The 72,089-nt window shown below is 41.2% G+C and overlaps 2 protein-coding genes and 4 pseudogenes across 2 annotated transcripts; all 6 read right to left on the bottom strand.

The window, feature by feature from the left end:
- Positions 1–37,044: 37,044 nt before the first annotated feature.
- Positions 37,045–38,213, bottom strand: LOC139456301 (uncharacterized; annotated as a pseudogene).
- Positions 38,214–38,277: 64 nt separating this feature from the next.
- Positions 38,278–43,396, bottom strand: LOC139454917 (uncharacterized; annotated as a pseudogene).
- Positions 43,397–47,469: 4,073 nt separating this feature from the next.
- On the bottom strand, positions 47,470–48,384 carry LOC139456300 (uncharacterized). The gene has a single exon (XM_071237928.1). It carries the CDS (start codon positions 48,382–48,384, stop codon positions 47,470–47,472), a length of 915 nt encoding a protein of 304 aa, XP_071094029.1.
- An 802-nt stretch (positions 48,385–49,186) lies between these two features.
- LOC139454916 (uncharacterized) lies at positions 49,187–55,326 on the bottom strand (annotated as a pseudogene).
- Positions 55,327–55,576: 250 nt separating this feature from the next.
- Positions 55,577–65,270, bottom strand: LOC139454914 (uncharacterized; annotated as a pseudogene).
- A 35-nt stretch (positions 65,271–65,305) lies between these two features.
- On the bottom strand, positions 65,306–69,720 carry LOC139454913 (uncharacterized). The gene is made up of 4 exons (XM_071236517.1): positions 69,698–69,720; positions 67,761–67,977; positions 65,799–65,933; positions 65,306–65,605 (listed from the first exon to the last, which is right to left on the bottom strand). The coding sequence occupies exons 1-4, from the start codon at positions 69,718–69,720 to the stop codon at positions 65,306–65,308; spliced, it is 675 nt and encodes a 224-aa protein (XP_071092618.1).
- Between the last annotated feature and the right edge of the window lie 2,369 nt (positions 69,721–72,089).

Below are 72,089 nucleotides of genomic sequence, written 5' to 3'. Positions count from 1 at the left end.
TAAATATTCAAACAACTAAATTAGTACTAATTGGGCCGTGGCACAAATACAGCGTATCCAATGTTTTTATGCCTTTTTACACGTAAAAGTGTGTAAAAATGTGAATAAAACAGACTATTGTGAAACAGGGCATAACCAGGTGTAAGTAGATCAAGGTGACCTATGACACCTTGACGACAGGTGAGAATAGGTGCATAATGCCTATAGTCTGTTTCTGCTATGTCAATTTGGACTTAATTATATTTTTGAATGTTGAAAGTGCCGACAAATTACCTCCTGTAAAGTACATTTTATATTGTTCACTGAGATCAAACTAGCAAATCCAGACTAGTACTTTTCGAGTTGTTTTGTTATTTCGTATTTACAGCTACGTAACACTTTGTGTCGATTTTTAAATTGAGAAAAACTTTTTTTTTTCATTTCCCCGAGTACTTGCCAAACTGCCCAATGGTAAAGGTATCAGAAGGACTAGTAGAAATTTGCCCTTTTTAAGGATTTTGCTATATGTTATCATTATAAGGACTAGTGGACGAAAACTGTTAGTTTCTAACCCTGTCCAGTGATTGATATCATGAGCATCGATCCACGCAATTGGGATCGATGTCATGCATCAACCAAGTCAGCGAGCTTGACCACCCGTTGACCCCGTTTGTCGCCTCTTACGACAAGCATAGTCGCCTTTTACGGCAAGCATGTGTTGCTGAAGACCCCGGATCTTCACGGGTTTAAACTTTGCTCAGAACTGACCGTTTCGAACGAGAGTAAAAGAATTGCTGCTGTCATTGGTTGTTGGGCCCCAGTTAATGAGGTGACCCATGTCTGAACAAGGAGCACAGACTGAGCAGTTGTGTCAATGGCTCCCTTTACATAACAGCTATACTTTGGGAAGAACATGTCAACTTCTTTATTATGAGGAACACAACGTTTCGGAGTAAATGCTGACTCCTTCATCAAGTGAATGCATGCTATGATCCAGAGAGCATATATACGTACATGTAAGAACAACAAAAGTAATTCGATAACAAAAGCTGGAAACTAAACAAGGGAAGTCAACAGATAATTGGCGCTGGTAGGTGATTAGCAATAGACACTGCTATACATTGGTCTTTCAATAGTGAGTTATGTCCCACGCCGATTTGAACAGTATTTAAGTTATTTGTAAATTATATAGGAAGAAAGCCCGAAGTGATGCACACATTTAGACGTATACCCAAGAGCACCAAGAAAACCACATTCATAGAAATCTGGCAGGCAGTTTGAGACCCCAACGGTGAAAGGTCGGTTCCACATTGTGTATCCTTGTGGTGGGGCATTTAAATCTAGGCTTAACCCTGAACGTGAACTATCGGCGACAAGTGACAAAATAATAATCTTAAATAACACGCATTAATCGTATAATTTATATGATTTTCAGACTGAATGCAAATTGTGAAACAATGAAATAGAGAATCTCACCCGAGTGTCTTTTGGTATCAAATACATCAACACGAGTTGATAAAAGTGGAAAAATTCCGAGGCTTGCCGAGGATCTTTGCCACTTTTATCAAACGAGTGAGGGTGAGATTTTATTTATCATCCAACATCATTCTTCCAACTTTTTCAATTTGTAGACAGTAATTAGCAGTGTCTTCTGTGTAAAAAGTACTGCTAACAGCTTCAGTAGCAGAGCCATTAGTGATGTCATTTGATTGTGACATCATGGTAACCAGTGACATCACAATGGTCTGCAAAGCATTGTGATGTAATTCCATTGCAGCGATATCTACAGTGTAGATATCGCTTGTTATCATATAATGGGTACGATAAAAACGATATCCGTTGGGGTCATATGCGGATAGAGATGCAAATATCAAAGGTCAAGTAGGGACTATACTTTCACTGTTTATAAACAAACATGGCGTCGCCCTCGTCATTCGGCGATCGAGTCAGAATTAACAATCGGGAATCTGTATAAACTACAGGGATAATTGCTATCATTATCAATAGAACACTCTAATATACTGAAAATCATAGTCTTAATGTGACGTAGCTAAGGCATTTTATAAGTTTTGGCAACTTTGGAGATATAAATTTCGAAACAATTTTACGAGGGCACGAGGCCGAGCCAAGCGGTATCAGTAGACATATCTGTGCTTGTAGACCTCTGCGGCTTTAAACCTTCTCCACAAATTAAAATAGGATTTGGCCGAAATATGTTTGAATTGTTACCTTGTTTCGTTTTGTCGCTGTGTGTACATCTGACTACACTTCTTAACGTTATGACAGGACAGACCGACTGTCAACAACGTCTGACCGTGGTCGTGACGTCTCATAGACTAGGGTTAGAGTAGCTTCCCTTTGACAAAGGGCAGTTACTCTAGCGGACAGACCGATGGATTGCCGCGAAAGGCAATTAAAAACAATTGTTGTTTTGCGTATATGTTGCTTCGACACTGTATAAAAAACAGATTTCAGTTGGAACTATATTGGCTACTGTCACTGTCCGACTGACACATCACTTACCCTGTGACGTAATAAATATGAACGCGCGAATTCCAGGAAAACTCGCAATGTTTCGGTAAAGTTTGTGAGAAACGGAAAGCGATTTTGAAGCACAGAATTAAAGAATGACATTATATGATAAAGAGGTTATCACGCTTGTGTGTTTGGGGATGGTAAATATCCTTTATTAGGAATAAACACTATGTATTTAGTTCGCCCAGGCTCACTAAATACAATGTATATTCCTAATGCAGGATATTTACCATCCCCAAACACACTCGCGTGATAACCTCTATATCTCATCCAAGCGATATCTCCCGTGGGAGCCAGTTTTGGATGATAAATGGTTGTTGTCGTTTAGTTCCGCAAAATTTCTGTCCTTTCCCTTGAAAATTCTTCCCGTTTTGGATGAATTTTGTTTTGCTGTTTTCAACCGTTACCGTTTTCAGTTATATCTAAACCGGTTCCACTGTTGGTACACGCCGAAGGCTCAGCGCTTGCATTCTTTAAGACTGTTTTTCAGGATCTGCCGCTTGGTGTCGCTTCTGTCCTTTCTAAGGCGGGAACGAACGGAAACCAGTCTAGTATTCGCTTGAGTAGACAGGAGTCCAGTCAACTGGGGCCCGAAGCGTGCACGTTGGTGTCAGTGTTTGAAGATGCCCGCAGACACGTTGTCCGCAATGAACAGAGGTGACATGCAAATGAGACAGGTGTGTATGCGAAGAAATACAGTCAGACATATGTATCTCTCCGTGTCTTCAGTTTTGCAGTGTGTGTTTGTCAATTGGTGCACGTGCAGCGAACTTAGAACGATTCACGTGAAGCGTCCATAAAATACCATACCAGTAGATCCCGTCTCGTGAAAATGATGTTGCGGTAACTTTTAAATCAAGCATGCACTTGTCCTTAGTCTCTCAAGTAGACAATCGCTAGTGACTAATCCAGTGCCCCTTATTAAAATCAAATATAAAAAATATAGATATAAAAATACAAGTTATAAGTGTTGCATGACGCACATGTTTAGAAGTTAGACCCAAGACAACCGTTTAAAATATTAAAGTGCAAAAAGGGAACAAATATTACTCTGATAATATTATGGATAGGTATATTATTTTAGCAACAAATTGCTTACTCTTTGATAACTTTGGGGAATGCTCAAATCTGATTGGTCCAGCTAGGAGATTTTTCAAATTCTAACTGGACAAGTCAAAGATATTTTAACACATATCAAATTTACATATCATACATGTATTAGGTCAGATTTGTCAATGTTAACAAGGCCACATATAATGGCTCAGGGTACCTTTAGAATACAGTACAACAACTTCTCGTGAGGACGATCTCTGCCGTAGGTCACATGTCTCAATACAAGCAACCATATTTTGTGAGAATCCATCGGACGCGAACCCGCGACCTTCGGATTGTTAGCCTGACAGCTAACCGACTGAGCTACGTCCACACTGTTAAACTTTACCTAGTCATGCCTATGACATTACGGAACTGAACGAAAAGGGTCGAATAGGTGACGGACACTTACGAAGGTTACGGGTAGGCATGGTGTCTTGTGACTTTAGTCTACTGACACTTACGAATGATCCGTCCCATTCCGTAATCTACAAGATACCGAGTGGTGAGGAATGAGCCGATATGTCGCGAACTGAAAACGGTTCCAGGCGTCAGACCTCAGACGTCGAACTCGCGAGTAAGCATGAATGATATGGTATTTAATAATTCGTCTGGTGAATTTTATGACGGAAAAGTGTGGTAGGGAACACTGTAAGGATGATGTGGATAATAGTAAGGAACGATGGAGGAATAAGCATGACTAGTGACGACACAACGGTGTGTTTGCTTTTGAATCAGTACTGAAAAAATGTAGCCGGTGAAAGTGGCTTGTGTGAATGTTCCAGGAGTTTCCAGTAGTCAAAATATTCGACACAAACCATTTCATCCTTTTTACTTGACGTTTTTGTGTGAAGAAGATTAGGAGCCGCTATAAAATCTATAATAGCCACTAAACGAGTACATAACCCTTATGATCGTACATGTGTGATAGATCGTAAAGGGGATCCAAGGGCTAAGGATAGACTTCGGGTAATCTAATAGCCACTAAACGGGGACCTAACCCTAATGATCGTAAAGGGGTGATTGATCGTAAAGGGGATCCAAGGGCTAAGGATAGAGTTTGGGGTAACCTACCCTAACACTGGTGACATTTGGATGTGTTCAGCGCCAATATAATATCCCTAATACACTGCATTCTTGTGCCTAATTATGAAAATTAATGAACTGAAAAAATAATATATGTATTTTAGTTCCCATTTATAACAATTTTATCCACTTCAATGACGAGAAAAACAAAAAAAATCTATAAAAAATAAAAGTGCTTTCGTAAACTAGCGCTTGCTCTAAAATGCGCCGCCTCAGGCTATAATTAGTAAAAAAATACTCAAAACTCTCAACACCGCAGGGCGTATTCAATGACATTTCGTGTAGAGATGATAGATCACTGGGAGGAGCTTATGCACACTCGATGACCCCTGACGTCACAGGGCATTGTTTCACCGGTGTGACTGGCAACAAAATTACACCATAGGGTATGATCACGGGTTTGAAGAGTTTGTGGTACTGTATTCTAAAGGTAGGCCAATAGCTCAACCTTACCCTGAGTGTGCACATCAAGGTCTATACCAAGACGGGGGGCACTTTTATGCCAAAATTCTATTTTACCTATATATATATATTTGAAGTAAGAGCTTGATCAGGTGCATGTTCAAGAAAGTCTTTAATACCAAACTTTTGCAAAATGAACAAATCTCAATCAAATACAAAACCCTGAGAAATTTCAGAATTGAATTCTTCAATTTTATGTCCCAACCTTCCCCAGCATGGGGTTCATTAAATGGGACAAGTGGTGGGCTGATTGGGACACCTCACTTGTTCCATTGATTTGTACCATAAAAAACACACTAGTAATACAATTCATATGTAGTTAATATACATGGAGAGGGGGAACGGGTGGCCCAGTTGTCTAAGGCGCCGCGATTCGCTGTGCAGAGTTGCGTCCCTTGGGCACGCCAGAAACCTATTGTGGGTTCGAATACTGGTTCGCCCCGATTATGTTTCTAGGTTTGTCAGCACCATACCCGTGCTCGTGGGTTTCACCGAAGTGGTAAACGTCTGAGACCTGCATCACTTTGGGCTTTCCTCCCACATTTAGCTGACACGCTGCGATATAATTGGAATACTGTTAAAATCGGTGTTAAACCCAACTCACTCACTCACTAATATACATGGAGAAAGGGAGCACAATGTGTTCCACATAATAAAGAAGTTGACATCCATATATTCTCTTCCTTTTTACCAATAATCTCGTAAGAAAGGTAACATGGGTTCTAATCATAAGGTTTGGGCGAAAATGGTCCTGATATTACTTTTGGAAGAATACAACATATTTCACTCACGAAATCTACATTGACACTTGCTGCAGATATCTTCCTTAGCCGAAATACCCGGATGTATGATGTCACTTCCTGTGGCTCCTTATTTGGAAACAATGAATATGCATGCTGTTCCAATGTACCCCGAGTCCCAATGTGGCCCAGTCTCCACTTTTTATATTTTACCATGGTAACAGTGACAAGATTACATGCACAGACTGTGGTTCTACTGTTAAGACAGTAGTTGCTGGATGAGAACTTGAACCAATATTGATGTCATGAGTCCTTGAGGTCCTTGATGTCCTTGAGGTTTGCTCCCATAATATTTGAATCTTGGGACTCCCCTAACTCTTTAATGTTAGGGTCATGACAAGAATCATTGGCTTTCATGCTGGAATTTGTCCCCAGTGTCCCAACGTGTTGAAGTGGCATTTATGGTGCCTCAATGGTGTGCCTCAACACCGTGCCATAATAGTGTGCATCAGTAGCGTGCATCGATAGCGTGCAGACGCGTGAAGATTCTGGGGTAGAATAGGTCTTCAGCAACCCATGCTTGCCGTAAAAGGTGACTATGCTTGTCGTAAAAGGCAACTAACGGGATCGGGTGGTCAGGCTCGCTGACTTGGTTGATGCATGTCATCGTATCTCAATTGCGTGGATTGTGGTCATGATATTGATCACTAGATTGTCTGGTCCAGACTTGATTATTTACAGACGGCCGTCATATAGCTGGAATATTGCCGAGTGCAGCGTTAAACAACAAACCAACCAACCAATAGCGTGCATCAATTGCATGGACCTTCGCTTATTCCTTCGCTTATTCTCGCAGTCACTGCTTTGTCTGGTAGAGAAATATTACTGACTATGGCCTTTCAGGACAATTCACACACTTCAGTCACAAGAGGTGGCCCAGTTGTCAGTGTCATAGGTGTCACAACTTGTTGTGCAGAGTTGCACCTCTAAGGGGTATCAAGATCATGGGTTTGAATCTAAGATTCCCCTTGAATATGATCCTTGGTCATGTTGGTTCTTGACTCTCACCAAAGTGGTATTTATCTTGGACCTGTATCACTTTAATAGTAACTCACTCAAAAAAGTAAAGGTTAGTGGATGTAGACAAATGGATATGGTTAAAACAAGGAAGACTGATTGCAAACTTTTTCACCAGTAATATTAACTTGTCACCATTACAGATAGAGAATTTCATTGGCCATGTCTCCCGACACAAGTACCTGACACCCTGGGGATGAGGGTGCATGTAAGGAGATGGGTGATCTCCAGAAACACAGATGGTGGAGTAAAGCCATTTTAGAGTGGGGGAAGACATATCCACAGTTATGCCACCTGCAGACATGTGGGAAGTCAAGTCGTACGAGCATGAAGAGCGTGGAAAAGCAGTCTAGAGAGGGGAAAGACATATCCACAGTTTTGCCACCTGCAGACACATGTGGGATGTCAAGTCGTACGAGCATGAAGAGCGTGGAAAAGCAGCCTAGAGAGGGGGAAGACATATCCACAATTATGCCTCCTGCAGACACGTGCGGGAAGTCAAGTCGTACGAGCATGAAGAGCGTGGAAATGCAGCCTAGAGAGGGGGAAGACATATCCACAATTATGCCACCTGCAGACACGTTGGAAGTCAAGTCGTACGAGCATGAAGTGTGTGGAAAAGCAGTCTAGAGAGGGGGAAGACATATCCACAATTATGCCACCTGCAGACACGTTGGAAGTCAAGTCGTACGAGCATGAAGTGTGTGGAGAAGCAGTCTAGAGAGGGGGAAGACATATACACAATTATGCCACCTGCAGACACATGTGGGAAGTCGTACGAGCATGAAGTGTGTGGAAAAGCAGCCTAGAGAGGGGGAAGACATATACACAATTATGCCACCTGCAGACACGTTGGAAGTCAAGTCGTACGAGCATGAAGAGCGTGGAAAAGCAGCCTAGAGAGGGGGAAGACATATCCACAATTATGCCACCTGCAGACACATGTGGGAAGTCAAGTCGTACGAGCATGAAGAGCGTGGAAAAGCAGCCTAGAGAGGGGGAAGACATATCCACAATTATGCCACCTGCAGACACGTTGGAAGTCAAGTCGTACGAGCATGAAGTGTGTGGAGAAGCAGTCTAGAGAGGGGGAAGACATATACACAATTATGCCACCTGCAGACACATGTGGGAAGTCAAGTCGTACGAGCATGAAGTGTGTGGAAAAGCAGTCTAGAGAGGGGGAAGACATATACACAATTATGCCACCTGCAGACACATGTGGGAAATCAAGTCGTACGAGCATGAAGAGTGGAAAAGCAGCCTAGAGAGGGGGAAGACATATCCACAATTATGCCACCTGCAGACACGTTGGAAGTCAAGTCGTACGAGCATGAAGTGTGTGGAAAAGCAGCCTAGAGAGGGGGAAGACATATACACAATTATGCCACCTGCAGACACATGTGGGAAGTCAAGTCGTACGAGCATGAAGAGTGGAAAAGCAGCCTAGAGAGGGGGAAGACATATCCACAATTATGCCACCTGCAGACACGTTGGAAGTCAAGTCGTACGAGCATGAAGTGTGTGGAAAAGCAGCCTAGAGAGGGGGAAGACATATACACAATTATGCCACCTGCAGACACATGTGGGAAGTCAAGTCGTACGAGCATGAAGAGTGGAAAAGCAGCCTAGAGAGGGGGAAGACATATACACAATTATGCCACCTGCAGACACATGTGGGAAGTCAAGTCATACGAGCATGAAGAGTGTGGAAAAGCAGCCTAGAGAGCGGGAAGACATATCCACAATTATGCCACCTGCAGAATGAGAAATCATTCACCAAAGCAGACCCAGTGCAGGAATCCATGTGAGTCCAGTCTTACCAGTGTTGTTGAATGAGAAACCATTTCTTCAATCAGACCCAGTGCAGGAATCCATGTGAGTCAAGTCTTACCAGTGTTGTTGAATAAGAAACCATTTCTTCAATCAAATTCAGTGCAGTTGCCAATGAGATGGCACAGTAAGTTCAAGTCTCACCAACGTGATGAGTGTTGGAAATCGTTTCCACGAATTGGCAGCCTGAAAAGACACAAGACATGTCAATGGAATCATACCTTGTCGTGAAGTGAGTGTGGGAAGGGATGTTTACAACTAGTTGTACTGCAGAAATACATGAGGTCTCACCCTGGGCATGCAAAGACTTTGGAATGACGAGAGAGAGCATGGACAAATTCACACATTTAAGATACATGACGTGTCGCTGATGTCGAACCTTATCAGTGCAGTGAGAGTGAGAAATAGCAGCCAGCCTGACTCAACTGTAGGCAAATACAAGCAACCTGACAAGACATTATAGGTGTCACACGTACGTCAAGCCTTTGTGTGGGTGATTGTGAGAACAGTTTTAACAATCAAGTAATGTGAAGGCACACAAGATGTCATAGTCTTACCTCTGTGTTGAGTGTGGTAAGAGATTCAGACACTTAACACACAAGATATCCCAGGGTGTCAAGTATTAGTATAGTGACCCAACTGCAGGCAACCTGACAAGACATTGGAGTCGTCGCATTGGAGTCAAGTCTGTGTGTGGAGCATGGGAACATTTATACAATCAAGTATCGATGATGTCACAGTGGTGTCAAGCCTTACCTGTGTTGAGTGTGGAAAGACATCAGACAATGAAGTAAACGGAAGGCACACCAGATAAGTCACAGTTGAAGAAAACCATACAAGTAGGCTTAAAGAGAGTGGGAAAAACACTTGGTCAAGTCAGCTTGGTCTATCCCGATCAGCAGAGAAGGGTTTGTAACACTTGAATGACTAAAGCCATTTTGTCAGAGAAAGGGCTTCAGGACATTTTGAGACGTGTCCAAGATTTTATCAGGTATGCTTGGATGTTTTTTGTTAGCAGACATTTTGGAAACAATCGTCAGAAGCCTAATTTGTGGACTGTCATTTGCATGAGCATAGGTTCGGTATAGGTTTCCATGATGATTAACAGCGTAGCTTTGCTGATTGTGGAGAACTTTCCCAATATCCGGTAACCAGCAGCAAATAGTACTTTGGCGTCACGTCATTTGCAATATCAGGTAGCCATGGTAACTGCAAAAATACGACCCATGAAGATCCGGGGTAGAATAGTTCTTCAGTAACCCATGCTTGCTGTAAAAGGCGACTTACGGGTGTGAGTGGTCAGGCTCGCTGACTTGGTTGCATGGATCGATGCTTATGGTGTCAATCACTGGATTGTCTGGTCCAGACTTGATTATTTACAGACCACCGTCATATAGCTTGAATATTGCTGAGTGCGGCGTTAAACAACAAACTGCAAAAAACACACAAGGAGTAGTAAGATCTTAACTATGCAGTAGGGATCAACCATATGATATTCTGGGGGTGCGGGTTGGGATATTTGTTTCAGACAGTTTCATATATATTTTCTTTGCACGGGTGAGTCAAACCTATTTTTTTAACCCACCAACAGGATATTTTTCAAAACATCCAATGCCCAAGAATGTAAAAGGTTGGCCCCAATGTGTGGGAAGTTATTTACATTTGTACATTGGTACATTACTACACTTCAGACATGTGAAATCTCCCATTGTATGAAACATATATTAAGCTTTTATCTGAAATGTTTGAATATGATTGGAAGACTGCTAATAATACAGTTGATATTGTTTTTGCAAAAGGTAAATATATTTGCCATTGCAAAATATTATGGTCAACATGAAATAATATATTTCTTAAATGTAATTATATTTCACGAATTTAGTTCAAATTTTAGACAATATCTCTTTCAGCCATACCTGAATCACAAATGCTTGATCACCTATAATTCCTTTATTAGTTTATCGTTGCACCTTTCAGTATTACATGCCACAATATAACCTCCCTTTGAAGATCCAGGTTGGGATTGGTCTTCTGCTAACCATGCTTATTAGAGGCGACTAATGGGTTGGGTAGTCAGTTGCTTGATGCATTCATGTCCCAGATGCATAGATCGATGCTCATGATGTCAATCACTGGATTTGTCTTGTCCAAACTTTATTTATTTACCTGCTAATTTTGTCCTTGGTCTTCAGTTGTGTGATGAGTGTTGAACATTGATTGTAATCAATGATTTTCTGGACGCCATGACTTTAAACTTGTACAGCCATGACTTTAAACTTGAACAGTTATGTCCTGTAAAATGTTAGGCGATTTGTTAATGTCCTTTTCTCTGCCAATGAATATAAACAATGCAGGAATTTCAATTTACCTTGCGGTAGAATGGAACGTGTTGGTTTATGTGACAGAATTTCTACTTGAATGACACCTCCACGAAGAAGAAAGTAGTTGCACAATTTACTCTGTTGAACGGGAACGTGACCCACAATGACGTTATTATCCAGTACCGACACAGCGTGTCTGTCATATGCGTTTAAACTGTCACACTTTGTTTCAAGAATGTCACCTACGTTAGGGGTCCAATGCGTCTTGTATATGTGGAAACCTCTAACAGCACTTAAGGTGCAAAATTGGTGCAAATTAGCCATATATAGGCCTGCCACAACACGTGTTGAGGAATATCCGGAAAGGGGGATCACTCAAGTTAAAAATTTGATTTTAGCCTATGGGAGGTGAGGGGCTTAAATACGTGCAGTCCAGGTAGATGGGTGACACTGCTGCTTCTGTTTTGTCTACAACATGCTTCTCCTTATATAGCTCAAACAGTTGTTTGATATTCAATTCCGGACCTACAAATGCCTCTTTGTAGATCTTCTTGTAAAGTGGGCATCCATCTTTGGAAAGGACTGGCAGTTTTATTGTGTGGTTTGTGTTTTCTTTCACATTCAGTGCTTCCCTGGCTCTTGTGCTGTAGACCTGTGAAGATTCCGGGGTAGAATAGGTTTTCGTGATCGGATGGTCAGGCTCACCGACTTGGTTGATGCATGTCATCGTATCTCAATTGCGTGGATTGTGCTCATGATGTCGATCACTGGATTGTCTGGTCCAGACTCGATTATTTACAGACCGCCGTCATATATCTGGAATATTGCTGAGTGCAGCGTTCAACAACAAACAAACATGTTTCCCAATCTCATTAAAATCAGACTTTAGTTCTCGCTATCGCTAAACAAAGATCTGAAGACATCCCATTAGGGGTCATGTCAGCACGACGTTTCATCCGACCAATCAGAGCATCCCTTACCAGATTATGAAAGTGACAGACGGAATGTGATTTCTGATAATGCAACCTCGAAAATTTTAACATGGGGTATTACGAACAATCTAGATACAATCTAGACCATCTATTAGCCATTCCAGAATGTTCTTATGTTCAGGTTTCAAATTTGTAATCGAGAATTTGTCAAAATATGTTTCCAAGCGTAGTCGCCAATTTGAAATTAGTGCTGTAAAGCACGAGAAAGCTGCCTTCTGATTGGTCATTCCATTGGTTGGCCAAAGTTCGCGCAAGGTCGGTCTGATGTGACCCGTAATGGGATGTCCTCAGATCTTTGTTTAGCGGTAGCAAGAACTAAGATCTGATTTAAATGAGATTGTAACGTTTCCCTTCACGCTGAGTTCTTGCGGACTCTCTAGACACTGATTGATGGCCATCAACCCATCTTCTGGTAGACGTGGTGCTGCAGTTAAGATTTCAGGTGGGCCAGGCACTCCTGTAGATGCACCACACGCCTCCCTGTTATGTTTTTTCAAAGTCAATTGGCTCCCTCATATTTTTGCAGGGAGCCATTTGAAATTCTAAGGAGCCAGAGACAAAATGTAGATTTTCATCAATATAATTACAGCTGTATTACAGTACTTCTGTCAAATTATTGCTTCTGTCATGATTGAAAAATAAAGACATTGTAGTAAATTGTGCCATGTAATATGTTTATTACTGCCTGGTGTTTCAGTGGCAATAGTGCCCACAAATTCTGCACACCTTTTGTCATTCACAGATGTGGAAGATATATCATCAAGACCATTCTTTTTCTGTAATGCTAGTAAAGTTCTGAATTTTGTAAAAGGAATTTCTTCTCTTGCCATAGTGTAGGCTGTGTTCTTTAATCATCAAGTCCTTCTTCTGTTCAGAAGGACTGACTTCTTGTGTTGCAACACTTTCCCTGAGTGGCTGTGACTTTGTGTTGAAACAAGTATCACAACAGTACAAGTGTTTTGTACTTTGGGAGTGTTTCACTGAACTTTCCCATTTGAAATGTGAAGTCTCATTCATAAACTTGGTTCCTGGGTTTGATGTACAATAGGTGCAATGCATAGTGTTTTTTAGTTATTGAACCTGAGCCACTCGTTCTGTGACAGCCATTGACAGCTAAATATTTGTTTAGCTTCATGATTGGACTTCCTAGAAACCATCAAAGTTTCTTGGGTAGATGTCGGCAAAGTTTCCTTGATTGATGTTGATGTAGGAGGGGATTCCATAGTGACAGTTTTGACTGTTTTGAAGATCGTGAAATACTTCAGCATGATAAACAGAAAGTATGTAATGCACATGTCTAAAAATATCACAGTGCCATTACAGTCAATAACAGTACTAAGCGAGTCCTTCGTGGTAGAACAGGTCTTCAGCAAACCATGCTTGCCATAAAAAGTGACTATGCTTGTCGCAAAAGGCAACCAACGGGATCGGATGGTCAGGCTCGCTGACTTGGTTGATGCATGTCATTGATCCCAATTGCGTCGATCGATGCTCATGATATTAATCACTGGATTGTCTGGTCCAGACTCGATTATTTACAGACCGCCGTCATATAGCTGGACTATTGCTGAGTGCGGTGTTAAACAACAAACCCAACCAACCTACAACAGTGTTCGGAGATCGCAAGATTCAGTTATACATACAGACATTTAGTATTGAATTATGTACTAGACTGTGTAAGCAAGGGCTCGCTTGATAAACATCCTACTTGTGTACGATAGATAAAATATACGACGGGGATTTTCAGAATTGTTTGATTAATGAATAAATGTGGTTACCACTCATATTTTGATAGACAGGCAGAGTGGCGATTGCTGTTACATTTTCAGGCGCCAGATTGAAAGTTAGATCACATTGGCTACCAATTTGGTCACAAACACGAGGCCTTCACCAACTCTGGTCTGTGATGTTACTGCTGTAGATGGTGTGGACCACAGGTCTACATAGGTAAGATCTTTATTCCTTTTAAGCAAAGTTGATGCCTCCAAAAGGAGATCAGGCAGCTCTGCAATGCATGTATCTTTATCAATGCCCTTGGTCTGAAGATGAGAAAAATGTGTGGTTATTTCAGTGATCTCACTGGTACCATATGTAGCGAAGGATGCCCTATCATCTGGTCAGTTCACTGGGGAAAAGATATGAAACGATTCCATCAAACCTCCATTTCCTTCAAATTCATGTATTCTGGCATAGAGGGCTGCAGCTGTTTTGGCTGCAATAGACTGCACATCTGCAACTACCTTCTTTGAAGGGGCGGTCGGGTAGCCTAGTGGGTAAAGCATTTTCTCGTCACCTTGAAGACCCGGGTTTCGATTCCCGACATGGGTACAATGTGTGAAGCCCATTTCTGGTGGCCCCCGCCGTGATATTGCTGGAATTTTGCTAAAAGCGGCGTAAAATCATACTCACTCACTCACTCATTACCTTCTTTGTAACACTGGACGTGTTAGAACTATAGTTACTGCCCCTCTTTGTCTGCAACTTTATGCCTTTGTACATTCCATCAGCTAGCTCTTCAGTCACAAATCTCATTAAAATCTGATCTTAGTTCTCGCTATCGCTGAGGGTCATGTCAGAACGACCATTCATTCAACCAATCAGGGCATCGCTTACCAGATCATGAAAGGGACAGTTGAAATGTGTTTTCTAATCATGCAACCACGAAATGTGTAACACGGGTTATTCCGAACAACAGTTACGGGTTTTATGATTATATCCATACAAACTAGGCCATCTATAAGCCATTCCGGAATGTTCTTATCAGTTTTAATTTTTTTTAATCGAGAATACGTCAAATTATGATTCGAGGCGTAATCGCCAGTTTGAAACTAGTGTCGTAAATCTCGAGAAAGCTGCCTTCTGATTGGTTAATGTTGATTTCTTGACAGTCATTTCATTGGTCGGTCAAAATTCGCGAAAGGTCGTTCTGACATGACCCATAATGAGATGTCCTCAGATCTTTGTTTAGCGGTAGCGAAAACTAAGATCTGATTTTAATGAGATTGTTCAGTGACAAATTTGTAAGCCATGGCTTCAGTGTCTGTCTCGGTAAGCTTGAGGCATGCTGCATTCATTCTCACTGGTATCATGTCAACTGTGGTGTTGCCGTCCTGGAAGCAATCACCAAGCACAACACAGACTTCAAAGAGAAAATTCATCAGACACATGTAAATGAGAAATTCCAGTGACTTCAAATTATCAAGAATGCTCTTTACCTTTGATGAAGAATCACCTGATTTGCAGGTAGTGCTGACCTGACTGCAATGTGTAACAATTGAACTAGATCTGTGGTTAGCCATCTTGTGCCCATTATGTTCACTGGTGTTTTCACATCAATGCAAAGAGCATGTCCAGTCTCCAACGGTCCATTCAGATTTAAAGGAGAATAGTGGTAGAACTAGAATGTTCTGCAGAGTGTTGTCAAATGTAACTTGTAGGGAACTGTTCTTGCACGAGTCCTTATTTGCAAGTTCAAGTCTTATGTGCAACACAAGATATGGCAATAACTTGGGGCAGATCTTGTTTTCGGTTGGCTGCTTCTCCACCCTTTTTACCCATCATCACTGGGGCTCTGTCAGATGTGAAGGCCACAATGCCATCTTTCCATTCTACAAAATCACCAATTTTCATTAATTGCAGTATAAATACCATGAGCATCTGCCTTTTCAACAGATCAAACATACAGGTATCTAGAGGGTTCATTCGCAGGACGACGACCCCCTGTGTCGTATGAAAACAAACTAGCAAAAAGTGAGGTTGTTGTCCTGCGAATATTTTAATCCGCCAATCTAGTTAAACAATGGGTATCGAGTGTTATTTTTATAACTTGAGCAAGTAAAAAAGTGGAACTGGATTTGAAACGAACGAAAGAAAGACGATAAGGGTGGAATATTGATTTATTTACAAATAATTTGAATGTATATGTACAAGATGACATAATTAAAAGATTCACAAAAGTCATGGGCAATTAAGACAGTTTGAGAAGATGAGATGAGTCAGCAAAGAAAATTACTCTGACTTCATTCTGGATCAGTCTGGACTTCAGTTGATTGATTCTGCGTTGTATATCACAGAACTTCTTCTTTTTCTTTTTTAGTGGGAGACGCTGGCTGGCCTGGTACTGTAGCAGATTACACTCTGTCTTCTGCTGTTCAGCTCCAAGAAATCTTATCAGCTCAAAGATGTTGGTATGGGCTTTGCCGATGACTTTCTTTAAGCGTCCATGCCATCCCTCCAGGTGGTTATTGGTGCGAGGGCCGTCGTTGTTGAAATGGTTCCAATTCTCCTTCCTTTTTGACACTAACCAAGGAGTTAATCCCCTCCTAAAACAACACCACACATCAAAGCCGTACCGGCGGTCGTCGTCCTGCGAATGGAAAAATTCAAGGGGTCGTCGTCTTGCGAATACCCTGTCAAGTGTTACTGTGTTGTTTACCAGCCTCTATTTCCTGTCAGCATGTTTGATTCCTCTGTTAAGTCTTGGCCACGTCATTCCAAAGGTTTTCAGTGTTTCATCAATTGGTAGCGGCAGGATTGTTGGAAGAGCATCTTTGATGCTGAGCCCACTTGAGTAGGCAAAGGTTATCCAAACCGCCATCACATGAACCACATCTGGTCTCTTACTGAGATCTCCAAACCTGGCAAGCTGAGTCTTCAGTCTGCTTGTTATTTCTACCACGGAATCCTCAATGAGCCCTGAGTAACCAGCCACTTCAAGATCTCGTTCTAAAGACCTGACTGGGTCAGTCGCAATTACACCAGGATCTGTGTGTATCTCTGCGGAGGTGATGTATTTAACTGCGTCTGCCGTCTGCGGCAAATGAAGCAATTGTCCTTCGTTTGCACTTTCCACATAAGCAGAGAGAGGTGATGCAGCAAACACATGGTCTTCAGTATCAGACTTGCTCTTCTTAGCCTTCTTTTGACTGACAATCAGCTTTTTGTTTGAGTCCTAGAGCATTTCTTCTTTCAGGTGGCTGTTTGTTCACTGTGGCCTTTAATTTCAGTTTCAGATCTTTTCCCTTTACATTCTTTTCAATGCCTGAATGGTCTCACATTATGACCCTGCTTGATAAAGGTCTGTAATGCGGCTCAGATTCGGCTTTTGGGTTGTTTGGTGTTGGCCCGGAAATGACATCAGCTGTGGAAATAGCAGCTTCACTGATTTCGCAAGGAACATCTTTGGTGATGAAGTCATCGCTGTCTGTCGGGCAGGAAAAAATATTTGTTGTCAGTGTTGAATTCGTTGAATGGCGGTGATTTGTCCATGGTAGCTGTAAAGTTGGCAGTTGCAGATATGTCGGTGTGTTCAGTTTCAAGTTCTAGTACGTCTACTGTAACTTCTTCATTGTTACCTGAATTTGATGTTGTAGGCAGGATTGTTATTGTAACATTTGAACCTCTATTCCATGCATCCTTCAATTGCTCCAACTGTGCCAGCTTTTGTTGAAAGTCTTCACTCGACGAACAGGAGCAAGCTCCAGCAATCTCTTTCAAGACTCCCATAGCAACTTGAAACTTCTAGTTTGCCTTGAAAGGTACAGTCCATTTTATCTTTCATGAAGAAGAAGCTGACAAGTTCTCGCCTGTTTCCCTATGGAGTTGCCATCTATCAGAAATCCATTGCTCATTTATCGCTAGGTTGTGCTTCAAAATGCACATGAATGGCATGTTTGCAAATCATGCGCATTGTCTGAAAGAAGTGGAAGGAACACTTATAAACGTCCTTGCTGAGTATAACTCTGAATTCCTGTTTGTTGTCTTTAACGTTGTAGTGATTGTTGTCAGTTGAATTAGGTTTGTCCGAAAAAGATGATTTCTTGGCCGTCTGCATCTGACGTATCAGGCTGTTTGCTGCATACTCGGTGGAAAGTGAGTAAAGCTGTTGCGCGATGGGAGATTCTTCTTTAAGGTTGTACCTAATCACATTTCTATTTCAACTCTCAGATCTGACATTTTTTTTCAAATTTAGACTGGCTATGGTCGAAAAGGACTTTGATGCAACCATCTAAGCAGGTGGTTTTCGTAAGTCGCCATTTAATTTTCTGATGGAAGGACTCGATGTAGTTGGTTGTCCGATTTCCAAAGGTGGTGACGTCTTGCCGCATGAAGTATACCCATTTTTCCTTACAGTCATCCCAATTGTCAAGGAAATACTTATAAAATTTGGGAATTTCTGTTTGTATTTCCAGCATCTTCTTGGCTTCGTCATAAGACTTTTGAGAGTGAGCATATGCCAGTTCCTGAAGAATTTTCCTTACATTATTTTGATGTTCATCTTCTAATTTCTCCTGGCACAATCGACGCCTCATAGCACATAATACATGCCACATACACAAATGTATGGAGACAGATGGCATGGTTTCCGCATTGCGCCTATTTCGCTGAAATCCTTGTCGACCAAAACAACCTCGGTCTTTGTCGATGCAACAGAATTGTGCTGTACAAATGTAGTTAGGAACTTGACCATCAATTCCTTACTCTCTGATGACATCAAGGCATGCGCTGCAATGCCACCGTTTCCATTGCCGTCAATGAACATCAAAGTTGCCAGGTGCATGTTCTTATTGTTAACTTTGTACGTCGTGTCCATCACTAAAACTTCCGGAAATCTTGCAAAGTTTGATTTCATTGCTGAGGACTGGGTGTAGATAAAATCGATTGTGTCACCTTTATCCAGAGTCATGGTAATAACAGTTCTTTCATCGGTTTCCAAAATCTGGTTCAGAACGTTTGCTAATCTCACTTGCTCTGGTTCCCCGGTGTTCTTCAGGTTCTGGATGTCTTTTGCTGTTACATTCTTTCCCGACATTGAGGAAAGACATCTGCTGACATGTCCTGCAGGAATCGAATTTTCTAGCATTTTCTGGGCCACGTTAGTTTCTACAGTGTTAAGTCTTTGTTGCTGCAACATAAATATAACTGCATATTAGTATAATGTTAACCACGAGTCGTTATAAAAGTGTGGAGAATAATATGCACACAACAAGCATGGATTTTCATGAACTAATTCAATATATAAATCAAAACGTCAACGTCAACGTCATTGTCAGAGAGATTGTGATGAAACTGCGCGAACAGCTCTTTGATAAACCATTTCAAACTTATGTTACCACAAACACTGGACCCATATCATACATAAATACCTCTAACATTTCTTCCTGAACCTATGAGCTAAACGCACCCATGATGTCACTGAGTCATGAGCAATGATACCACCATTATTTACTGCATGTTGGACTTTACCATTATGGTGCCTTAAACAGCTATTCTTGAGTCAAATAGCACAGCCAGTGAGACACAAATACAATTGTGAGTTTTGTCTGAATGTTTCTGGTTTTCCCCTTTTTTTATTTTGAATAAAGCTAAACTTTGTATGATTGGACTGTGATTCAATGTGGAGGTAAAAGAATCTTAAACAGTGGACAGAACTCAGTTAGATTTCTTCCACAATATATTGCGGTACGTATTGCAATACAGAGGAATGTATGGCAATATATCGCAATATGTATTGCAATACAGAGGAATGTATGGCAATATATCGCAGTATGTATTGCAATACAGAGGAATGTATGGCAATATATCGCAGTATGTATTGCAATACAGAGGAATGTATGGCAATATATCGCAGTATGTATTGCAATACAGAGGAATGTATGGCAATATATTGCAGTATGTATTGCAATACAGAGGAATGTATGGCAATATATCGCAATACGAAATTTGGGGCAGTACACAGCCATACCGTTAGTTCCTCATTTGATTGTGACTTGGCAAAGAATTTGACAATTTTTTTGCTGTTCCATTATCAAAAATATAATCATCAGACTATACAGATATACTGTCAAAATGATTGTCATGCTCAAATATTGCGTCTGCTTTAAAACTACCCATAATGCAGTGGAAACCTCATGTTTGACATGCACAGTAGAAAACAAAATGGCTGCGCCCATGTTAAATCGTGTTGATCATCCTTTTCCATAAAAGAAATTCAATTTGTTTTTACACTTATTTATAACAAAAATATTTGACATATGAGTGATGAGTCATAATTATCAACAGAAATACTTGTCAGTCACTTTCATGGATTTTCGGCAAATATAACATTTAGTAAAATCCACTTACAAGTTTCTATTTTATTTTCATTGTTTATGTTATCGGAAAATTATTTTTTAAGAGGCATTTTAATAGTATCTATCATCACCAGGGATCCGGAAATATTGTTTGGCCAATCGAACATTTGCATTGGGCCACACCCACCTCATATCTATTGTTGAATGTTCATGCATGAATAAAAGAATACATACGTTTTTTAAGGCTGCAGACATATACATTCAACACAAAAACAAAATACTGTGAACAGCCACGTAACCACTTTATCTCAAGTTTTTGCTGGGCTGATATCAAAGGATTTACCACATGCTTACTGTCAGTGCTTGTCATAACTCGCGACTTATCAGTCGTGGGACGACTCGTCATGACAGGCCGATGAATGTCATCCCCTAAAGTGTTAGGGTGATGTCGCCTCATATGAGCGTATAAATTTGAAGTCCACATGTGTTGCATACAACTAAATTCTCTTCAACAATACCGTCTATTTTGCTTTTTTTTCAGGCCAATATACTTCCTTACCAGCAAAACTGGACGGCCAAGTCGTTGGCACACGAGTAAGTGTGTACATGATCGAGCATCGGTCATGCCCAAGCATTGGGATCAAATGCTGGCTATAGTTCTGAGCCTCAGAGCACAGCGAGTGACTACACAAAATGGTGCGATAAATGAGAATACAAGTAGCATACAAGTTGGATGTGGATTATTGAACTTTAGGGGCAACTATCCCAACAATTTGAGGAGGATAGTACGGCCACAATTTGAGCCAGATGTGGATAAAAGAAAATACCATGATACTATATATTAGTTGTTTGTAACACACGTACATAAAAAATGTTACTTAAACTATGAAGAAACGTAATATTCATCATCGGAAACTTCCATAGCCTACACGGCCTCCGGAATTTGCCGAAGTACCAGTATAGTAAGGAAGTTTACCGGTACGTACCACAGCTAACAAAAAACAAGGTATACCGGTATACCGGTAATACTGCGCACCACTGATCCTTTGTTATGATATACGGTCTCAGGTTGTAATGTCCGGCTAATACTTTTTTCGAAAATGTCTGTGGGCAAATTTTGAAATGTCCGATTGGCCCTATTTCAAATCGGACATTTTGCAGTCACAGTCGGACAAGTCCGGCGCACAGACCGTTTTCCGGATCCCTGGTCATCACCCAATTCCCGATAACAGTGTCTGTTTACTCAGTAATATGAAGAAACACCTCCGTTTTCGAAGCTTCGTATGGATAACACGTTCGTTAAATAATTCACACACCCATAGAAAGCTTATTTTCATCTACATGCGATTTCTTTGGATAAAAATTATTTTTTTTATGACGCTTTCTTGCCCAAATCTGCTACAAGGTTTGTGATTGATCAAATTACAACAATGGTAGGGGTCCATGTGTATGATGAATTTCAGATTTTGATGAAAGGTTTCGGTTAAATCGTGTTGTACTGAACGTTTTAAGCAGAAAATCGTGATCTATATTTGTATTGTGACAAAGAATTTTCATTCATATATATATATATATATATATATATATATATATATATATATATATATATGGAGGCCTTTATAAGCAGTGTGAGTAGTTTGATATCACAGTTGTGTCACATTCTTGTTTCCTCATGTTTACAAACTTTGTCATCAATATCTGTGACCCTTTCATTTTCTTCATTTTGGACTCCTCACAGAGGATATTCTTTAGCCCTGTTGGATCTCTTCAACACTCTATTTTTCAATTTTATCAATCAAACATTTCCCAGTTTTTAGCCCCAAACTTTGTGCTGTACACGGTAACCGTTCTTCAATCATATCAGCTCTGTCCACTTCTCTCAACATATTTTGTACAACTGAGTGCTTTCCTTTTTTCCCCTTTCAACTACATTCAAGCACTGTATAGCATTCATCCTTATACTCTTGGACACTGGGTAGAGTGGTGTCATGTGCTTCAACCACAGTTCACCGTCGATCTTGCCCCAATCCCGACTTGGGTCTTGTGCCATCCGGTATCAGAATTGCTGTTCGTAGTTTGACCAGCCCAAACCCCCGGAGCATACTGTGGTGTAACGGATTGTTTCCATGTATTCCAACATGCCCTGTATGGTAGACTGACAAGAATGTTTTACCATGTAAATATAAATGTGAAAAGCTGACGTCCATTGACCTATGCTAAGTGCCCTGGCGTTAGCCTGCTTAGCCAGCATGAACCGCAGATTAACCGACAAATCCATCTCTATCTTCAATGTATAGTGGTAACCAATGTCGACACTATTCTGACGATAATAGTGCCAGTGGCACTAGTTGACACAATAGTGAATCGTTTATTTTAGCTAAGGTAAGTACGAGGCCATGAAAAGACTGGTTCCCGGCTCGCTGATTGGCTGGGAACTTTTCGGGTCCCCTGACTTCTCTGGCACGGGCTGCGGCTCTTGGGAAACTTCGGCTGGACTGGCGGACATGGCCGACCACGACAAATGCATCGTTATCGTCATGCAAACTGTGCACTTGGCAACAGTGAAGTCAAATCCAGAAACTCAGCTCTCAATACTTTCTCTCGTACAACTTGACTGACGTGAGCACTGATAGCATCGGCCTGGAAATTCAGGGAATCCCCTGTTCCCTGATTGATTGACCCTGCTCCTTAAACCTTGCATGTGGTGAGACGTCATGGAAACGAATTAAACACTAATGAAACAAGCAAGTAACAAAAACTGTATGGCATAATTGATATTTTATAAGATATAAGCGAGAATGAAACCAACGAATGTAGAAAAAAATATTTATATAATAATAGTTTTATAAAAGTGTGCCTTATACAAGTAGTGTAGGGGCTTAATTCCTTTTTTTGAGAGATTAGTTTAATAAACCGGAGAAGCCTGGATAAGAAAGAAAATGGTAACAATAAGCTAACTCCTGCAAGCATCAGATTGTTGGCTTCAGTCCCCCTACCTTTTCAGTGACAGCTCATACACAATGAGTCATCATGTCCAAGTGAAGAGAAAATGTTGCATTAGCATTGCTCCCATGATCAAAGCGCCGCCTATGTGGTCTAGTGGTAGAGCGTCTGCCCGGAGAGCGGAAGGCCCGGGGTTTGACAAAGACGTTAAAAGATGGTACTTGTTGTTACCCTGTCTGGCGCTCGGCATTAAGGGGCTAAAACAAGGACTGGTCGGTTTCGGAGTCAGTATACTGTGTCTGAGTGGGGTATTCATGTTTAACTGCTGCATGGTATCTTAGTGAGCTAGCACTATAAATCGGCATCAGTCCGGGCTAGTACAAGCAGCCACACAAACACACATACGTACATGCACGTCGCTATATAAGTGCAATAATCTTGGACGCGACGTTAAACCCCATTTCACCTCACCTTTACTTCATCTTCAACCTGCATTCCAAGATCATATTTTCCAATGTTCTGCTACAGACAGATCCCAAGTAAATGTCTCTGTAATCAAAAACCTGTTTTTTTCAGAGAAGAGCCTTTAAGATTCTTTCTTTTCTGCCTCCGTCTCTGTCAGGGGCATAGCAAAACCACAATTTGATCGTGGATCAACCACAATATCGAGAAATATATTAAGAATTAGGATTGAAGCTATACTTACTAATGATAACGTCCTTTTGTGGCATATATTTGAAGGCCCTCTTTCCAGATGTCTCTTTCCAATTGATTTCCTTTGCCAGTGTTAGGGCTGACATCATTAACAACAACTGTTTTAGCAGGCTATTGTTTTCCTTCGTGGTTTTGGTGTTTGTTTCGATGACTCTTAATATTTGGACAGCCTCTGTTAAAAACAAAACAATAGCAAATAAATGTATATTTCAAAGGAATTTATGATATATTATTTCATAATATTACCATAATACTGCAACATTTCACCGAAGTGGTAAACGTCTGAGACCAGCATCACTTCAGGCTTTCCTCCCACATTAAGCTGACACGCTATGACATGAATACACAATGCCATTTAGAAAGTGGTCAAATGTAACAAATGTTATATTTGGGATAACACTTTCTTGGTAAAGTACAGATTCTTGTACTTTTTGGGGTTGAGTCCCGTCCGGGATTCAAACCCACGCCTGCCAGAGTGAGGCACCTAATCGCCAGCACACAAAGTCAGCGATCTAACCCACTCAGCCACCGAGGCTTCCCCAAAATGAAAGTCCGACAACTGGTAGTCTAGATCACGTACTTTGAGTACCCCCTGACAAGTGTAAATTGGCACGGCTCCCATGGCCGAAAGCTATGAATACACAATGCCATTTAGAAAGTGATCAAATGTAACAAATGTTATATTTGGGATAACACTTTCTTGGTAAAGTACAGATTCTTGTACTTTTTGGTGTTGAGTCTCGTCCGGGATTCAAACCCACGCCTGCCAGAGTGAGGCACCTAATCGCCAGCACACAAAGTCAGCGATCTAACCCACTCAGCCACCGAGGCTTCCCCAAAATGAAAGTCCGACAACTGGTAGTCTAGATCACGTACTTTGAGTACCCCCTGACAAGTGTAAATTGGCACGGCTCCCATGGCCGAAAGCTATGAATACACAATGCCATTTAGAAAGTGATCAAATGTAACAAATGTTATATTTGGGATAACACTTTCTTGGTAAAGTACAGATTCTTGTACTTTTTGGTGTTGAGTCCCGTCCGGGATTCAAACCCACACCTGCCAGGGAGAGGCACCTTATCGGAATATTGTTATAAGTTGCATGAACCCTTCTAACTCACTCACTCATTCTTGTTGTCCCCCGCCGCGTGAAAGCGCGGAGCGGGGTACATAGTATTCACGACCGTCCGTACGTCCCACCTGTTTGTTGCTGCGATATCTCAAGAACTAAACACTGGATTGTCCTCATATTTGGAGCTATGGTGTATATACAGACTCCGCAGACACCAGTCGGTTTTGGTGAGCTTAACTTAATTATCAAGAATTCTCTGAAAGAGGAAGCTAGAATTGAAATGTTTGTTATATTATGGTAAAATGTCTCCTTGGGTTGAAATTACTAATCATGAACAAATATGAATAATATCTCATAACTACCAACATTGCAGTGCATATATTACTCAATTGAAAGCTATTTGTTAAGGATGATAGGACTAAATTTTTAACCATTAATCAAATTAAAATGAAAATATATTGCACTTTAGCCGAGAAGACTGGGGAATTTCGAAGTTATCTCCTCTGTGTATGGAGACCTGATGCTGTGAACATTGGCTTGAATCTGACTGACTGCATCATGTTGGGATCGAGAGGTGAATTTGTCATGCATGCGTACTAGACTGCAAAAGTTGCTTTCATCACCAAGATCTCTCTCAGCCTCTTCATGCTCCTTTCATCACCAAGATCTCTCTCAGCCTCTTCAAGCTCCTCCATATTGTCAAGAAAATTTTGATGATTGCGACATCTTGTACAGCTTGGGGACCATGTGTTCCCAACAACATTCTTATCACTTGGTGTGCATGAGATTAATAGATTCTTCCAACACAACACAAGCAAAGGCCTTTATGATGATCTGACATGCAGCGCAAATGGGCAGCAAACTGAAACACTGACTCAATAGCCACAACATCTTTTTATTTCACCATCAGTCCAAAAGTTCTTCCTTGGAGCATACATGGCCCGGGTGGGTCATGGTGGTGTGGAAGAACTTGCATTTTTCCAGGTCCAGCTTGAGGCCAAACTTTCGTAGTCGAGCAGGAGTCCAGAACAAACAATCTACATGATTGGGTATGTCTTGGGCAAAGATAATCAGGTCATCCATGTAGACAACCAGCTCCTTCAGGTTCATGTCTCCTACACATCGGCCCATCAGACGCTGAAATGTCAGAGGGCTGTTCACAAGGCCCATGCTCATTCTGTTCTATTTCGAACAGTCGGAATGGACACACAAAGGCTGTGTACTTTCCTGATTCCTCATCCATCAGGACGGCATAGAAGGCAGATTTAACGGCCAGCTGAGTAAACCATATGGAACCATGTAGTGCCGCAAAGAAATGTTCCACCTTGGGGATAGGGTATGAGTCCCGAATAGTCAAGGCATTAATTTTCCGAGAGTCAACACATTGCCTCTGTTTCCCTGACTTCTCGGGATTTGGACTGCAAAAGGGTTTGATGAAAGCTTGATGATATCAGCTTCTATGCATTGTTGTAAATGGATGCGACAATCTTCAAAGTCTCTCATAGCAAGGAGCTTCCCTACAATTCTCCGCTTGAATTTTTCTGGTAACGGCCAGTCGCCAATATCAAAGTTCAGCTGTTGCTGTTCTGATGAAGGCTGTGTCCTTGATGGGTGTCGTGCTAGAGAAGGTCTGAAGTAGATAGATGATGGGCGGTCCCAATTCACCAGCACCTGGTGTGCGTTTTTGCTTACAGTGTTACTGGTACCAGCAACCCCAGACTCCGAACTTGTGATCTTAGATGCGCAATCAGACTGGGGCTCTGAGCCTGCAGTAGTACCACTGTTAGCCGCCACAACAGGTGAGGGAGTAGTCGGTTGCTCTTGTCAGGATACTGCATTGGTTGTGGCTGGGTGGAGTCGTAGTAACAGTGCTCCCGCATCTGGTCTTGCATAACCTTCATCAGCCGGGCAGTCTTCATCCCTACCGCCTTGTCTACAACCTTGGCCACAACATCCTCTAGGTCGGATCCTTGGCAAACTGACTGTACGTTCATGACGTCATACTCCTCCTCTCCGATGAGTATATTTTTTCCCAACTTCAAAGGGATTTGAGGGCCACCGAATTCCACAAGGTGGAGCTGATCCAGCACCTAGAATCCAGCACCTGGAGAGCATGTGCCTTCCCATAGATTGGGACAACTCATCCTCAACCAACTCCACTTTCATTTCCTCTCTGGAGCCCCAGGATTCCAATTGACCTCTTGGGGTCAACTTGCTGTACACTCTAGAAATGCCATTGAGCCGGGAATCACATAGGTTCAGCTTTCTCTTAAACCCTGCACAGAAGCATTTGGTTGTTCTCTTCATCCTTTTCATTCCCAATTGACACGATTTCACAGCCAGATTGTTTGGTTTCTTGAATGAAATCTTCTTGGTGTATGTTATTTCCACTGTTTGATGGTTTTCAAATTCTCCTAATCTCTTTCTGATTTGGGCTGGGGTATTTCGACCTGAACAAACCATCCTTTTAAGATTTTGCATATAGCTTTCAAACAGGAATGCACTGAAACTATCTAAATTTCGACATGCCTTCACATCAGCAGAAATATGAAGCATAGAATGTACAGTGTAAACCAAAAATTCCTGTTCATAAAGATCACATCCATTTCTCACAAAGTAGACAAGAAGTTCTTCTGCATAATTGAGATCGTTCTTTGACATTGAAGGGGTGGTCGGGTAGCCTAGTTGTTAAAGCGTTAACGCCATCACGCCGATGACCCGAGTTCAATTTCCGACATGGGTACAATGTTTCAAGCCCTTTTCTGGAGTCCCCCGCTGTGATATTACTGGAATATTGCTAAAAGCGGTGTAAAACCATACTCACTCTTGACAGTGAAGTGCTAGCGAGGATACTCATGGTTGTGCTGAACGTAATATTCCTTGCAAAATAATCCTGCGAGTATAGAGGCAATAAGGTATACTCTTTAGCCTTCCAGTGGTTAACTTCATGTAATCCTCTTGGTTTTTGTGCAAATAAATCTGGAATAGAGCATTTTGTCTCAAGCAATTTCCTACTGACTTCGTCCGGTTGCAAAGCAGACATTCTCACTTCTTTTTAACCTCCTTTCCAAATCAAGAGGAGTCCTTTCATTACCCCGAGACAAGCTTGGTGCATGTAGTCAATTGGGATTTGGTTCACCATATCCATGGAGATATAGCACAATGGTGCTCTTCCTGTGATTGATTCCTGAATGACTCATCCGTTCGTAGTTACAAATTCTCGATATCTTGATAGGTAATTCTCCCTTCCCAACCACCTTTTTGAGAATTACCCTTATATAGATATATATTAAAAAAAAAAAAAAGGCCTTAAAAGATGCATCCGAGACCGCCTTAATCATTCCCCGCAAGGCACATTTTTACCTTCTCCGCAGGGTCTTAAGGACGTCTCGAGATATTCCCGGCAAATGTCTCCACACCATCTCGGCAAACTACTCCTACTTGCAGCTTGCCGAGAAGTATCCGGGTCTTCCTTACAGTACCTACTGAAGTAGTCTCTGATACTTCCTCAGAACTAAACGTCCCCACAACACTTACAAGCAAGTCTCCGAAGTGTCTTCACAATCCTGTCATGGGTAATTACATATGATTGAACCATCCCGGCAAAGTTCTTAGGAAGTCCCCATAACAAAGAGGTTTCAGAGACATTTTACCTTTCCATCATTTTCAGTAATGCAAAATAGGTGCTTACATCATAGTCTAGTCTTTCAACAGCATCTCAGATTTAGTATTGTGTCTCTGAAACATCCTTGCCAAACCTGTAATGTCAGAAATGAAATAACAGAGATATATAGTACTCTCTTTATTTGGAGTAATAACAGCAATAACAAGTAGCCAGAGGTGGACGTCATCATCCGAGGTGGTCTTCGTCAACAGAAGATATCATATGGTAGCCATCATATGAAAGTGGAAGTCATCCTCGTCCTGGGGTCGTCATGGAAGCTGTCCTTCAAGGGGCTGAAATGGGATCAAATGTTATTGTTAATCTATGACATAAACTTTGTCTTCAAATTATAGGATGTCAAGAAGACGCATTAAAACTATTACAAACATGACTTTTTTATCCCCCCGGCATATAATGCGGATGGATTTAGCTATGGGCATGTCCGTCCGTCCATCTGTCTGAATCATTTCCACAGCAGAGCTCGAAAACCGTTAAATAGTTCATCAAACTTTGCATTTATATCACTTAAGTGGTGAAGTTGTGCCTTTTGCTATTTTGGAATTTTTCCAATTTGTTTATTTTCATGAAAGCATGCTAGACATAGGCTCACTATGTGAGTGATGCAGAACTCAAAAACTGTTGAATATTTCTCCATGTTAATTTTCATAGGTTTAAACTACATACTGAAATGGTGCCTTTTGCTATTTAGGTATTTTGAGCCTGCAAGACAACAGCTTGCTTCCTCTTAAACGTGGCTGCAGTTCCATGCCCACTGTCGGAGGGTTTAAAAAAAACCTGTCCATGAATCGTTTAAGTTTGCAGCTGTCCCCAACGTTGCCATCACATTGGCATACCAAGTGAAAGGCACTGCAAGGTAGGTTCCTTGGGTGAGCAGTTGGTATCCGGATGGGAGCTTGTCATCTCCTGAGCTGAACATTTTAACAATTTTTTTTAGTAAAATCTAAATATTTTTTACATTTGTATACTTATCTTGCATTACTCCTTAATGCATTCACTGCTTACCTTGCGACAAAAAAAACAGGACAGTGTACCGGCGATGGTCCTTGGGTGAAGGCTCCGTTCCGCAATCCCACTTTTACACCACGCCGTCCCTGTCCCTGTGACCTCACGTGACCAAAGGTCAATCTTCACATCACTGCCTGTCATTTCAGTTTCAATAAACGCAACTCTGGTATCCTGAACCTTAAGAGTCAATGGCCTTGAAGAGCCTGCCATTCTCTGTATATCCTCATCCAAACTATGTGCCTGGTTTGCTGCCTCAAAGCCATGAATAGGAAATTCATCTTTCCTAAACCTGGGAGGCTTGAATGACGGCGTAAGTGTAAGTGGAGAAGTCCTCATCCAAAGATCTAATCATAGTGTCAATTGGAATGGAAGTGGGATGTGTCCAAATAGTATCTTTTTTATCTACCCCACTACCCGGGGAAGGTACAGAAATGAGGCGGTCAGCTACCCAAACAGGTACTTGTGCCAGGCTAAGGTGAGTATTCCATTCAGTCAAGGAATCTCCCTCCTCACCATTAGAAAAATCTGATGAATCGGAACGATGTTGATGTGTACGTCTTGATGGTGAACGACTTCTACTCCGATGTGCAGTATTACCTCTGACCGAGGGCTTAGATGAACTACCTGGTGACAAGGAATCATGAGTTGATGTCCAAGTACGAGCAGGTGTACTGGTACTACTCAACGAAGAATGTACTGTATTATGACTCACAATAGGAGTATTATATACATTTGTCACTGGAGTAGGCGGTAAAATATGTGCCGTAGATGTAGTTGATGCAGGTGTCTGATACGTAGGCGTAAGCTTAGGCGTAGGCGCAGGATACAGTTGTGTCATAGACTGCTGCCATATTGATTGTAGAAAATTTTGTATCCAATTAGTGTTTGGAATTGGCATAGGTGCCTGTGCTTGCATCTGCTGTGCTGGATACGTTGGAACAGCGCTAAGCTGATCGTGCGCTGCTTGCGTAATATCGTACGCTGATAGCCCTGGGGCTGATGTCATTGTAGATGCGCTTGGGTAATAGGCCTTGGCCGTGCCCGGCGCAGGCATATAGGCGCAATGCTCAATGGTTTAGATTTGAGTCTGGCTTGGGTTGGCGCTACCCCTGACAACGCATCTTGAGGCGCTAGCGCACTGTCTGTAGAGGTAACAGATGTAGAATTCTCAAAAGACTGCAAATTAGGTCCAATTATAATACGCCCAACATTCTCCGGGAGAGAGGATTTCGGCGGCATGTGCACCTCCGCAGTGACAGTAACGGCCGACCTATTATCCCTCAAAGATAAAGGTTGCGTCTCGGATAAGCAGCTCAGTCACTTTTGTCTGGAGCTCTGTCATGTTCAAAGTTGCTGCAAAATCCTGGAAGATAATATAGTTAATTTGAGACAAGCACTATACTTCGGAATCAGTCCGGGCTAGTACAAACAGCAACAAACAAACATACACACACGTGCATGCACGTCGCTATGTAAGTGCAATTATCTTGGACGCGACGTTAAACCCAATTTCACCTCAGCCATGATCAAGGAACTCCTGATACTGTTTGATGAAGTCAGAATCTTCTGTAACATTACAGTTTCTTAAGTTATCCAAATCCTTCACTGCAATGTCTGGAGATAGTTGTTGCAAATACTTCGTCATAAATGTAAGGTGAAAGGCATATGAAACGCTTCTGACATCATGTTGCAGTTTCAATATTCTCAACTGACATGCCTTGTCCAATTATCACTGGAATATTGCATATAACTCAGGAGATAGAAAAGCTTATTTTTGACTTTCATAAATGTAGCAGTGGAAATTCTGGTAAATATCTTCTGAAACGAGGGTTCTCCTCCTTACGCTTGAACAGACATTAGCCAATCTTGTTGTCAGAGGCGAACAATATTTGGCAGTTATCCACTGACATGCCTGATTTTGTCAGCATGTTTCCCTATGGCAGGTGGGGGATGTCTTACCTGGAGGGGAGGTGGCTGGAACATCAACAACAATTTTGTGTAACTGGTTCATCTGGTAGATGTCATTGCATCTAGACTTTCATTTAATAATAATGTTCATAAATGTATCCAGCCCGGGCAGCCAGTCTGACTCTTCTTCCACTGTTGAAATGTCCGAATTTTCCAGAAGATATGTCAGACATTGACAAAATGTCTGAATTTTCCAGAAGAAATGACTGACACTGACAAGTTCATGAGACATTCTTCATCATCAATTTGTTCTAAAACAAATCCAGTTCTTCAAAATAACCTCCCTTCCTTCCATCTCCTACTGTCATGTTTCTCATTTGCATCAACTGGATCTAGTGTCTCAGTCTTCTTTACTTCATCTAGACCGCCTCTGTGGTCAAGTGGAAGAGCGTCCGCCCAGAGAGCGGAAGGTCCAGGGTTCAATCCCCGACCGCGTCATACCAAAAGACGTTAACAGATGGTACTTGTTCTTACCCTGTCTGGCACTCAGCTTTAAGGGACTAAAACAAGGACTGGTCATCTCTGCTCGGAGTCAGTATACTGTGTCTGAGTGGGGTATTCATGTTTAACTGCTGCATGGTATCTCAGTGAGCTAGCACTATAAATCTAGTACAAGCAGCCACACAAACACACACACGTACATGCACGTCGCTATATAAGTGCAATAATCTTGGACACGACGTTAAACCCCATTTCACCTCACCTCACCTCTTTCGAAACTATTTTTTTCACTGTAAATGTTTCACGTTTCTTTACATTTTGTGAACAGTCATACTTGCCCGATATCTCTGATTAAATAAAATAGAAGGAATAACCATATTTTAGTTTTTAACAGATTTCAAAATACACCATGAGCTTTTTTTGTTGACTTAAATTTAGGATTAAATTATGCATTGTCTGTTGAACAGAGTTGAGTTATAACAGGTATTGTACTGTATGAATAACGAGGTGATTCAGGCGTCTACACCAGGCTCTTCATAGTGTACTGCTTGGAATATTCACCTCACCTTTACTTCATCTTCAACCTGTTTTCAAAGATCATATTTTCCAATGTTCTGCCACAGACAGTGCAGATTCCAAGTAAATGTCTCTGTAATCAAAACCATGTTTTTGTTTCAGAGAAGAGCCTTTAAGATTCTTTCTTTTCTGCCTCCGTCTCTGTCAGGGGCATAGCAAAACCACAATTTGATCGTGGATCAACCACAAAATCGAGAAATATATTAAGAATTAGGATTGAAGCTATACTTACTAATGATAACGTCCTTTTGTGGCATATATTTGAAGGCCCTCTTTCCAGATGTCTCTTTCCAATTGATTTGTTTTGCCTGTGTTTGGGCTGACATCATTGACAACAACTGGTTTAGCAGTCTATTGTTTACCATCTTGGTTGTGGTGTTTGTTTCGATGACTCTTAATATTTGGACAGCCTCTGTTATAAACAAAACAATAGCAAATAAATGTATATTTCAAAGGAATTTGTGATATAATATTTCATAATATTTCCATAATGCTGCAACATTTCACCAAAGTGGTAAACGTCTGAGACCAGCATCACTTCAGGCTTTCCTCCCACATTAAGCTGACACGCTATGACATGAATACACAATGCCATTTAGAAAGTGGTCAGATGTAACAAATGTTATATTTGGGATAACACTTTCTTGGTAAAGTACAGATTCTTGTACTTTTTGGGGTTGAGTCCCGTCCGGGATTCGAACCCACACCTGCCAGGGAGAGGCACCTAATCGAAATATTGTTATAAGTTGCATTAAACCCTTCTAACTCACTCACTCATTCTTTTCATATACTTTTATTGAATATAGCAGTGAATAAAACTGATAAATTTCTTACCTCTGCTGGTACTAACAGATGTCATTGAACCTATGGTTCAAGATGGAAAAGTAGTTTGGGGTCTGGTTGGTGTACTCAGTGAGTATTGAAGTCTGGCATTCTCTCCAGGACAAAGGGCTATATGAAGCTATTCCCCCCAGAGGTTGAAGGTGTCACCAGTCTGATTTTAGATGTTGATAGCCCTGGATAGCCCTTTCATTAGTCCGACAGCACCATTGTTAGTGAGCACGAACTGTGATAATTATGAGATACATCACCAGTCACAAATAGAGGTGTGTGTTTGTAGCAAGTTCAATTGTGCGTGTTGTGCCTACAATGTTGCAAAAACTAAAATTTACACTATAGCATTTGCAAGGATAATAAGATCAAGTATCAAAATAAGGAAGAAAACATGATCTTATTTAATGACAAGACACAGGGTTTACGTACGTGTCCGTTTCCATAAGGTCGGAATTTGCTTTATTATTTTTCATGACATATTTTATAGGTTTTCGGACATCATTCGTTTTCTATCAAGAATACCAGCACTTGCACACGTGTGGTGTGGCGTCACACCGAAATTGTAAATACTCAGAAGATGGCTTGTTATCCTTTTGCCTTTAAGTTGTTCATGTCATTAGCGAGAAAACTATGAATGTTTCTTCAGCGTCCGAAAACACATATTTGACTTTTGCCATTTTACATTTCTTGCTTTGAATGTTGTCCTAGCTGCACGAAATTGCTAAAAAAAAATGCAATGAAATGTTCTGGGGGCATAATACATCCATGAATACAAACTATCTATAATAAATGTGCGTTAAAATGGGACCATGTAAACTTAACGTTTAGCATGTTGTGATGGGCTTGATACATCAAAGGTTTCGTTTGGTTTGTTGTTTTAACCCGCACTCAGCAATAATCCAGCTATATGAGGGCGGTCTGTAAATAATTGAGTCTGGAGCAGACAATCCAGTGATTTACATCATGACCATCCATCCACGTAATTTGGAGTACGTGAGTGAGTGTGGTTTTACGCCATTTTTAGCAATATTTCAGCAATATCACCGCGGGGGACGTAAAAAAATGGGCTTCACACATTGTACCCATGTTGGAAATTAAACCCGGGTCTTCAGCATGACGAGCGAACACTTTAACCATTAGGCTACCCGACCGCCCCTCCGCGCAATTGGGATCAACCAGCATAGGTTGCTGAAGAACTATTCTATTATGGATAGCAACTTCTTTAAAAAGCGACGTTTCGGTATAGATCCTTATACCGTAGTCAAGCAAGACTGAATGGGGGACATGTATAATAGGTGGAGGATTAACAGTAGAGGATTATCAGTAATAACAATTGCTTACATGAGTGGGATAACACAGGTCGGTGTTGACATAAACGGATAATACTGTCACAACACGATGGTGTAGAAGTGGAAGCCAATACTAGCCAATTAAACAAGATTAGTGATTATTCATAGTAGGCGGATTGGATGAAATAGCCTTGATCACTGTTGATGCTGTGTTTCCTTTTAGTGAAATCATGGAAGTTGTTGGAGAGGATTTGGACGATGTCCCAGTTGTGTTTAGGACAGACCTATTCTACCCCGGATCCGTCATAACAGCTGGTTAACTTGGTTTTTCAAATTCACGTGAACAAAATGTTCTCTACACACTGTGCACGCATGTTTACATGTATGTTTTATCATTTCTACCATTAATTATTGGAAACAGTGCACTGCGTTTTAACGACAATAATTGACTCTTGGCCTTCTTTGTGACGAGATGACTTATTTGTTGTATACCACCGAACAGCTGGGTGACTGCGGACTGTAAATACTCGAGTCTGAACCAGACAATCCAGTGACATCACTTTCACGGGGCTGGTGTACTGTCGTGGGAAAAATTGATATTGATAAAACTGTGTATTTATTTTGTTGTTATTTTAAATGTCACGAAAACAATGTTACACTGGTATGGAATGAATTACTATATAACGTCGTCCGGAACGGGAATAGACACGTTTTGTATTATTGAGCCGTTGCGTATATACACATAAGGACATGGGATTTTTTTCTACAGCAACTGTCAGTAACATGTTTAAGCCTGCCAATCACATCTAGTAGTGTTGCAAACAACCTTGATGTGAAGTATGAATGGTCGAGCATATTTCAACACAAGTCGGATGTTACAGCAACTTGAGAGGGGTGAAGTTTAAAAAGACGGAATCGGAAATGATACGTACCACGGGTATAGCGCGTAGGTTCCCCACAACACGGAGGCATTCGTTGCATTCTCGCTAAACGCCGTGCATTTGATCTCGATACACAATATATTCGCTAATTCCTGGTGTCAATTATCATACCACAGAAAGAAATGCGGGTTCTCTCATATATTTAGCTGTAATTAATATACCAATACCTTCTGAAATTCAGAATAATTCGGTAACAGGGATATTTTGCCTACGTGTGGTCAAATGAAATGTGCAATTATCACCGTTTGTCAATGTAGTCAAGACCAGAGGCGATATATTTTAACGTGGATGGGTAAGTTATGGAGAAGTCCCGTGCTGGATTGCGTGCCAATCACAGTGGATAATAAAATATACAGAGTTTCCTGTGTATAACAAGTGTGTATGCCGATTGAGGAATTTGCATGCATACATAATATATAATTTAGAAAATCACTGAGATGTGGATAATTGTTTCACCCAAGATGGTGTGATTAAGAACGTGTTTTTGTATGAATTAGAATCCCCGCAACACGTAACAATAGTTTAAACATATTTTATTATATAGGAATCGGTGCCGTCCTTCCGGCCGTCACACTTCGTTTCCGGAGCAGATCTTGAAAACCGTACCATATTTCTTCACCAAACTTGGCACATAGATAGATCCAGTGGTGAACTGGTGCCTTTTGATAGTTTGGAATTTTTTTTAAAAATTATTTTTCGAGTTTCCATGGCAACGACTTTGATTTAGACTGAAAATGGCAGTAGTCCTCGTTTCCGAAGCAGATCTTGAAAACTGTACCATATTTCTTCACCAAACTAGGCAAATAATTAGATCTAGTGGTGAACTGGTGCCTTTTGATAGTTCGGGATTTAAAAAAAATATATTTTTCAAGTTTCCATGGCAACGACTTTGATTTAGACTGAAAATGGCAGTTGTCCTCATTTCCGGACCAGATCTTGAAAACCGACCATTTTTCTTCACCATATTTTGCACATTGATTGTTCTAGTGGTGAACTGGTGCCTTTGGATATTTTTTTTTTTTAAGAGTTATTTTTCGAGTTTCCATGGCAACAACTTTGATTTAGACTGAAAATGGAGGTAGTCCTCGTTTCCGGAGCAGATCTTGAAAAATGTAGTATATTTCTTTACAAAAAGGCCCCGTGAACATAGTTCACAGGAGCTAATGCATTGCACACACCCGACATGTCATATTGCCGGGGGATGTGAGTATTTCATGCTTGTTCAACTAAGATTGGGTTTAACAAGCACTAGCTAATGTAAATAGCGCTCCCTCCAACAAACGCCACACTCAGCAATATTCCAGCTATATGACGGCGCAATACGGGACACGATAACTTGCATCAACCAATTCCGTTCGTCGCTTTTTGTGTTATTTATTTACTCAATTTATATGTACAAAAACTCTAAAACTGCAAAAAGCATCGACTGCCCAGCTGAAGAATCCTTAGCGTCTCCAGTGTGGTGATTATGTCGCTTATAAATATCTTCTTTATGTCTGCCACATTTGGATACCTAGATGCATGTTGTCGGAGGTAAGACACATCTAGAGTTGTCCCCGTTCCCGCTGTCAGTACCTTTAATTAAATTATATAAAACAAATGATAACAAATGTTTCTGAATTACATTAGATATACATAACATTAACATTTTTATTTTTCGCGTACAATGTAAATAAATGAAATTTGAACCCTACCTCTGCAACAAACAGGATTGTCCGTCCTTTTTCCGTCGGCACCGCCACCCGCACGTACGACCCGGCTCACAACGTTTCTCTGAAAAATACAAAAATCTTTTGTTTTGGCTTACGCGGGCTGTTGCAGCTTGCTAGTTTACCGTTTCTGTTTATGAAGGTTTTTTTTACCTTGGAATACGTTGTTGTACGTTGGCAGTCAAGTTTTTAACAATCTTCTAAAGTACAACTTATATACTCAGGATTATGCTATAAATGATACATACTTGCTTGACTTTGTACGCGATTCAGTTCCGCTTTTCTTTTTTTGGTGTCTTTTCAAGTTGTTTCTCTTCTGACCTTGCACTGAAATGTATATATATGTATATCAGTATATACAAGCCTTGCTGGACAACGGTATAAGGATCTATACCGAAACGACGTAAACCATGTAAACAGTAAACAAGGAATTGTTGTTACCCATAAATTTGTCAAATTTTGTTTAGAGGTTCGGCCAAAACTTATAAAAAAGTATAAATAGTAGATCTGAATAGATAGTAAATAAACATGATAAATACTTTGATCTTTGACCATACCCGTGTGACGGAACATCCTTTTTTGATCGAGTGATTCTAGGGCTTGGGACAGTACTTGGAAGGGGACTGTGGGTGGGATTTTGCACAGGGCTTGGCACAGGGCTTGGAAGCGGACTAAAATGATGCTCAGGACTTGTCGGGACTCGTTCTGTATTAAAGATAAAAACGATTATTCGATTGTGTGTCTGCAGTATCTGCCTCATCAAAGTTACCTAAGCAATAGTCCAGCTATAAGAAGATGGTCTGTCGACCACCCGATCCCTTATGGCGACCTTGAGTCACTGAAACATGGGTAAAAGTATTTACGTTCCCAATTCATCATTCCTAGGGGGCAGTGCAGGGGTTGGTGGCAGGTCATCTGAACTGCAAAATAGGAAGAGAACATAAGTACAAATATATGTGCATATATATACAAAATGGTGTAATGATGCAATGAAAACCAATATATCACTTACTCTACTTCTGACGCGGTTTTTGACGTATCGGTGGAATCTGATACACATCTTATGGCACGGCCACGCGTGCCGCTCCGAATGTTGAATGCTGAGAAATATTCTCGAGGAGAATTTTTTGGTTGTTTTTTTTCGATCACATGTTACAACAGTGAATGTAAAATATAATAACCTGTGGATGGTGGTTGTTGCAGTCCTTTCCTGGCCGCAATGTCATCCCTCGCCATATCGCTAACTTCCTGCAGATGAGGTAATTACATGTATTTGTTTTACCACGTACATACATTGTGTCTGCGAGATGCAAACAATATATTACTACTAAACAGCACGTGCACGTTACTTAGGAATTTAACGTGCGTTTTCCGAACATATGCGTATTTCGCATGTATTTTAAATTCATTTGTTCTGTTGTTAGATTATCGTAACTGACCATCCTGATGGAACAGTATGATGTATAATACATGTCATGATTTACCAGTACAGCTGTATTTCATGTACTGCTATGCATGTTTACATAGTATGTCCTATGTTCCGTACTCACGGTAATGTTGAAAAAAATCAGAGAAGGTTTCCTTTTTATAATTTTTAGGGGGATGGGGGTCACACAATACATACGTATGTGAAAATACATACGTGCAGATCACCAATGGCGTTGCTCGGCATACAGTCATCGGGCGCTTCTGTCACTGTTGTCATGTTTACTTGTATGTCACTTGAAGGCTTCAAGTGGTACAATCTTGCCTTCTTGTCAAATATGGGCAGACCCCCTTCGAACTTTTCCAAAACATCGCCTGAAGAGTCATGTGATCAATATAACCTTACATTCACAATCGATAGGTTACCGTATTCATTAGAGATAGATGATGGATATATCACACAGATGTATAACCAAGCGTAGCTACCGCAACGCCCCATAAAAGCACAGTTTATTAGAGAATAAACTATAATTAATATCGCCAAATATTCAAGGAACGCTTCAGCAGGAGAAAACACGTCTTGCTACGCAGACGAAGGAGACAAGAGTGAAGGGTGTCACATGGCAGCTAGGTGGCTACGCACATGCTGCATGAGGTAATTGAGATCTCTGTGGTAAATTTCGCTATAGCAGCAGTTGTGGGAGACAACAGCCTCGGTATAACAGTGGTAACGTATTACTTTATGTAATATGTTGTCACTACTTACATCAAATCTTCAATGTAACATCATTTACATTTGCGGTTTAAATCAAATGATACTCATTGTGGACTGACGCATGTATTAAAAGCATGAGTACAGAGTCAGTACCGATAGTGACGTCATTGTCTACGTTTACGTTCATATACTATTATTTGATGTAACATGCACCTGTGTATTAAATAAATATAAAACGGTGCAAATTACCTGATCCACAATATTTATTCTTCTTATATGCAGATGGGTTCTGCAGAAAGTCGACAGGATCGAAGTCGGACGTGGTGTGTAGTTTGGTCAGTTGTCTTATCATGCTGGAAATCAGACGTCTCTTAGACTCTGCGGCGGATTTTTTGCACCTTGATAGACCCGGGAGCGAATATCCGGGTTTCAATTTAGCATGAAGGGGGTTCCTTGAAGAAATAGTGACTCTTTAGGAGAGCGGCCAAACCACAAAACCTTTTCTTTAGATTCTTTCTCAATGTCATGGTAAACATATAGTTACATAAAATAGCTTACAAATCATGTAAAACTTTTATCGATTATCATGTTATTTAATCTATTTTCATATTCTTTAGTATAGTATCAATGATCATTTAACTTACATGGTGAACTGGGAAAACTGCAAGTTCGTTGGTGTTGGTTCTTGTCGGTGTCGAAAAACTGAAATAAATACAGCACGAATATTGTGATGAGTTCAGGGAAAAGTCGCGGATATGGTCAATGAGTTGTACGAGCTGAGATTTTGGGTTTAGATGGGTTGGACGTATATATATATACATATAAACATAAATGTTCTGCGTATACACACACTGACCATCTCTGAGGAGTTTAGTGAGACAGTTATCCGCGTAAGTGATTCACAGCTGATGTTGTTACCAGTGATCATTACTCGTCTTGATTGATAATTGCCCACGGTTGGACAATAAACAGGATGGCCTAGGACCAGGATGAGTTTCAGAGTTTCCACGGCACCGGACGTGCTCCTGACATTCGATCCCACAAATACACATCAATTTAAGTACATGGCATCAATTCACATAATTAGCAGTCCCTTATATCATTCATTTAATGGACGGGAGAAGCTGACTTAATGTATTTGTGTTTTCACACTTCGCCCAAGCGGCAATTTTGTGAAAACTGCATACTCTATGTACAACGTATACCATGTAGACGCCTGACACCTTTCTCCCTGTATTTTAATTCTTGAACCATGAATACAATAATCCGTAAAAATAGCATTTAGATTTCAAAATTATCATCAGATTATGTTTATTGTTGGTGCATGGTTTGGCGATTAAAGCTAAAGGGTCAACAACAATGGAACACTTCGGGAAGCTAACCTAGAAGCGGCTGGGAATCAGATTGTAGCGATTTTAACTTTCATCGTTCTGAAAGACATATCTCAGTCAACGCATTATGCTCTTGTGGCTATCCCACTGTAGATATACTGCATTTTTTCACGTGCCCTTAACTAAATTTTTTAAGAAGCGATTCGTTATTCTTTTTGAAAGGCTTCATGTAAGTTATTACTTTAATGGCAACAAAAAGGGGAAAAAATGCTAAAACAGGACAAATTGAATTTCTACATGGAGGTATGGGAATTGAATTGCCGTGTGGGCAAGAGGCCACCCTAACTGTATACCTCGCGAAACTCGTTGGAGAGAGGTTTACACAAAAAACACATTTAGAATTTGGTGCACAAATTTGCGTTCATGCCAAACAACGTGGATGAGAATCTTTAATAGATTTTTTTCCACGACAATTAGTACAACTCGCAAACATAAGTTACGCAATAATATACTAGAAGAAAAAGGGACTGGAATTTACTGCCGTAAATAATAACTTATCGGCAAAATTTTGGAGCGAGTTGAAAGTGTATAAATGATTGAATATACGCAACTCAATGAACCGACAAAGCTAGTAGTATTGAAAACAACATATGAAATATGTTATACATACGGGTGCAGGCTAAAACGGCACCTCTGCAAAACGTCATCGATTTCTCTGGCGAAAACGGCACCGCATTTGGTTAAATGGCTACTATGAGTCAACCCTTAGTCTTAGAACAACCCGTACACAGTTTGAAGGTCTTTGTAAACAAGACCGTAATTTCTGAGGTGGGCGGGAAGGGTATTAACGTGTATCAGTGCGATATAAAGATCGGAAAGATACGTGCATAAATTGTGAAACTAGAAGCAAAGGCGTAATGTAGAATGCGATTTGTAACGCGATACTAATAGCCAATGTCGTAGTATAATTATAACACCAAAGGGGCGTGTTACGCACTAAGGTGAAAAACCCGTAAAAAAGGTAAGTGTAGTTTATAAATTAACACACCACCTTGGGTTTTGTAAAGGAAAAAATTGTAGACCAATGCTGTATGATATAACAAAACCCCAAGCCGTTTCTTAATGGCCTTGGTGTTACATGTATCAGCCCGTGGAACTACAATATGGACGCCATTACGGCCATTTGAATTCAAAGGTACCGTGCACGTGGCGTTAATTACAACTCTATAACTTCACAATGCGAGGTATTACGCCTTTGCAATGAAAGAAATGTACCATACATACAGTTTGGTCAGCCATGGTTCTTGTCAAACGATAGATTTCTCTTATTTTGTCTTGTGTGAAAAATCAACACGTCTGTCTCTTACAGATGACATAAGGAAAGTGATTTGGGTGAGAGTTGCTCCCCCTGGTGTGAGGCGCCGTTGGGGGTGAGGCCCCGTAAGGGTGGTCGTATATCATACAAAAACGAAGTTTTTTGTGTGGTAACATTTTTTATTAAGGAAAATGGTTACAACTATGTCATGTAGATTTTCTTGAGCAAGGAAAATGCAATAAGTGCCCCAAGGAGGATTTAATCAGAAAGAGAAGATATAAAACAAATGATAACAAATGTTTCTGAATTACATTAGATATACATAACATTAACATTTTTATTTTTCGCGTACAATGTAAATAAATGAAATTTGAACCTTACCTCTGCAACAAACGGGATTGTCCGTCCTTTTTCCGTCGGCACCGCCACCCGCACGTACGACCCGGCACACAATGTTTCTCTGAAAAATACAAAAATCTTTTGTTTTGGCTTACACGGGCTGTTGCAGCTTGCTAGTTTACCGTTTCTGTATATGAAGGGATTTTTTACCTTGGAATACGTTGTGCGGTGGCAGTCAAGTTTTTAACAATCTTCTAAAGTACAACTTATATACTCAGGATTATGCTATAAATGATACATACTTGCTTGACTTTGTACGCGATTCAGTTCCGCTTTTCTTTTTTTGTGTCTTTTCAAGTTGTTTCTCTTCTGACCTTGCACTGAAATGTATATATATATATGTATATCAGTATATACAAGCCTTGCTGGACAACGGTATAAGGATCTATACCGAAACGTCGTAAACAGTAAACAAGGAATTGTTGTTACCCATAAATTCCTCAAATTTTGTTTAGAGGTTCGGCCAAAACTTATAAAAAAGTATAAATAGTAGATCTGAATAGATACTGAATAAACATGATAAATACTTTGATCTTTGACCATACCCGTGTGACGGAATATCCTTTTTTGATAGAGTGATTCTAGGGCTTGGGACAGTACTTGGAATGGGACTGGGTGGGATTTTGCACGGGGCTTGGCACAGGGCTGGTGATGGGGCTTGGAAGCGGACTAAAATGATGATCAGGACTTGTCGGGACTCGTTCTGTATTAAAAATTAATATGATTATTCGATTGTGTGTCTGCAGTATCTGCCTCATCAAAGTTACCTCAGCAATTGTCCAGCTATAAGAAGACGGTCTGTCGACCACCCAATCCCTTATGGCGACCTTGAGTCGCTGAAACATGGGTAAAAGTATTTATGTTCCCAATTCATCATTCCTAAGGGGCAGTGCAGGGGTTGGTGGCAGGTCATCTGAACTGCAAAATAGGAAGAGAACATAATTGTAGAATTTTCCTATTCGGAATATTCTATAAGTAATACGTTACCACTGTTATACAGAGGCTGTTGTCTCCCACAACTGCTGCTATAGCGAAATCTACCACAGAGATCTCAATTACCTCATGCAGCACGTGCGTAGCCACCTAGCTGCCATGTGACACCCTTCACTTTTGTCTCCTGCGAGAGCAAGTGCTCGGGGGACGGACGGGCGGGCGGGCAGCAGCCCAGTGGTAACGTATTACTTATAGAATATTCCGAATAGGAAAATTCTACAAATTACATTAAGTAATACGTTACCACTGTTATACCGAGGCTGACTACCACAGTAGGCGGTGGGGAGCACCTACAACCCGAATCCTGACTGCTAGCATTCCTTCAGACCAGCGGAAGTAAACACCAAGGCGGAAGCACTCAATGCGCATGCACCTAGCTAGGCGTTACCCTATAGGAATACCAAAGCACTGTCAAGCGCATACCGTAAGGCTCAATCGTCATTGCCAAAACGATTGGTGACTCCAAACGGCCCCACTGGATAGGTATTTCATCGCCGCAGCGGATGAGAACACTGTATCCGCGTGAGCTAAATCTTAGATCAGGTTAAACAGTCGAAAAGAGGGAAATTAATTTCCTTCAGACCGTATATCCCAGAGCAAGCCTACTTAAAGTATGCATTAGGCGCGTGACCTAATTCCAGTATTCGTAAGCATGTATCGCAAGGTTGGAATACACAACAGACAATTAAATGCATAATTGTCAAAATACAAATAAGGACAAAACACACAAAAAGCCGCCTCACCTGTGGTGTGAGTGCGCTGGTTTGCAGGACCCCCACTCCTGTACCCACGACGTGGGAACATTGGAGACGACCCAGATTGACCACTGTGCAAGGACTGACGACTGCGGAGTTTGGAATTGCGCTGGACACACCCCCTAGATGACCGCTTGTGCCGCGATCAGCGGCCCAAGACGGTGCACCCCCTCCACATCTTCATCAGAAACCTTTCTGAGGTAATGATTGGCAAAAACCGAGTCAGAACGCCAGTAACAACCTCGTAATATTCTGTGAACAGAGATATTCGAGTGTAGGGCAAATGTTGCCGCTAGCGCCCTGATCTCGTGTGGGTTTGACCCCGCTACCGGTAACCCCCGAGACCGGTACGCCAGATTGATGACAGAACGAAGCCACAACGCAATTGAGTTGCGAGTTATGTCAACCGTGCGATTAGGGTTACACGATATGAACAGACGGTCACGCCCTTGTCTACGTTCATTTGAAGCCTTAAGATAATACTTAAGGGCCCTAACCGGACACAGCGCTCTGTCCTCAGTATCAGCAGGATGTAAGATTTCTTTGAGGGATCTTACAGTGAATTCTCTCTACGTTTGCCTGACTCTCTGATTCTTGGCGACGAAGCCCATGAGCAGGCCCAGGCGGACCGCTCCTTCGTCACCCCTATCGAATCGTACCTTGGCGACATCGAGTGCATGAATTTCGGATACACGTGCCGCCGTGGCAAAGGAGAGGAGAAATGCTGTTTTCCAAGTCACATGCCGGAACGAAGCACTATGCAAGGGTTCATACGGAGCTTCCGTAAGTGATTGCAACACTAGGGAAAGATCCCAGGCCGGTGCCCGAAGGCGGCCCTTCTTAAGATCGTGCTGTTTGAAACCCTTGATAATACCCCGTATCACCGGCTCTTTGGAGAGACTGGTACCCATAGCAACGTCCCGTACCGTAGCAACGGACGAGACATAGTTAGCACTGGAACCCCCAGAGAGTTTCCGGGTCTCTCGCAAGTGAGACATGAAACGAGCAATATCCTGCACAGATACCTTATCTGGCGAATGAATGTGATGTTTACAACACCACTTCGTGAAAATAACCCAACGTGCATTATACACCTTCTGGGTAGAATCACGATGCATACTATTGTATGCCCGAGACGCCCGGCGAGAAAAACCTTTACTCCTCGGACGCTCGGTGACAACATCCACGCGTGCAGATTGAACTGCCCTGCGTTTGGATGAAGCTGACGGGTGTGAGGGTGGATCAAGAGATCCGGTCTCACAGGCAGTGGGAGTGGCGACTGCGTGACCTGGGTCAGCAAGTCGGGGTACCACGATCTGTTAGGCCACATGGGCGCGATCAGTAACATTCGACAGCGAACTCCTCGAAGCTGGCTTAGCATGTGTGGTATCAACGCTGTCGGCGGGTAAGCATAAGCGTCCAAGCCCGTCCAGTCTAACGCAAGAGCATCGTGATCGATGGCCCTCGGGTCCGGGACTGGTGATACAAACAACGGGAGTTGATTGTTGAACCGTATTGCGAACAGGTCGACCATCGGACGACCCAAACGTTCGCACAGCCACTGAAACACTACTGGGTTCAGCATCCACTCTGTGGGGCTCGGATCCTGAGGCCTCGATAGAGCATCGGCCAGTACGTTCCGCACACCTGGGATGTGACGGGCGCGTATCTGGCACGGGACACTGTCCACCAGAGCGTAAAACTCGAACGTGAGATCGAGTAGCGAGTGACCGTGGGTTCCCCCCAGTTTGTTCACATAGGACACTACCGTCGTGTTGTCGGTCGCCAGCATGAGCCGGGCGTCGACGAGACGATGCTTCCAGTGATTGACTGCGTTGATCACGGCCTTGAACTCGAGACAATTGATGTGAAGACCTAGTTCGTCTACGCACCACAGCCCCGAGCTCACCTCCCCCTCTAGATGGGCGCCCCAGCCCACTAGAGAGGCGTCTGTATACAGGTTCAACGTGGCCTGGTAGGGCCGCATAGAGACTCCTGATAAGACATTGTAAGGGAGCTTCCACCACTCCAGATGCGGTCTGAGCCGATCCGGGAGGGCGACGGTCGCACTGTTCACCTCCGTTGCTAACAACTGGATTAAAAAACGTTGCAGCGGACGGAGTTGGAGACGACCCCGTTCGGTGCAGTCCTGGGCTGATACAAGTAGCCCTAACAGCTGTTCCCAAAAGTGAAGAGTCTGTTGCACCGCTAAGACTTTGGCAATCATCGCCTGAATTTTGTGCCACCGGTCTGGGGGGACAAATAGGCGATGGGACACCGTGTTGAACCGACCTCCGATGAACTGCAAGTTCTGAGAAGGGGTTAACTTGCTCTTGGGGAGATTGACAATCCACCCCAATTGCTCCAAGAGCCGACGTGCGAAAACAAGATGGCGTGACAGGGTGTCCGTCATTCGATTTGCTACTAGCGAGTCGTCCAGGTACGCGAAGTACCGGACACCCCTCCGGTGGAGGAACCCCACTATGGGGGTGGTTAACCGGGTGAACAGCCAGGGAGCGGATGAAAGACCGTATGGGAGTACAACCCACTCGTAGTGCCTGCCTTGAAAGACAAACCTGAGATACTTGTGATGATCCGAGTGAATCGGAACATGCAGATAAGCATCCTTCAAGTCGATCGAAGCTAGCCAGTCGGCCGGCATGATCAGTGCTTTCAGGTCCGTCAAGCTCAACATTCTGAACTTGGGCGGCTTGCGCAGGTAGAACTCGTTGAACGATTTCAAGTTGTGAATCATTCTGAGTTCGGCACTGTCCTTCTTGGGAACGAGAAATATCCTGGAGTAAAACCCCGGTGTTATTTCTGGTAGAGCTAACTCCCGAACTGCCCTCTTCTCCACCAACCTGCCGATGGCATCGGCGAGGAAGGGAAGATCGGTTTCCGAATAGAAACCTGCCGACGGGGCAACGGTGAGCGGCGGATTCGCTTTGAGATCGAGCCGATAGCCGTACCGAATCGTGTTGACCACCCACGGGTCGTCGAACACTTGTTCCCAAATCTCCCAGTAAGTCTGGAGTCTGGCTCCCACTGGGGAAAGAGAGGGGGGCCGGACGGGCTGCGGCAGGCGCAACTGTCCAGGGCCAAGTGACTCGGGTTCGCCTACGGGCCAACCGAAGTTTGCGCTGTCGGCATACGAACCCCTCCAATGAGAGTCACCTGGAGGGGCCCTTGCCGTCCTTAGACGACTTGGGCTTCCCCCAGTTCCCCTTCTTCCCGCGAAAGGGCTGCTGAGAACCCTTACCGGAGCCCTCAGAGCGGGGCTTCTTCCCGGAGGAAGAAGAACCCGACCCCTTAGGCCTGCCGGACGCAGCATCCTGGGGCGCGCTCCGCTTCGGAGCGGCACCCAGGCGCCTATGCAAGGACCCCACAAGATCCAGTGTGTGCGGAGAGGCCTCGGCAGACACAGCGGCCTGTTGTTCCTTCAGAACCCCAGGGATCTTGTTATTAAACAGGGTCCGAGCAGACCAAGGCTGCGAAAGGAGCACCTCCTGATTGGCAGCGTCCAACCCTGAAGCAACCAGATACGACTGGCGCCGAAGAAAATGGCACATGCCGGAAACAAAGGCCGAAGCCCCGGCAACGTACTCCAGGGAAGCATTCAAACCGAGCAAGCAGTTGTAAATGCGCTGGTCTCGGTCCGTAGGAGAACCTTCGACTAGACTGGCCGCTGCAGCCAGGTATGTATCTCCGTGAGACATTGCCAGCATGGAGTGTTGAGCGAGGGTGTCCAGCTGTTGCAAGGTACCTTGTGGTACCGTGGCAACCGGTGGGGCACGGACCCCCAAACGCTCCACATGGGCTTCCGCAGAAGGACCAGCCTCGGGAAAGGCAAGGTCATGTACTGGGAAAGACCCTTTTCTCCACGACGGGGGAGGTAACGGGAGACCCCGACCGGAGGCAGCCGTGAAGGCCTTCTCTAAAGAAGGCTTAATCCCGCGCAGCAAGGTTGATGCCGGGAAAGCCTTGTCGGACGTCTCGTCGTATACCTCGGAGGAACCCACGGAACCGTGGATTCCCCGCGGTATCGGCAGGGGCTTTGGCATGTCCTCGAAGAGGTCATACACCATGGCCACGCAGTCCTTAACCGATAGCGGAAGCAACGGTTCGGGGGAAGGACCGGTAACCACGGTGGACCCCGCGGCCACCGAAGAGGCCGGGGACGGAACAGCCAGCGGCCTATCTTGCAATAAGGCCGCCAGCTTGGAGTCCACAAGTTTCGACAACAATGCGGCGACGGAATCCCCAGACAGCCCGAGGGCCGCAAGGGGATCCGCCGCAGCCGAGGAGGTGGTACCCGCATGGGGACCCCGACTGGACGAACCGGCCACCACAGGGGTGGAGACGGACTGTACGTACAGCCGGTACCGCTCAAACTCCGCAGGCCCCAGACCTTCGCACAGGGTGCACCGGGTGTCCCCATAAGGAACCCTGCACCACGGGCAATGATCGTGGGGATCCCGGGACGACAAAAACTTTCTGCACACCCCACAACTCCGAGGAGCAGGGGTAGAGGGGGTGGATCCATGTCAGACATTGATTGTTTGCAAATCTTCAAGGAACGCTTCAGCAGGAGAAAACACGTCTTGCTAAGCAGACGAAGGAGACAAGAGTGAAGGGTGTCACATGGCAGCTAGGTGGCTACGCACGTGCTGCATGAGGTAATTGAGATCTCTGTGGTGGATTTCGCTATAGCAGCAGTTGTGGGAGACAACAACCTCGGTATAACAGTGGTAACGTATTACTTAATGTAATGTACATATATATGTGCATATATATACAAAATGGTGTAATGATGCAATGAAAACCAATATATCACTTACTCGACTTCTGACGCGGTATCTGACGTATCGGTGGATTCTGATACACATCTTACGGCACGTCCACGTCCACGTCCACGTCCACGCGTGCCGCTCTGAACGTCTTCCACTTCATCTGGCAGGCTTAAGGGAGATACATAACACATTTATTGTATATCAATTTCATGCATTTAAGAGCTGTCAAAAATTCAGGACAGTAAAATGGTTCTTATGGACGTCGAAAGGGTTAAGACGTCTGACAATTGATCTTCCCACGAGGAGGAATGTAAATGCTGTCATGAAACGATTAGCTGATTGAATACTTCCTAATTAACAGCTGAGGGGGGGATGCTTAGAAATATTCTCGAGGAGAATTTTTGTTTGATTTTCTCGATCACATGTTACAACAGTGAATGTAAAATATAATAACTGTGGATGGTGGTTGTTGCAGTCCTTTCCACACGTATGGCCGCGTCGAAAGGGTTAAGACGTCTGACAATTGATCTTCCCACGAGGAGGAATGTAAATGCTGTCATGAAACGATAAGCTGACTGAATACTTCCTAATTAACAGCTGAGGGGGGGATGCTGAGAAATATTCTCGAGGAGAATTTTTGTTTGATTTTCTCGATCACATGTTACAACAGTGAATGTAAAATATAATAACCTGTGGATGGTGGTTGTTGCAGTCCTTTCCACACGTATGGCCGCAATGTCATCCCTCGCCATATCGCTAACTTCCTGCAGATGAGGTAATTACATGTATTTGTTTTACCACGTATGTACATTGTGTCTGCGAGATGCAAACAATATATTACTACTAAACAGCACGTGCACGTTACTTAGGAATTTAACGTGTGTTTTCCGACATATGCGTATTTCGCGTGTATTTTAAATTCATTTGTTCTGTTGTTAGATTATCGTAACTGACCATCCTAATGGAACAGTATGATGTATAATACATATCATGATTTACCAGTACAGCTGTATTTCATGTACTGCTATGCATGTTTACATAATATGTCATATGTTCCGTACTCGCGGTAATGTTGAGAATTTTTTTGGGGGTGGGGGTCACACAGTACATACGTATGTGAAAATACATACGTGCAAGTTCAGCAGATCACCAATGGCGTTGCTCGGCATACGGTCATCGGGCGCTTCTGTCACTGTTGTCGTGTTTACTTGTATGTCACTTGAAGACTTCAAGTGGTACAATCTTGCCTTCTTGTCAAATATGGGCAGACCCCCTTCGAACTTTTCCTAAACATCGCCTGAAAAGTCATGTGATCAATATAACCTTACAATCACAATCGATGGGTAACTGTATACATTAGAGATAGATGATGGATATATCACACAGATGTATAACCAAGCGTAGCTACCGCAACGCCCCATAAAAGCACAGTTTATTAGAGAATAAACTATAATTAATATCGCCAAATATTCAAGGAACGCTTCAGCAGTAGGTATACACGTCTTGCTACGCAGAGGAAGGAGACAAGAGTGAAGGGTGTCACATGGCAGCTAGGTGGCTACGCATGTGCTGCATGAGGTAATTGAGATCTCTGTGGTAGATTTCACTATAGCAGCAGTTGTGGGAGACAACAGCCTCTGTATAACAGTGGTAACGTATTACTTAATGTAATATGTTGTCACTACTTCAATGTAACGTCATTTACATTTGCGGTTTAAATCAAATATACTCATTGTGGACTGACGCATGTATTATAAGCACGAGTACAGAGTCAGTACCGATAGTGACGTCATTGTCTACGTTTACGTTCATATACTATTATTTGATGTAACATGCACCTGTGTATTAAATAAATATAAAACAGTGCAAATTACCTGATCCACAATATTTATTCTTCTTATATGCAGATGGGTTCTGCTCCGTTATAACAAGCAGAAAGTCAACAGGATCGAAGTCGGACGTGGTGTGTAGTTTTGTCAGTTGTCTTATAATGCTGGAAATCAGACGTCTCTTAGACTCTGCGGCGGATTTTTTGCACCTTGATAGACCCGGGAGCGAATATCCGGGTTTCAATTTAGCATGAAGGGGGTTCCTTGAAAGAATAGTGACTCTTTAGGAGAGTGGCCAAACCACAAAACATTTTCTTTAGATTCTTTCTCAATGTCATGGTAAACGTATAGTTACATAAAATAACTTACAAATCATGTAAAACTTTTATCGATTATCATGTTATTTAATCTATTTTCATATTCTTTAGTATAGTATCAATGATCATTTAACTTACATGGTGAACTGGGAAAACTGCAAGTTCGTTGGTGTTGGTTCTTGTCGGTGTCGAAAAACTGAAATAAATACAGCACGAATATTGTGATGAGTTCAGGGAAAAGTCGCAGATATGGTCAATGAGTTGTATGAGCTGAGATTTTGGGTTTAGATGGGTTGGACGTATATATATATATATATAAACATAAATGTTCCGCGTTTACGCACACTGACCATCTCTGATGAGTTTAGTGAGACAAGTATCCGTGTAAACGATTCACAGCTGATGTTGTTACCAGTGATCATTACTCGTCTTGATTGATAATTGCCCACCGTTGGACAATAAACAGGATGGCCTTTGACCAGGATGAGTTTCAGAGTTTCCACGGCACCGGACGTGCTCCTGACATTCGATCCCACAAATACACATCAATTTAAGTACATGGCATCAATTCACATAATTAGCAGTCCCTTATATCATTCATTTAATTGACGGGAGAAGCTGACTTAATGTATTTGTGTTTTCACACTTCGCCCAAGTGGCAATTTTGTGAAAACTGCATACTCTATGTACAACGTATACCATGTAGACGCCTGACACCTTTCTCCCTGTATTTTAATTCTTGAACCATGAATACAATAATCCGTAAAAATAGCATTTAGATTTCAAAATTATCATCAGATTATGTTTATTGTTGGTGCATGGTTTGGCGATTAAAGCTAAAGGGTCAACACAACAATGGAACACTTCGGGAAGCTAACTTAGAAGCGACTGGGAATCGGATTGTAGCGATTTTAACTTTCATCGTTCTGAAAGACATATCTCAGTCAACGCATTATGCTCTTGTGGCTATCCCACTGTAGATATACTGCATTTTTTCACGTGCCCTTAACTAAATTTTTTAAGAAGCGATTCGTTATTCTTTTTGAAAGGCTTCATGTAATAAGTTATTACTTTCATTGGCAACAAAAAGGGGAAAAAATGCTAAAACAGGACAAATTGAATTTCTACATGGAGGTAAGGGAATTGAATTGCCGTGTGGGCAAGAGGCCACCCTAACTGTATACCGCCGAAACTCGTTGGAGAGAGGTTTACACAAAAAACACATTTAGAATTTGGTGCACAAATTTGCGTTCACACCAAACAACGTGGATGAGAATCTTTAATAGATTTTTTTCCACGACAATTAGTACAACTCGCAAACATAAGTTACGCAATAATATACTAGAAGAAAAAGGGACTGGAATTTACTGCCATAAATAATAACTTATCGGCAAAATTTTGGAGCGAGTTGAAAGTGTATAAATGATTGAATATACGCAACTCAATGAACCGCCAAAGCTAGTAGTATTGAAAACAACATATGAAATATGTTATACATACGGGTGCAGGCTAAAACGGCACCTCAGCAAAACGTCATCAATTTATCTGGCGAAAACGGCACCTCTATTTTTAATAACGATAACGATTTTTGTAGTATATAGGGTTTATTTACATGGTATTTTATTAGTGATGTATTTACATTTCCTAATATAATGATACATTACTATATATTGATTATTGGTATTACTGGTGTAATAATTATTGGCGTTTGCAAGTTACAATGTAAGTTTAATATCATTTATTTGACTAAGGTAAAAAAAAATAAGATGCCGTTTTCGCTCGAGTCGAGGTGCCGTTTTGCTGAGGTGCCGTTTTGCTGAGGTGCCGTTTTCGCTATAACCCATACATACACAGCCGATAATTGTAAACAATTGACTACCTGTCAAGCAAACAATTGTAGCACAATTCAAAATGGCGGGGAACTCAAAGCACGTGGCAGGAAAACAAGACAATCTTTTTTTCTGGCTCAATACATCAAATACAACTTCACAACATGTTGAAAGTAATATGAAAAGAATACATCACCCATCACAGATGAATTTAGAATGGTAGACGAATTGGAAGGTCTAAATAAATCCAAAACCGAGAGCTCCGCTGGAACCGTCCTAGCTGTGTCGCGACAGGCAGTGATGTGAAGAGTTGACCTTTGGTCACGTGAGGTCACAGGGACAGCGACGGTGGTGTAAAAGTGGGAATGTGGAACGGGAGCCTTCACCCAAGGACCATCGCTGGTACGCTGTCCCGTTATTTTTGGCGCAAAGTAAGCAGTGAATGTAGTGAGTTCACAACACACTGAGAGGAACCAGTCTGCCAACAACACTTGTTTTCTTGTGCTGATGGTATGGGTTGGCAGTTGCCGAATCTACACCATCTTGAACAATCCTCTAGCTCTGGTTGGCTTGGTGGATCATCACATGGTCTGTAGCCATGGGAGGGGGGCGGTCGGGTTGCCTAGTGGTTAAAGTGTTCGCTCGTCACGCCGAAGACCTGGGTTCGATTCCCAACACGGGTACAATGTGTGAAGCCCATTTCTGGTGTCCCCCGCCTTGATATTGCTTGTATATTGCTAAAAGCGGCATAAAACCATACTTACTCACTCACTGTATCCATGGAGATAATCCTCAAAAGGTCCCTGGTCTCGGATCAGCAGCTCGGTCACTATTGTCTGGAGCTCTGTCATGTTCAAAGTTGCTGCAAAATCCTGGAAGATAATATAGTTAATTTGAGACAAGATAAAACAAATCCAAAAAATGAAGTTTAAATATCTTTCACACCAGAAACTAATTTACCTTAGTTTACATACAATAAGCTTGTTATGTATAAACTGTACATGTTTGTAATAAGGTACCTTAACGGCTTGATAATGTCACCATAGGTGGACCATCTGGTGCACGGACAGTCTGACGCGGAGTGGGCTACCTTGCTTGTACAATTTGTCTTCTCCGCGTCCTCTGCACCATTGGTTCCTCATCTTCACTGTCAAGCAACACATCAGTCTGTGAAAGAAATGTACAATAAATTACTTAGATATCATATCATTTTGCATTAAAGGAGGTGACATTTTGTTCAGTTCCTTCACTATTGTTCACTATTGTTCACATGGTTGAGATAAAAAAAAACTGTCAATAAAAATTACCAATTAGCAGTGATGAAATGCATTTTTCTAATTATTACCTCCAGCCAACCCTTGCAGCAGTTGCACCCTGCTTCTTTCTCTTCTGGGTAGAAATGGAGGAGTTGTGTTGAAGAGGGGTGTGGCTGGTGTTAACATCTACTTCCTGAAATAATATAAAGTATTTATTAGAATATTATTATTATATTATTATTATATTATTATTATTGTTATTAAGCTTGGAAAGTTGCCAGGAAAGGAATGTCAAACCAAATATTCAGAAATTATATTCATAATAATACAATATAACTTAACAACAAGCTCACTATCATAAATCATATAGTGTAAATAATAGTATTTAAATACCATGTCATTGTCCATGTGGAATTTAGGGTCAGGTCTCCTTCTGCCCTCCGTTTTCTGGTTTGTAAACTTCTTTCGGACAGATGAGGGTGGCATGCCACGCCTTTCTTCTGGGTGCCACTCATCTTTGCTGTCAAGCAGTACTGATTCCTAAAAAAAATAATTGATATTTGAGAATTATCAAACATGCCAATAAATACTGTTTCTATTTTTACTGTTCTCCTAAACTGATTGAACATGACATAAAAAAATACTTCACGATATGCTTATATTTTGTAGATAATGTGAATCGATCTTTATTTGTGCTTCATCTTGCTTTTGTGTAATTACTAAGGTACTCATTTCATTTACTGCGAGGAAAACATACATGTCACGTGATATAAACAGTAAAACAACATATAATTTAACTCTCGGGCGAACTGCAGGACTCCTTCCATCATCCATGTCCACGTCGATCATGAAAAGTTGTTTTGTTCACTAGACTTCTTTGCAGTGTTCTCCTGAGATGGTGTTCACTTTGTTTTAAAAGCAATATGTAAACAAACCTCTATTGTTGTCATGTCTGTTGAATTGACATCCTTTGTTCCCTTGAACCATCATGTGTTTCACACGTATTGAAGACCCCGAAGGAGTTGCAAGTTTGCTTGCATTTCTCCACAGTTTCAACTGAATCTGGTCTGCATCCTGCTCAATAATAAATGTTTTTCTAATAACAGTAGCAGTGGTTTCTGTTCCAGGAATTACCCTAATAGGAATAAAATCTTATATTAATATGCAATCTTTCAGAAGATATATGAATGCGATAGTATTCACACATAAATGTTATGTGAAGCATGGGTATCATGTCATGACACTTTCAGGAAAACTTACTCCTCGAAGCCAATGGCCTCAATGTTGCTGCAAACGGTTGTTACTTCTTCAGGTTGAATCGACAAGATGTTATGTCTGTTCCAACAGTATTTCAAAGAAACATTTGAAAAATTGTTTTATGTACGAGACCTCTTTGTTGTGTTTTCATGAGATGGCGTTGACTTTGTCTTTAAAGCAATCAGTTGTTCAATATGTAAACAAACCTGGATTGTTGTCATATCTGTTGAATATAGGTCTTTAATACCCCTAAACTGGCCAATGACCACGTGGTTTAGGAGTATAAAAGACCCTGGGGGAGTTGCAAGCTGCCTTGCACGCCTCCACAGTTTCAACTGTATTTGATGATGATCATCATCATTATCATCAGCCTGGCCAAGGATGACCGTTTTCAGCGTTGTGGTTGACTCCCTTGCAGGAATTACCTTCAAAGGAATAAAATCTGAGATTAATATTCAATCTTTCAGAAACATGATTATAGCCGTAGTGTTATTTTCTTTACTTTTGTGGGGTAATTGATTTGTTGACGATGGGGGTATGTTTGCTTCTAAAAATAGCAATTGTATGTTAGGATAAATGAGCAAGAAATATGTTAATTATTTTATAATCGGACAGACCTGAATAACTCTTCCAACCGAGGTCACCCGAGAGCCAAATGGCTCGGATCAGCATTCTGTGACAGTCTTTATTGGTGGGTCCAGATATTCTGTTACCACCTTATCATTGTACAGGAATTTTCGGCTTGATAAAATCTGCAATTATGAGTGTATAATTATAATTATAATATATATATTAATATATATATATATATATAAGGACAAATGCTACCGTTAGGCAATATTATGACATATTGCTACCTTTTGGCGACATTGCCATATATTACAAGCATACATAACTTAACTACTATGCTACAATTATAAATATTCAAAGTTGAAACATAAGTATTAAAAAAACACCTAACCTTTTAAATATAAACAAATAAAGAATATATTGGCTACCAAAGATCTCACAAGCCAGTATGCCCCTGCAAGAACTCTTCGACCAAATCAAGAATTCCTGCTGCCAGTTCCAAAATCAAAGTTAAAGACCTTCAGCATTGTACTCACTCCCTCTCACACTGAAACCAAAGCTAACACCCCAAGTCTGGGTGTAAAACACACATCTTTCAGTGCTATTCACATTATCTCTGCAGATACGGTTGATAAGCACCTACAGAGCAAACTGCATTCCTGCTATTTGTGTGCACTCGGGGCATGCCTGTGTGGTGTGGACATACAGTGCAATATAAATGGCCTTACTTTTTGTTTTTGACAAAGTTTGGGTTGGGTTGGGTTGTATTTACATCATGGGCATCGTCTTCCTGTTGATCCGCGATTGCACCCATGTCAGGTTGGCTTTGAATCCTAGACTCAGTCGCCAGAGGGGCATCACCTGATTTAAAATAATGATATAATTGACATCTTGAACACCTTTTACATCACTTGAGTGATTAAAATACAATCAAACTTCAACACACAGAAAAAGAAAGTACTGATGCTCACCATAGTTAATGATATACATTATAAGTACTGCCTAAAATGAAAGGTCTTTCACAAAGTCAAACCTAGTAGCTTTTGTTAGAATCAAAATGGCTTCTTCAAAATCATCATATACAATGTGCATTGTCTTTCATCACTTGTAAGTTCAGTGATCTTATTCAAAACCAGGTAAATTAATCATCCTTATTATTTACACCTTAGACTAGTTAAATGTCCTGCTACTAAGAAATGATAAACACTAGTCTGCCGGCTACAAAACATCTATGAAGTCAATGACTCATGTAAGCTATTCATATTTACCTTGATCAATGTGAAGTAGGTGTTTCCCAACTTTAGTAACTTCTTGAATTGGTAGAGGATACTGGTAGACACCTTCATTGACACTCTTGCTGTGACCCATATGTTTGTAGAAATATTCTCTCTCAGTGGTAGGAACTTCAAGTGAAGCATATATGGTACTTATTCTGTGTCTTTGTTTTGATGCTGTCAACAACTCTGGACGCTTCACACCAGCTGCATCACACATACTCCTAATAGCATCCCAACCTAGCACATGATATGCTGACTGCTGTGTCGTTGGAAAAACATAAGGATTTTCATCAAGAATCCCAACTTCCTTCCTCTTGTTTTTGTGTCGGTGCATTGTCCATTCTTACTGACAGTCTCTTGGGATCAGGGCTCACTTGCACAAAACGATCTTAGCACTAAGATGATCGTAGCATAGGCTTACAATAGTCTTAGCGCTAAGATCGTTTTGTGCAAGTTGTCCCAGGACTGGAACTAAATGGTTCCCTTTCCCAGCTTGGTATGCAACCATTATTTCACTGAAGAGCTTTTTCTCCCAGGTCTCCAACTGTTCCACTCTCGAGTCATCGATCCATCTCTTGGCAACTGCATCATCCCAATTTGTAACTTTTAGTCGTGATGGCTCACCACCCCGTCGTGCATTAAACAGAGTAATCCTGCAGCACACAGGATCTCGGAGAGGAACATATTCATTGCGCCCAATGAATTCATACTCTGACATCAATCTCTCAATTGTATTCAGAGTATAAACCCTCACGGTGATGGCTTCCTCTTCTCTTGCTTGCTGTTCTGGCATTCTAAGTCTTTCCTGTCTACTTTTATTGATTGAATAAGCTGCATGTCCAAATAAGATGTTTTGATTTAAATCTAGCAAATGAATAAATTTTTCTATTTCACTTGCTTTGGCATCTTCTTCGTCTCCAAATGAACGCAGCATGAGAATTCATTATTCTATCTCCTAAGCAATACTTGAGCCTCCCTTCAGTGGTGGTCACCTCCTCAACTGCTTGCTCCAAAATGTTAAAGTTTCGACGACGAAACAAGTCTTCCCCTGTCATGCCATGATGTGACTTGCCTCGGAATGCGACGAGTAATTTCGACAAAAGTCGCATATCATTCATTACCGATTTTCTAGTTTCCATCGTCTTTTCAATGTTAAGGTGTTTTTTAAAGAGAATTCTTCCAATAGCAACTATTGTAGGCTCAGTTTGGCATGTTTTGCCGACTTCATCAGGATGAAAATGAAGTAATACTTCTTTAGAAAATACATCTTGCTCCTTTGTTGTACTCTCCTTCAAATGCAGCATTTCAACTGGCACGGAACTGGGGCAAATGTGCTGTCCTTCATGCATAAGTCCTTGTGTCTATGGTAAAGACCCGGACTAAAGAATCCCTTACACAAGGAGCAGTAGACAAGATCTTTCTGTCCTTTTCTCTCTGCTTCAAATTCTGATTTATCTTCTCCTGACTGCGTTTTGTTAAATTCATAAATCTCACGCTTTCTGAAATTCTCAAATATTGTATTTCTTTCTTTTGAGTTTTGGGGAAATTTCATAGCCTCTGAAACTTCAGGAATGTCCTGATGCTGTTGGGATATGTGTCTTGATAATTGCGTTTGACCAATTTTGCAGAATGTGCATCTGCGTTCTGGCTTCCTGTATTTATCTGTGAAAGAAAGAATATAATGTAAAAAATAATGTATAAGACCTACAAGTCTTCGCCAACCTGCCATATAATGTTACTTTTACTATAAGTATAAGTATATACTATAAGTAACTACAACTTCAGACCGAGTAATAAGTGGTACATATATACTCTGAAAAAAAATAAATACGCAATACGGATATTTTTGGCAATAAAAGCAAAATAAGCCGACCAAGAGGTGCAAAATGAAGAGGTTTAAAGGGGCACTGATCTAACGCAATTCCCCGGACTGGTTGTTGCCTTTGTTATTGTTTTTTCCCCCGTGAGTACCCGGATGATACGCAACGCAACTGAGCGTGACCAGAGACTGGGCTACCGTCTGCAAGGACAGCTTAATAAACTTGGAGGCTGGAGGCAATATTTGTTTTACGCATTTTTGCATAAACACTGATTGGTTAACTGTGATCTATAAAGATTCCGACAAAGGGCGCATGTTAAATAATTTCTTCAGCCTAAACTAACAGACAAAAAGAACGGCGGAGCTCATCGGATGTCGTCATTTGGAAATACCCCAGATGGTAATAGTTTAATACTTAAAAACAGTATCCATGCAGTGAAACCATTTTCGGATTTCGGATTGCGTCGATAATACGATTAGTACTCCCTTGTTGTCATCCACGTTTTCTCGTATAACCCTACACTTGTGTATTTGTCGTCATTCACTTGATGCTCATTCAATGAATTTATTACAGGTACAATTAGTGGTAGCACCACTTAGATTACCTGACAAAGGTTCCCATTTGGCATTTATGGTGTCTGGGGTAATTATTCAATCTAAATCCAGGTTTGAAGTGAGGTGAAATGTGTGTTATGTAATATGCACGTGGCAGACCAGCAAGAGAATGATCAGTTGATTTACTTTTGTTGTTGTAAATCAACGGATCGTTCCTCGCCATCAAAGGATTAACAGAAAATACGTTGATTGATTAATCACTGTTATCTTGCACAGTGGATATGTCAAAAGTGAGTGTTTACATGTCTAGGTTTACTAAAACAGAGGGAATACACTCATATCATGGCGTGAAGAGCCGATGTCAAAACAACATACTTTGTTCAAAGGGTTAACTGATAATACGTTGATTGATTGATCACTGTTATCAATCACTAAATGGAATTTTTAGGAACCGTGGACGTTATGAAAATAGTTGTCACGTGGGCTTTCTCAGCCGACCCTTGAGACTTGACACCGATGTGAAACACCTGAAACAATCCAAGTGATCAGTTGAGAAACGAACACGGGTTATAATATCCCGAAACGATATATATCTTTTAAAATATTTGATTGTTACAGAGACACGTGACATCGAATAAGTTTCTTTGTACAGCTGCAGACGAGTTGGATATTGTTCCTTTGTGTGGATATTCACACAATATTCCTCGAACAAGGAAGCTGCCTAAAATTTATACACATAAATTTGGTAGGTTGTAATTATGGTATTTGCATTTTGTTTTCCTTCATTTGAACTGATTTGTTCTTGTTTCTCTACGTCTTGGTTGGGAAATTCTTCAATGCGCGATAGACGTTGTTTTCACAGGTCTTTTCCTTTGTAAGCGTGTATATATTACCATCAATTTGTAAAATGTGATTCTCTCAGGCAGTTTATAAAATGTGTAAATATTTCAGTCATTTTGACTAAAAAATCTGTCCAGATTGATTAAGACGATCAAAAGGGCCTAATAACATCACAACAGATTATTATGTAGGATTAGAAGCCAAACAACATAGAAATGTACTTTTCAACGTAACATTTTCAGTCTCTTGGTGATGACATTAAACATCAAAATGTTTGGAATTCGTTATCATGATAATACAGATGGAAATGTTTTTCAGTCACTTTGTAAAATAACTGAATATTTAGACGTTTAATAAATTTGTTACACATCTGGCAGTAAATACACACTATAAAAAAAAACAATGCTCAGGTGAAATATTTACTTTGTGTTGCAAGTCAAAATAGTGTAAACGAAAATCGCAAAATTACCACGCAAGTGACTTATCAAAACTTCGTCACCATTACCGATGCTACCCACAAAGATACCTACATTTTCTTATTATCTTGAAAACTGTATTTCATTTTGTGGATCAATGTGACCATACGCCCTTATTACTACTACCCATAAAAGTGACTAATGCGCTTACGAATGGCGCAGCAGAGGTCGCAAACTAGTCTAGATTTCTGCTTTACATCCGGGTACTCACTGGGGAAAAACAATAACAAAGGCAACAACCAGTCCCGGGGAATTGCGTTAGATCAGTGCCCCTTTAATGTGTTATAGTGTCAGTGACAGATCATTATATTTATCATATAATGGGTGGGTTTCTCGGCAGGATAAAGCCAACGGCTAAAAACGATATCCGTTGGGGTCATATGCGGATAGAGATGCAAATATCAAAGGTCAAGTAGGGACTACTTTCAGTGTTTTCAAAAAAACATGGCGTCGCCCTTGACAATCGGCCATCGAGTCAGAATTGACAATCGCGGATGTGGAGTCATTACTGGAATAATAGATCGAAGTTCAATTGAGAAGTCCTTCTTTGTTCTGATCGATGGGACAGATTACGAAGGACGACTAGAACGACATCGTTTAAGTACGATTCCATGTCCAATCCCACGTCCGATAATACGGATATCCGAGCAGACGAATACAAGGTTTTGTTAAGTTGTAAATGAGGATATCTATGAAATCATTGAGACAAACAAAAACAAAAACAAAAACACCGCTGAAAAAGACTTTGTTCACCATGAACCTTGTGGGTGAATTTCTTTCCTCTCAAAATGAACATAGGTCTATTGAGACCATCTCCCCATGTGAACTTTCACCTTACATATGCTAGTTTCTTGTTGGCATAACAAAGAAAGACGGCTCTGACCCCGAACCTTTAACCCTTCGGTCATACATATCAAGCATTGACAGATATTTGAAGCGAAAAGAATATGGGTGTACACTTTCCCACTCCCCAGATTACGGGAAGTTCTGAAATCTCGACAAATAGCTCTCAAAAAGAAAGGGAAAGGCAACTGTTATCCGACGAAGAAGTGAATAAACTTTGGGAAACGGGTCGGTTTGGCGCACACTCTCCCCATGCAATCATAAACACACTGTGGTTTCACAACACAGTCCACTTTGGCCTCAGGGGTGGGGACGAGCATCGATCCATGTGTTGGGGAGATGTGTTGTTGAAACGTGATTCAAACGGGTTGGAGTTTCTCACTTTCAATGAAAAACAAACCAAGACAAATCCAATTTGGTACAAATCCAAAGGATATCTTTGATGTTACTCCCAAAATGTGGGAAAATCTTGACGATCCTGATAGGTGTGTTGTTAAAATCTACAAGGTGTATGCAGCAAAACGTCCGCTTGATTATAATGAAGCAAATGATCCTTTTTAGGTTTCGACAAACACTCTTGGTCCAAATGCACGATATGGTGATTCCAACACATGGTTTCGTCGCCAACCGAATGGAGATAGAAAACTGTGTACACTTATGTAATCCATGAATGAGTCGGCAGCACTCGAAACATCCAAACGCCTCACAAACCACAGCGCAAGGAAATATCTGATTCAAAAACTGTCAGACTGCAACGTCCCTCCCAATCAAAACATGCAGCTTTTGGGGCACAAAAACATGCAGTCAATAAATAATTACAGTAAACTAAATGAACAGCAACATCATGACATCTCCCGAGTTCTGTCAGATACAACTAGACCCAGTTTCAGTTCATTCAATCCTGCCTTGTGCTATCCTGTCCCACCGATCGGCCGCGCCATGTGCGACTTCCAGAAGTCGGTCACAAAAACGAAATGTCATTTGAAGGTTAGTTTCAGAGAACCGATAAAAATTAAAATTTCGGATTTTGTTTTGAATTATCTGACCCAAGTCATTGAGAGACTTATCATAAAGCGATAATGAAAATATTGAAGGCTGAATTTACTGTCATTTACTGTGCAATTAATTATGTTATTTGTGCTGTTTGGAAGGAGTTGGTACATAATTTAATGTCACCTCTTTGAGTGTTTTTGGTGCAATTGTACTGCAAAAATGGATCGAAGCTTCCAGACAATATGACCTATTATCAACTGAAGTCAAACCTATTGAATATTTGAAATAGGTCTGTCAATATATGTAATGTCAGCAGATGTCATTTAGAAATAGACGAGTGGTATCATAAAGAAAGGTCACAAGTCATTTCTTTCTTATGAGATGTCAATACAGTCATGCCCCGCTTAAAAAGACTTCAGATATCCGGAAACCTCGGTTCCCGGACGATTTTCATTCAAAACGAAATAATTACTATATAAATTTACCCGTATATACAGTTTCCGGAACCGGATGGTCATTTTCATACACAAAACACTGAAATGCACACAAAATTGTCTCACTTACCCGGACAATACACTTCCGCTGGTGGTAATCCTTTGATTCGTGAGAAGTAATTTAACGATTGAACTCGGCAATGTCGGTCAGATCCATTTCATGAATGGGGGAGTTAAGTTGGGTATTTCTCACGTTGATTATCTGTACCTTTCGAGCCAATTCCGATTGTCATATTTCTCCCACTTTCAAATGCGATCGTTTGGCCTCTGCGTTTATCACCGTGGGCCCAGCTACATCTATGGGGAACCACTCATTAGAAAAAAAACCTGAAACAGTTCAATATACGAGGCCGTGTGGTTGCGAATCTCCAGAAATCACGTCACGATGAACAATGTTTCAGCGTGAAATAAACCACGCAACTGTCGGTATGCCGAGTTGTCGCGCTTAGTGACTGACCATTTGATATTTTGATGGGCAAAGGTGGTGTGGCGAGAAACGAAATTGTTCTAAAAATTCGTGAAAAAAAAATATGCTTCAGACTGTTGAAAAGAAAAATGATATTGCCTGCCTCAAATTTCATTGTTGCAACGTGTTCTTTAGAAAATACAGCCTCAGATTCAAATTAAAACATAGTTTTGTAGTTTCAAAAAATTCAAATCTCGATACAAAATCATAGCCCCCAGTCCCCACTTCCCCCGTCTCAATATCAAGCGGTCGGTTCCTTAGACATGAAAATATTTGAATCCATATTCGACTTGGTTACCTCAAGTGACATTAGCTCGTGGGTTTAAGACAAGTGGTAAAGACGTATTACGTCAGGTTTATCTCTTGCAGGAAGTTCATGCTGTAAGGTAATTTCAATCGCACAGCTCAGCCATATAAACAAATTGAAACAGCTGAGAATACAGTAATTTTATTTTATTTCCAAGCGTCAGATCCGGATCGTCGCCTCTTGACAGAGTCGTTCCCTTGTTGCCTTCGGGCACCCTCACCGTCATCCCTCGGCAGACCGTCACCCCCCGGCAGACCCTCGCCAACAGCCCCCGGCAGACACTCGCCCCGCCCGCAGCCCCCGGCAGACCTTCAACACTGAAATTAATATTGCCTCAGAGTTGTCGCCTCCGGGCACCCTCACCGTCATCCCTCGGCAGACCCTCGCCTTCGCCCGCAGCCCCCGGCAGACCCTCGCCCTCACCCTCACCCTCACCCCCGGCAGGCCTTCGCCCTCGCCCGCAGACCCCGGCAGACCCTCGCCCTCGCCCTCGCCCTCGCCTTCGCCTGCAGCCCCCGGCGGACCTTCAACTCTGAAATTTATATTGCCTCACTATAACAGTCTGTTACTAGTTGTGAATGACATTTCAATTTGATAAGCTTGATGTAGGATTAGTATTTTTACATGTAGAATGATACGCATTCAGAAATGTTGAAATATGATTGTAACAGTTCGGATTATTATTTAAGCTATTGTACAAAATTTAGATATTTGTTTCATCTTTCTTGTTACTTGCAATATTTCATAAAAATCATTTGAAATGCGAATATTATACTTAAATTGAAATTATTCTGCCCCCCCTAACTTCGAGATGGAAGATCCCATCTGGCATCTCTTTGCTTGGAAAGGCCTTGCCGATGACTTCGGCACTGCCCCGGTACGTCTTCCCGTTCATTAATATCATTGCGTTGTGTTTGTAATCAGATGGTGTAATAATTCGATAAAGATTTTTTTGGTTTTGTAAATATGAATGAACAAGTTAAGTATTTGTAATACTTTGGAAAAGATGAGTTTTATCTCAACCCTTTTTCCAAATTTATCCAGATACCTCATTTAGTGACAACGGTTCAGAATATGTGAAAATTGTTTCATGTAAGAGACTCTTTTGTAGTGTTTTCATGAGATGGCGTTGACTTTGTCTTTAAAGCAATCAGTTGTTCAATATGTAAACAAACCTGGAGTCTTGTCATATATGTAGAATTTAGGTTTTTAATACCCCTCAACTGGCCAATGACCACGTGGTTTAGGAGTATCAAAGACCCAGGAGGAGTTGCAGGCTGCCTTGCACTCCTCCACAGTTTCAACTGTTTTTGATGATCATCATCATCATTATCATCAGCCTGGCCAAGGATGACCGGTTTCAGCGTTGACTCCCTTGCAGGAATTACCTTCAAAGGAATAAAATCTGAGATTAATATGCAATCTTTCAGAAACATGATTAAAGCCGCAGTGTTATTTTCTTTACTTTTGTGGGGGTAATGGATTTGTTGACGATCGGGGTATGTTTGCTTCTAGGAATAGCAATAGTACGCTAGGATAAATGAGCAAGAAATATGTTAATTATTTTGTAATCGGACAGACCTGGATAACTCTTCCTACTGCGGTCACCTGAGAGCCAACTGGCTCGGATTTGCATTCTGAGACCATTATAATCGGTGGTTCGAGAAAGTTGGTAACCACCTTAACATCGTAATTAAATTTTCGGCTTGATAAAATCTGCAATTATGAGTGTATAATTATATTATATGTAATATATATTTATACATACACACGAGTGAAAACATCCGACACCAATGTACGACAGATAGGATTTTAGAGGATGCAAAGTATTGAACCATCCTATTGTATATAAATTTTCATCCTGTAAAACCCTGTCTTATTGTATAAAAACTGAGGGCAAACATAAGATGCAATAATGTTTGTTTGATATCCTGGGGTATTTCGTCCAGCTTCAATGTCTTTGAATTCAATAGTATGATCATGATGTGTCCTCTAGATGTAAGAATTTCTACTTTCACCCAATATCTTTTCTAAATCAGTATGTTTTGGATTAAATCAGGAAATTGTAAATTCAAAAGAAAAGTGGGAACAAATCTATTTTTTACTGGAATTTGTGATGCGAGTTGATGGCATCAGCGGTCATATGAGGTTTTGTTTTCAGTTATGTATATTTGAAATGACATCTGTATTCAACACGAGAAAAGACTTCCTGATGACATGTACGGTTACACAACCTGGCATGTCGCCATTTTTGTATTACAATATTTCACTTCAATCGATAACCATCAGTGATAATTATGATGCCAATAAGTGCATTATCTGGTGCACATCGCCTTATATACAGACTGTCGTCATGTTTCAGCAATATTCTATGAAACTAAGAAATGTTTCAGATATGAATTGTTATGTGATATAGAATCAGACCTGTGTTTCCTAAATGCCGTATCTCACCATGTATTTGAGGATGCTAGATAGAGGTTGACACAGAAACTAGGTCAACTCTTGCAGTCGGTACGTAAATGACATGCCATGGACAGTTGAGTCCGTATGTAAAGATTTATCATTGGACATGCTAGCATTGTCTTCCAAGGTACAATTACAAATCTCATTTGTCTAATCTTGCTGAAGGGAAGGTACTAATTGCTATTAAATTGCTATGGCAAGCCCGGGAGCGAGGACGAGGGTCTGCCGGGGCGTGAGGGTCTGCTGAGGGATGACGGTGAGGGTGCCCGGAGGCGACAACTCTGAGGCAATATTAATTTCAGTGCTGAGCGAGGGTGTCCAGCTGCTGCAAGGTAGCCTGCTTTACCGTAGCAGCCGGTGGGGCACTGACACCCAACGGCTCAACATGGGCCTCCGCGGTAGGACCAGCCTCGGGAAAGGCAAGGTCATGTACCGGGAATGAACCCTTTCTCCACGACGTCTGAGGCAACGGGAGACCCCGACCGGAGGCCACCGCGAAGGCTTTCTCCATGGAAGGCTTGATCCCACGCAACAAGGTTGATGCCGGGAAAGCCTCGTCGGAAGACTCCTCGAATACCTCGGCGGAACCCACAGAGCCGTGAATTCCCCGCTGTAGTGGCAGGGGCTTAGGCATGTCCTCAAAGAGGTCATATACCATAGCCACACGGTCCTTAACCGTTAGCGGGAGCAACGTTACGGTATAACAAGTGGTAACGTATTACTTAATGTAATTTAACAGAACACATGGCTATTTTCAGTTTACAACTGTACAATGTCATGTGCTTTCAAGAAATCATGTTTTTTTCGTATGTTTGTGATGGATATCACTGGTGAGGCAGCATTCGCTCACCTTTTTCGCGAACACATGTGTCATTATTTGATAGTGATTCATAAATACATTACATGTTCAGGATAGTCGGAATCTTACAATGGACTGAATTTGGCAGATATTTGCCATGAATATGGAAATACTTTGTCGCTTATTCCAATCTTTGTGTAGCTTTGTATATTGTGTGTGATAGAAGTTTAATGACAATTGATAATCTTCCTTTAACATTGTCACAAACATAATTTACTTACTTGCATCTTCTTCGAGAACCGTACTGTTCCGTCATCGGCAATAGTGGCATCTGTTGCCATGTTAAAAGTTTTGGAGTTCGGGAAGTTGGGAAAGCCGTCTGACATTCGGACTCGGGAGATCCGTCCAGGTGCTTCCCTGACTACAACATCTGCTTCCTTATAGCTATGTTTCCTCATCGGAGATGTGAGGAGGAAAATATGGACATTTTGTCCTTGCCTTGGGATGTAACAATTACAATGACAAATTTAATTTCTTTGATCGTAGAGTATTATGTTTGAGTGATTAAGTTGGGTTTAATGCTGCTTTTAACAATAAATATTCCAGTTATATCACAGCGTGTCAGTTTAATGTGGGAGGAAAGCCCAAAGTGATGCAGGTCTGAGGCGTTTACTACTTCGGTGAAACCCACGAGCACGGGCATGGTGCTGACAAACCTAGAAACATAGTCGGGGTGAACCGAGATTCGAACTCGCAATCATAAGTTTCTGGCGTGCCCAAGGGACGCAACTCTGCACAGCGAATTGCGGCGCCTAAGACGACTTTGCCACCCTTAGAACTTAATGCTTATAAGAAAACTTATTTTTATCAGTATGTCTATATAATCAATATGTTTCAATTAATGTCAATTAATCGTTTTAAAAGATAATTGCAACTGCTTTTGTCCATACTAATTTGTAATTAGTTTTGTGCATTGTTGCGTTCAGGTAAAAAATAAGCGAAAGTTACTTCATGTTCTGAAATAATGAAGGAATCATGTGAATCTGTCGATTCTAGTTCCATAAGGAACAGATTCAAGTAATTTCTCCGACTGAAGGCAGGTTATGGTCGATGTATAATGTCTAACTTTTCAAGACATATGAGTCAGTTGTACTTATTCAAATCATGCTCGGAATAAATTGAACCCGGAAGTCACTGACCAAACTGCCAGAATGGTTTTATGAAAAGATCGTCTTCAGTGGAATAATGTCCAAGTGTAAGCATGAAATGTAGGGTTTTCTTTTTATGCTCTCAGTGAAACAAGTCAACTGTATAAAGAATGTAACATAATTGGAAGTGTAATTTGAATGTTGAAGTTCCAGTTGTGATTGGCACAGACTTGGTGTATATACGAAATATATATTAGACAACAAAGATATATGAATAGAAGGACAGTAAATACACTTATTATACGTATGTCAAAATTATGTATTGATTTACAGATCAAATTCTTCAATACAATATTAATAGAAAGGTAGAGTAATGGTAAGGGTAATTAATTTCAGGAAAATAGAATAGCTACATCTGCATAGTATTGAATATAGATCTTTGTTGGAATGTGGGTTTTAAGATAATGGGTAGAAGGAGAAGCTTACATTTAAGAAACGTACAATATCTCCAAGATACAGATACTCTCACCTTTATACATGTATATTTATTTATATTTATATTTTGTAAGCAAACTTGTTTTAGGAGTTTCATTAGCTATTTATTTTATCCTTTTGAATCTGGTTAGGCTACGTAATTCAACAACAGACATGTTACAGTTAGTATGAGTCAAAACAGTGTCTGCATAATGTGTTTAATCCACCCAAGTTTTGCCATTCTTCAAAGTTCAATTTCTTCCAAAATATATTAAAATTTCATTAGCGTCTGCAACAATAATGTCAATTAATGTCTATATTCAGAGAATAAGGCATTATGTAGTAACTGGGTTGGAAGATGTTTGACATTTTTACGAATTTGATTTTTTTGTCGTGAGAGTCGTGACCAGTTTTCTCACTGCCAGGGGAGGTAATTACATTTATGCTTCATGTTGAGACTCGCATGAATTTGGTGACGCATGATTTACTGTAACAAACTGGGTGATATCACAATCGTTTTCGTGTCCTCTTTGAACCATCATGCAAACATAATTTGACTTCGGATTCCAGGTTCGGAACAACATACCTTCTTATGCATCTTCTGAGGAGTTGTTTCCATAGTACATGGAGGATACTGATGCTGTTAGATTGTGTCCAATGTAATGTTAACACCTGCACCCAATCAAATGTCTTTCTGAAATTCAAACAGAAGGAATTGATAATATGTAATTATAATCACAATTTGAATCTGTTAACTGGACTTAAATCAACAAATTACACCTCACCAACTGTACTTTAATCAACAAATTACTCCTCACCAACTGTACTTTAATCAACAAATTACACCTCACCAACTGGACTTAAATCAACAAATTACACCTCACCAACTAAATCAACAAATTACACCTCACCAACTATAACAAATTACACCTCACCAACTGTACTTTAATCAACAAATTACACCTCACCAACTGTACTTTAATCAACAAATTACACCTCACCAACTGTACTTTAATCAACAAATTACACCTCACCAACTGGACTTAAATCAACAAATTACACCTCACCAACTAAATCAACAAATTACACCTCACCAACTATAACAAATTACACCTCACCAACTGTACCGTATTTTCTTGTGTATAGTGCGCACTTTTTTTCGAAAAAACACAGCTGTGTAGAAGGGGGTGCGCATTATACACGAATTATGAGTTTGGATGGTTTTTTTCCCCCATGGAAAGACATTACCGTGAGCACGAAACAGCGGAAATACCATGTCAACAAATCCATACTGAAGTACGCAAAATAATTATTTAATTACACTGTCTGTCTATAAAAAGTGTTCTTTGTATTTCTGGACTTATGTTTGTAAGTTACTTTATTAATTTTATTCAAAATTTCTTATAATATTGTTTTTATTAATTTCGGCGAAATCGTGTGTGAAGCGATCGGAAGATCGCACAACTCACCGTTATTAACAGCAACCACGGTCAGAATACCGCTATTGACGCCTTGAAACGAACTTTAGTTGACAGAGAATGGATACATATATCATAAATGACATACTTTGACTCGTTAAAAGTCATATTTGTTTTTGTTTGACGATTCTATGTCAACATGAAATTCTCGCGCTCACGTGATCCCGTGCGCGTGAGCCTTGACGGTGACTGGTCAGACATGTTCCATGTAAAAAATAATACCCGGGAATAGCGACCAGCTGCTTCGCTTAGGGTTATTATTATTTTAAATATGTTTAGTAAAGGCTGCATTTAATTAAGAAAATAATGGAATATATTATTCCTGATAAATAAAATAGTTTCAGATACAATTGTTGCCGATCCTTGCATTAAAAATTAAATAAAGTTATATCATTGGGTGTGTCTTGACCGAATCACCGGTCGATTCCAAGAAAACGTGTGTACAGCTGATTGCTGTTTCCGGCTTAGTTTACGAGAAAATACACAAGGTAATCTTAATCCCTAGATATAAAACAATGCCTAGCAGAACAATCAATACTATTTAAACGGTAAATAAACATGTCTGGTGATTTTTTATCTCAAATTTCGAATTTGTACTGACGAAATTTCTCAGCACCCGTTCGTTTGCCGGACTTCGCTGAAAGGGTACGGTGTAAATTTTTTCTGCGCATAATATTCAAATTTCTTTTTTTCCAAAATATTGAACCCGCTAGAGGGGGGTGCGCATTATACATGGGTGCGCACTATACTCAAGAAAATACGGTACTTTAATCAACAAATTACACCTCACCAACTGTACTTTAATCAACAAATTACACCTCACCAACTGTACTTTAATCAACAAATTACACCTCACCAATTATAACAAATTACTCCTCACCAACTATAACAAATTACACCTCACATTTACTTCTTTGTCTTCTGCTGTAACTTGAATTACGTCTGACTTGTTGAATGATTCACTTTCTGTGAATGAAAAACCTTACCAATCAAAATCACTTCATTCATGATTGCTAAATGAGTATCAGCAATGTTTTTCATGAATGGAGTAAGCAAACGAAGCTATGACTATGTTAGTCTTCACAGGGACAAGATTACTTCTTGATCCCCTGTTTCTCTTACACATCGTTAATAATATTTCCAAAAGTTGAACAAATAATTGGTACTAAAATATATTCTAATTTACAAACTTATGGTAGCATGAAGTCCCAGATCAGACACCTCTGACAAATTCTAAGATTAGCCTCCAAGACAGGAACTCAATACATCATATCCTGCCACCGATTCCCATCAATCACTTCATTAGTTACACGGTAATGTAGACAGCAATATGAAGAACACTTAACATGTATAGTGTGATTACTATCAGGGACTTCCGATAAGTTCATGGGTGCAGCTTCCTCAGTCAAGCCATTGAGGTATTTTTGATTAGTCTATTGAGTTTCTCTGTGTACACATTCACCATGGCTTCATCCTGCAATTGATCAATTGCTTGAGATATGAGTTTGTT

The sequence above is a fragment of the Haliotis cracherodii genome, unplaced genomic scaffold, assembly GCF_022045235.1.
Source record: "Haliotis cracherodii isolate W230 unplaced genomic scaffold, xgHalCrac1.p SCAF_11, whole genome shotgun sequence".
NCBI classification, from domain to species: domain Eukaryota; kingdom Metazoa; phylum Mollusca; class Gastropoda; order Lepetellida; family Haliotidae; genus Haliotis; species Haliotis cracherodii.
Note: the sequence above shows the minus strand (reverse complement) of the source record. Positions and strands in the feature narration are given on the sequence as shown.

Bases quoted from the DNA above. Each gene is read 5' to 3' on its own strand.
- LOC139456300 (XM_071237928.1), bottom strand. From the start codon at position 48,384: ATGGTGTATGACCTCTTCGAGGACATGCCAAAGCCCCTGCCGATACCG.
- LOC139454913 (XM_071236517.1), bottom strand. From the start codon at position 69,720: ATGGAAACAACTCCTCAGAAGAT. The intron at 67,978-69,697 runs GCATAAGAAGGT...TTACATCCCAAG, and splicing joins GAAACAACTCCTCAGAAGAT to GCAAGGACAAAATGTCCATA. The intron at 65,934-67,760 runs GTAAGTAAATTA...TCATAATTGCAG, and splicing joins GGTTCTCGAAGAAGATGCAA to ATTTTATCAAGCCGAAAATT.